Here is a 72,089-nt window from a genome sequence, read left to right as displayed (position 1 = left end):
ATTCCAAGATTTTGGCGATCTATGATTCAGCATCATGAGAGGCCACTAAAGAGATTCGGCCTTAGAGGCAAGATGACCTGGGCTCAGGTCCCATCTCCGACATGTACAGATTCCATGGGACCCCAGGAAAGTCATGGAACCTTCCAGAGGCCACTCTTAAGTTCCAGAGAAAGTGCTAACCTCTCCAGTGCAGAGGCTGCCCAGATGTTCCCTCTGATAAATCTATATGCTAACCTGGGCTAATATTAAATATTGTTTCTCAGAACCTTTCCCACTTGGTAGAGCCAGCCAGTGTACATTCACTGACACAGGTCTCAAGCATCCCCAGTCAAGTACTCCACTATGAGTTAAGCAGAGCAAGTTCTTTTGGATGGATTCAAATATGGCAGTGAGTTAAGTATGTAAAGAGATGAACGGAGGGCAGCTAGGTGGCACAGTGGATAAAGCAGCAGCCCTGGATTCAGGAGGACCTGCATTCAAATTCAGACACTTGTCACTAGCAGTCACTTAACCCTCATTGCCCTGAAAAAAAAAAAAAAAAAGATGAACCACATATCTGCTGTTCTCCAGGCTCCATATACTGCAGTATTATGTAAAGAATTGAAGCAAGCCTTTACATGTAGACAATTCCTTGCTGCTGTAATGAGGGTCAGAATGTTGATTATGCTGGAAAAATGAAAATAATCTAACAGGAATTCTGCTAGGATTTCAACAGCACCAATCATCCTATATCCTCTCAAGCCTCTGAAATCTAGACTTATTGGAGGAAATGATATAGTACTGATGAAGGAGGAAGCAAACGAAATAGCAGTCTTATAGAAAATAATCATCTTCAACTATGGAGTTACTTTATTTGTAAGCATTTGTAAAGCATTTAGGTATTTTAAAAATGAATCAATTGTTGGGGCAGCTAGGTGGCGCAGTGCATAGAGCTGCGGTCCTGGATTCAGGAGGACCTGAGTTCAAATCCGGCCTCTGACACTTAACACTTACTAGCTGGGCAAGTCAACCCCAGTTGCCTCACCAAAAAAAAAAAAAAAAAAAAAAAAAAAAAGAATCAATCGCTTGGGGCCCTTCATGTCCCTATTAAGAAGATCAATACGTGGGACAGTCTTGAAATAGCCATTTTGAAGTGTTAGGTAGGAGTGGTTACAACTTTTTTTTTTTAAGATGTGTGTGGGAGTGGGTAGGAATTAAGCTGCAATAAAACATTGTGATGACACATTGTCATAAAGATTAATATGTGGTTTCTTTTCCTGGCAAATAATCTTGTGTCTAGACATGGGTTTTTGTGTAACAGCCCTAATCAAGCAGGTGTCATTGACTAAGTTTTAGATTATGAAAGGTTTAGGCATTATCTCCCCTACTACACTGAATTATTCCCCTTAATTTAGCTGATTTAGGAAAAACATAAGATTCCTTGGTGATTGTGCCTTTCCATGTGCAAGAACTGTAAGATGATGAGTTAGTATTCTGGTTGCCTTTCCCCTTCTCCCTATACTGTACTTTAATTTGGACTAATTTAAATCACTTTAGTTTAGCTTAATTTCAATTCAACAACCATATAAGTGCCTTCCTTGTGCCTGACACTGGTATACTGTGGGGATACAAAGACAAAAATCAGAAACATCCCCACCCTCAAGGAGTTTACTTTGTGCTGGGGATTGGGGTGGAGAACAACATGTGCAGGGAAGAAAATGTATAAATGTGAATGTGTGTGTATTTGTGTGTGTGTGTGTATATACATATATATGTGTGTGTATATATGTATATATATATATGTGGATTGTGTGTGTATATTTAGGTATGTATATGTGAAGTTAAAGTCATTTTAATGGTGGAGGGAAGGACTCCCCACTGGAGGAATCAGAAAAGGTCTCTGGTAGGAGTTGGCACTTGAGGAAAGCCTGATGTGAAGACCAAGATTACAAGAGGCAAAGGTGAGGAGGGAGAACATACCAAGCTGGGGGGGGGGAGGGGCAGGGGGCGGGGTAAAGCCTTGCAAAGGTAATGATGCAGAGGATGCCTGTCACAGGTGGGGAACAGCTGTTCCTGTTTGCTTTGCACCTCACGTATGAGGAGGAGGGTTGGGAAATAAATGTGGAAAGGTTAGAGCATTGGAGTATTTTAATATAACTAAGTTAATATTTAAATTTGATAAGTAAAATAATGGTTATTTTGGATCAACATAAAATAATGAGCCTATTTTATCTGAAATATAATGTATTCCATGCTTTATGTGTGTGTGTGTGTGTGTGTGTTTACACATACACTTAACCTGGTACCGTGTTAAACACCTATTTTGGGGACACTTTTTACTTAATAAAGCCCTTCAAATATATGAATCATGCAAATATTAGCTCATAATTGGCAAGAGGTTCAAGTTGGAAAGGACCTTAGAGATTATCTAAGTAGTCCAACCCCACTATTTGGTGGATGAAGAAACAAGCCTAGAGAAGTGAAACCCTAACTCTCTTTTGGTATTTAGGGAGCCATTCATGTCTTAAATGGTTGGGGGGTGGGAAGGGGAAAGGGGACAATCTTGGGCAGCTAGGTGGCACAATGGATTGAGTGCTGGGTTTGGAATCAGGAAGACACCTAGAAACTGTTTGACCCTGGGTAAGTCACTTAACCTCTGTTTGCCTCAGTTTCCTCATCTATAAAATGGGGGTAATAATAGCACCTACCTCCCAGGGTTGTGAGGATCCAATGAGGAAATAGCTTAGCCTGGTGCCTACTGCATATGAAGTGCTACATAAATGTTAGTTATTAATCTACAGCTCGCATGCTGTAGCTGCCTACAAGCTGAAGGAGAGAGAGGTTGGGAGCAGGACACCTGCTTTAGGTTGCTGGGCTCTGAAAAACAAGTTATGTTGCAGACACAGTATTTATTAGGCACTAATTTCCCATGAAATCAAAGTCAAGATAAACATTGGCCAAAAAAAAAAAAAAAGATAAACATTTTCCATTATGCCCACTAATCTCTTGTTTTTGTAGATCCAAGTCATAAAGATCAGGGTTCTAAGCCCAGTTCTGAGAGTACCTTTATGACCTTGGACAAATTGCCTTTGTGGGCTTCACATTTTTTGTCTCCAAAGAAAGGCTTTCAAGTTCCTTCTCAACTATAAAAACCAATGACTACTATGGATATTCGACTCTATAAAGAAGTACACTTTAATTATGGACTGTAAGCAAAATGTCTATGTCCTTTAACCTAGAAATCCCACAGCTGTTTACACACACCAAGGAGGTCAAAGACAAGAGAGGGTTGGTGAACATCAGCTTAGGGAAGCCATGATCACAAAGAGCCTTCAGGGCTTCATCAAGAATAGGTCATGGGGCAGCTAGGTGGCGCAGTGGATAAAGCACCGGCCCTGGATTCAGGAGTACCTGAGTTCAAATCCGGCCTCAGACACTTGACACTTACTAGCTGTGTGACCCTGGGCAAGTCACTTAACCCCCATTGCCCCGCAAAAAAAAAAAAAAAAAAAAAAAAGAATAGGTCATGACAGGCTAACCCTCATTTTCTTTTTTGATGGGATTACTGAACTAATAGAGGAGGGGAAGGCAGTGAACAGAGATTACCTAGATTTTTAGGGCTTTTGATAAAATTATCCAGAGAGCTATGGATCTGGTAATAACTGAGTCAAATACATTCAGAATTGGTTGAATGGCCAGACTCAAAAGAGTAATTGGTTTTTTGGTTGTTTTTTTTTTTTTTTTTAGTGAGGCAATTGGGGTTAAGTGACTTACCCAGGGTCACACAGCTAGTAATTGTTAAGTGTCTGAGGCCGGATTTGAACTCAGGTACTCCTGACTCCAGGGCTAGTGCTCTATCCACTGCGCCACCTAGCTACCAGTCAAAGAGTAATTGTTAATGGTTCAATTTCAACATGGCAGGTCTCTGGTGGAGTGTCACTTGGAATTGGCAGAGTTTCACATTTTTATGTTCATGATGACACTTGCAAAAGGAGTAACCTTACCATCATTGGGGTATACCTTTGGATTCCATTCAGGGCATCCTCTATGACACGAGCAAACACCCTCATTATGTCTGTCTCCCTGTTGTCTTCCATGTCTTTCCTTGCTTATCAGACCTCTGAACGAAGTCCAATGTCCTTTGCTTTAGGCTACTATATAATTTTCATATATGCATGGTGAGGGACATCTTGAGGAGAAACCTCAAAGACTACATTTGTTGTACCGTGTCAAATATTTTGTAAAAAATCAAGAAGCATCAGACCCAGCAATAGCTTTCAGGGGTGATTTTGAAGATTTATTTTGTTAAAGGAATTATCTCCAGAAACTTGTCTGTTTCTTTTGTGATTAATGAAAAATCTAAGAAAGATTATTTCTGGGTAAGTAATCATTTTACTAATTATGGGTAGTAAATAATTATGATCATTTGGCTTTCTCCTGTAAACCAAAGACATCTCATTGTTAAGGGCTAAAATTCTAGCTAGTCTGTCTAAAATATCTAATGAGTGGTCGCCAATAAATTATAAGCTTTAGCAAGAGTTATGTTTTTAAGCATTTATTAAGGAGAATAAGAATTTGGTAAAGAGAGAGAGAAAGGCCTAGATTCCTATCTATTAAAGGGAGAGCACATTTCTAGCTCCCTTCTCCGCCAGAGTCCTCAGGAAAGAGCCCAAGACAGAGCCCCCGTCTCTTCCTTCTTCCTCCCACAAGCAGACGTCACTTCCTGACGCCAAAGAAAAGACTCCTGATCTTGCCCTCAAAGACCTTCGCTTCATGGGCGGAACTCTTCTACAGTAAGTCTCCAGCAGGTGGCGTCATTCCAATCGTTACATCATGGAGACCTCTTGACACTTATATACCCTTGGAGGAGGGGGCATTTCCAACAGGTGGGAATCAACTCTGATTGGTTAGCAATTAATGAGAGAATGAATATTTTAATAAGAAGTGGGCTTATTCTAATGAGGAGTTGGTATGTGACTCTGATCATCGACAAAGAGAGACTCATCTCAAGCCACACTACTCCCACCTTGGAGGAATCTCAGTCAGTGAACAATGGAAAATGGTGGGTTAAGAATTCTTCCTAGATTAGATTCTCCTTTTAAGGTCTTATTATTGGGTGGAGTTCTAGCCAAGATTGAAAAGCATGTACCCCAAGGATTTGGGCAATCTCATCTATCAGCAATGCCCTTCAGATGCTGGCTGAATAAACTACAAGGGGTTAATTTCTGAATGAAAAAATAGAAAAGGGAAAATCTGAATCTCAATTAATTGGTTATTATTACAAGAGAAAGAATTATTTCTCTCATTTCCTAATGTTTCTTTCACTAATTTGTGGTCCTTTTCCAATGTCCTAAGTATGGGTGCTCTCTAAGGCACTGATTTGGGCTCTCATCTTTTCTCTTTATACCTGGCAAATAGCAATTCTTTCTACTCCCATGTTTTGAAACATCACCTTCATTCAGATGATTCACACCTCTTTATATCCAGGCCCAGCCCCTCTGATGACTTCCCAAGTTGCTTGCTGGACAGCTCCACCCGGCTGTCTTACACGCACCTCCCACTCCACATGTCCAAAACAAAAGCCTCTGTCTTCCTCAGCCTGACCCTTGTACCAAATTCTTTATGGCACTACTCCTATCCCCAGTCACTTAGGCAGAAGACTGAAGTCATTGTTGATTCTGCTTTCCCCTCTCCACCCCACAGCTACTTAGTTATTAAGACCTGTTAATTCTACCTATACAATCTCTCTGTCCACTTCAATATCCATATATACCCTCTCTAGTCTCACAAGCCTAATTCAGAGCCTTGTTGTCTCTAACTTGGACTATTAATATCAATTGATAATAACAATTCATTCCTGTAGTGTTTTAGGATTTACAGATTACTTTTCTTATAACCACCACCCAGTACTCACTCACAGGGCAATCAATCCTACCTAAATCTGTAGGGTACCTTGAGGGAAAGCATTGCTTCCAACCCAGTGCCCTTTGTCATGAGGTGAAGCAATCCCTGTGGAGATATCCTAGCAGATGCTATAGCCAAGTTATTGAACACCCAGGAAAGAAACTTCTTGCCAACAAAGTCCATGGCACTAAAGCCAAGTAATTCATCATCAGAAAGTTACATGATTTTATCAGGGGATATAACATGAAAAAAGAGGCATGAATATCTCCTTTGCCATTAAACCCTAAGGACCATGGGACTTTTCCATCAGATTTGTAGCTAAAGATTTCTTTAAATGTTGGTTCTTCTATTAGAATAGGAGCTCCTATTCTAAAATTAAAATAATTTTGATTACACAAAATGTAAAAGCTTTTGCACAAAACCCCAATGCAACCAAAATTATAAGGAAAGCATGAAACTGGTAAAGAATTTTTGCAAAAAGTATCTCTGATAAAGGCCTCATTTCTCAAATATATAGAGAACTGCATCAAATTTGTAAAAAATACAAGTCATTTCTCAATTGATAAATGGTCAAAGGATATGAACATCCAGTTTACAGACAAAGAAATCAAAGCTATTTATAGTCATATGAAAAAATGTTCTACATCACTAATTATCAGAGAAATGCAAATTTAAACAACTCTGAAGTGCCACCTCACACATATCAGAGTGATAAACATAAAAGGAAAATATTGGATGTTGGAAGGGATATGGGAAAACTGGACCAGTTGGAGTTGCCAACTGATGCAATCATTCTGGAGGGCAATTTGGAACTATGCCCAAAGGGCTATAAAACTGTGCATACACTTTGATCCAGCAATACCACTGCTAGATTTATATCCCAAAGATGTAGAAAGGAAGAAAGAAAAGAAAGAAAGAAAGACCTATTTGTACAAAAATATTTATAGCAGCTCTTTTTGTGGTGCCTAAGAAAAGGAAATCAAAGGAGTGACCATCCATTGAGGAATGGCTAAACAAGCTGTGGTATATGATGGTGATGGAATATTATTGTGCTATAAGAAATGACTAGCAAAATGGTTTCATAAAGGTCTGGAAAGACTTGTATGAATTGATGTATGGTGAAGTGAGCAGAACCAGGAGAACATTGTGCACAGAGACAGCAATGTTGTTTGATGAAGAACTGTGAAAGACTACACTATTCTCAGCAGTACAATGATCCAAGACAATCCCAAAGGACCAATGACGAAGTAGACTATCCACCTCCAAAGAAAGAACTGATATTGATGGAACACAGACTGAAGCATGCTATTTTTCACTTTCTTTAATCAAGTTTTCTTATACAAAATTATTAATATGGAGATGTTTTACATAATTGGATATGTATAACCCATATCTGATTGCTTGCCGGGCCGGGGGGGGGGGGGGCGGGGAAGGGAAGGAGGGATAGAATTTGGAACTCAAAACTTTTAAATAAAAATGTTTTTTGTTTTTGTTTTTCTTTTGTTTTGTTTGGTGAGGCAATGAGGGTTAAGTAACTTGCCCAGGGTCACACAGCTAGTAAATGTTAAGTGTCTGAGGCTGGATTTGAACCCAGGTCTTCCTGAATCCAGGGCTGGTGCTCTATCCACTGTGCCACCTAGCTGCCCGAAAAATGTTTTTTTTTTTAAAAGAATGAGAACTCCTTGAGAGCAGAGACTGTCTTACTTATTTGTATCCCTGTGTTGAACACAGTGCTCTGTATACAGCAAGTGCTTAGTAAATGTTTTATTCATTTATACCTATTTCACAGATGAGGAAACAGGGTCAGTGTGGTGAAGGGACTTGCCCAGGGTCACCAAGCTATTACGCAGCAGAGTCAGGATTTAAACTCTGGTACTTTTTCTCCAATCCCAATACTTCTCCAACTATCTCATACCGCTTCCTGCTGCACCAGCATCCTACATAGTACCATCCTTCACACAGCTACCAAATGAATCTTTCCAATACTTAGGTCAGACCCGTCACTCCTTTATGTAAAAAGCCTGCAGCGGCTTCTTATCACCTCCTAGATGAAAGACTTGCTCCTCTGCCTGACTTTTATGGCCTGCCACAATTTGGTTGCTGCCAGATTTATTCCCCACTACTGCTCTTCTCACACTCATCATTCACGCCAAATGGAAATGCTAGTGGTTTTGAGATCTTGTCTCATCATTTCCTGCTTCATTATTCACACCGGCTGTTCTCCATGCCAGGAAGCTACTTTCTCCACATCTCTGCCCATGGAGATTATCCTCCTTCCTTTCAAAGGCTGGCATGGAGAGCCACCCCCTCTACCCTCATCTGAAGATCAATTTGGATTGAGGAGCAGCTATTAGCAATTCATTAATTACGATCACATTGCCTTGCTGGTTGTCTACTTTGAATTTTTTAAATATCCGTAATTGCAATTCCCCTTGAAATGCGTCCTCTAGACATTTTAAATAAAAGGAGGAATTTGAGAAGCATCTAATTTCCTCTGGGCTAGGAAGCTAATAGACTCTCTGTGCAGGAGGAGGGTTGGGAGGTAATGAAGTGATGGCCTGTCTCCCCACTCCTCTGGAGACTCTGGCCTCATGCCCTTTTTTGTAGGTCAGTACAATCTCTTCTCTTTTCAGCTGGCCTCAGTCAGCTGTGGGCAGCCCCAGCTCCCAGCTTGGATGCTTTCGCCCTCTTCCCAGAGTGATACAAACTTCCCAACCAAGCATATAAAGCAATTGGATTCCTGTAGCTGCTCCCACTTGTCACCTTCCCCGCCCCCCCCCCACAATTGTCTGCTTAGCTACCAATCCCTGAATATGAGTGCATAAATTTATTTTCTTTTAATTTTTTCAGATAATATGCATTTATTTTCTCTCCCTATTAAAAAAAAACTAGCGCAGTGTCTAAAACATAGTCACTTAATACTTTGTGATTGTTATTGTTGCTTAAAGATGACGGTCCTAAATGATATATTTTAAATTTGATCATGGAGGTAAAAGAACAAGACTGTAAAAGGTGGCGCAAGGTACTAAACGTCTTCCAGGTCAAGGGAGTGACCACTCTGTGATTCTGGTCTGAGCAGGATATTTTCTACAGTCATGGAGTATTTCCTTATTTTGGTTTTCTGTGCGTGCCTCGTCTGAAAGGAATAGTAAGTTGTATGGTATAGTATAATAGCGTAGTAGATTTGCAGTTTCATGTGCAATTGGAGGGCAGGGTTAAATTGTACCCATTACATGGAGCTAGTGGAAGTTCTGATACCTTAATGACAGTTTAGCCAATGGAGGCTCTGATGCTAGAAAGACAGAAAATTGATGGGGGAGCAGCTAGGTGGCACAGTGGGTAAGGCACCGGCCCTGGATTCAGGAGGACCTGAGTTCAAATCTGTCCTCAGGCACTTGACACCAGCTGTGTGACCCTGAGCAAGTCACTTAACCCTCATTGCCACACACATACGCACAAAAGAAGAAGTTTTTTTTAAAAAGAAAATTGATGGGTTATGAGCTGGAGGCTAGTTTGTAAAGAGGTCCAGTGTGCATTACTGTAGAGGGTAAAGCATAAAGATCCATTAGAGTCATGTCTTGTCCCAGAAAGACCTTCTCCAGATCTTGTGACTTGTACGAGATGGCTGAGAATGATGTCCTCTTTCACAATTACATTCTATGAATGGATGTGTTTTGGGTGAGACCCAGAAGGAGGAGGGTCACAGGAATAATTCTGGCCAACAATTTAGGACACCCTTGGATTGCATTTGGAAGAGAGGATAAGCTTGATAAGGAAGACAACGAGCAGCAGAATTCATGAGTTGTTGTTGTCCTTGTCTGGTCATTGCCTTCTGCATTCTGTTCATTGCTCAGCCTTGATGAATGAAGATGTAGTTGACTGCTTGCAAGTTCTGTTACTGACCTACAAGTCAGTAAGTCAGTACTTGTTGACTGATTGATACATTGGTCTTGTTCATTTCATTGTCTTAATGGCGTTGGACATTTTCTGTACTTTTGGTGACAACATTTTCTCATTGGAATGACATCTAGTGGCTCTTTTTTACATGACATTAAATTTTAGCTTCCCTTTTATAAAGTCCTGTTTGGAGCAAATTGGTGATCTAAAAGGCAATAAAAATATGGCAGCAGAGCACATCCCCTGTCAAGTTTAAATTAGAAAGTTTTATAGTAAAGGTCAGGATGGCCTTGGAGTCAGAGTACCTAGGTTCAAATCCTAACTTTGTATGCTACTTGTGTAACCTTGGGGAAGACAATACCCTGGACATTAGTTTCCTCATATGAAAAATGTAAGAATGGATGTCTGATAAGGTACTTTTCAGCTCTAGTTCTATGATCTGAGAGTCAATTTATCTAAGTTCAAAAATACTCATTACCAAGCTGTGGAAAAATTGGAACACTAATGCATTGTTGGTGGAGCTGTGAACTGATCCAACCATTCTGGAGAGCAATTTAGAATTATTCCCAAAGGGCAATAAAGCTGTGCATACCCTTTGACCCAGCAATACCACTTTTGGGTCTTTTTCCCAAAGAAATCATGGAAAGGGGAAAGGGACCCACATGTACAAAAATATTTATAGCTGCTCTATATGTGGTAGCAAGGAATTGGAAGTTGAGGGGATGCCCATCCATTGGGGAATGGCTGGACAAGTTGTGGTATATGAATACAATAGAATACTATTGTGCTGTAAGAAACGATGAGCAGGAGGAGTTCAGAGAAACATGGAGGGTCTTGCGTGGGCTGATGATGAGTGAGATGAGCAGAACCAGAAGAACATTGTACACAGTATCATCAACATTGAGTGTTGATCTACTGTGATGGACTATATTCTTCTCACCAATGCAATGGTACAGAAGAGTTCCAGGGAACTCATGATAGAAGAGGATCTCCAAATCCAGGAAAAAAAAAAGAACTGTGGAGTATAGATGCTGACTGAACCATACTATTTCTTTTGGTTTTGGTGCTGTTGTTTTTCTATTTTGAGGTTTTTTGTCATTGCTCTGATTTTTCTCTTATAACATGACTAATGCAGAAATATGTTTAATGTTATTATGTATGTATGTATGTGTATATATATATATATATATATATATATATATATATATATATATATATATATATATATATAACCTATATCAGATTACCTGCTGTCTAGGGAAGGGGGGAGGGAGGGGAGGGAGGGAGAAAAATCTGAAATTGGAAAGCTTGTATAAACAAAAGTTGAGAACTATCTTTACATGTAATGGGAAAAAAAAATAAAATACTTTATTAATTTAAAAAATACTCATTACCAGAATGTTGGATACAAGGTAGAGCTGTTAATCATTTATTTATTCATTCACCTATCCATTTATTTATCCATCCATTTATTTGTCTATTTGACTAAATTTTTTTGTGGGGCAATAAGGGTTAAATGACTTGCTCAGGGTCACACAGCTAGTAAGTGTCAAGTGTCTGAGGCTGGATTTGAACTCAGGTCCTCCTGAATCCAGGGCCACTGCTTTATCCACTGTGCCACCTAGCTTCCCCTGACTATCTTTTTTTGTAGGGGGAGGCAACCAGGGTTAAGTGACTTCCCTAGCACCACACAGCTGGTAAATATCTGAGACTGGATTTGAACTCAGGTCTTCCTGACTCCAGGGCTGGTGCTCTACTCACTGTGCCACCCAGCTGCCCCAACTATTTATCTTTTTTTTAATTATTCATTTATTTTTGGCCATAACAATTGCTTAACCAATCTACTGAAGCATGTAAAGGTCTTATCAGTGGAAGTAGTACACATTAATCAATTAACAAGTATTTAAAAGTGTCTACTATATTCCAGGTGTTGGAAATAGAAAGACAAAAGTGAAACAATTCCTCTCCTCAAGGAACCTACATTTTAAAAGGGAGAAACAACATGTCCACACATATGTAACATCCCCTTTGGGGCTATTTTCCCAAATCCCATTCTTGTTGGCAAGCAAGTTCCCCAGAGAGCAGCAGACAACTAGTGTCAGATTCCTAGACATAACCCTGAGGGGGTAGGTTTCTAGTACTATCCCTCATGAGCCCCCACTTGGTGTTGATAGCTAGATTTCAATTAGCCTTTAAAAAAGATTTACTGAGATGGTGTGGAAAAGACACGTGGTACCAAAACCCCCCAAAACTTGAGGCACATTCTCCCACAGATGCATACAGAGCAAAGGGAAAGGCTTAGGGAGTGAGGTCCAAATAAAACAAATCTGAACGGTACCAGGGTCAGCTGGATTTGAAGAGTAAGTAGAGAAATGGAGTCTAGAGATCAGGCAGAAGGTTCTGATGGCAGAAGAATTGAAAGGCTTTAAAATTCACGTAGAGATCGGTCAGCTAGGTGGCACAGTGGATAAAGCACTGGCCCTGGAGTCAGGAGTACCTCAGTTCAAATCCAGCCTCAGACACTTACATTTACAGCCGGACAGTGTTCCACCATGACGAAACATGTTTATATACTGGATAGACACCAAAACTCAGACTATATTTCTCTCCTCTCCTCCTTTCTTCTTTCTTCTCTTCTCCTCTTCTCTCTCTGTTGCTTTGTCTCTCCCATATCATGAGACTTTGCCAAGTGCTTTGTTCAAATCCAAATATATTACATCTAATATTCTATTGCTCTATAAGTCATTTAGGGATAGGTATAGGGACTGGACCCATGATGCCAATGCAGGTTAGCACCTTCTCTACAATTTATAGTCTTGGTTGCATAAAGCATTAAGAGTTAGTAACCAGTGAACAGTAGGTGGCATGGTGGATAAAATACTGACCCTGGATTCAGGAGGATCTAAGTTCAAATCCAGCCTCAAACACTTGACACTTACTAGCTGTGTGACCCTGGGTAAGTCACTTAACCCTCATTGCCCTGCAAAAGAAAGGAAGGAAGGAAGGAAGGAAGAAACAAAGAAACAAAGAAAAGGACAAAAAGAAGAGTTAGTGACCAGGCCAGGGCCATAGATAGTATGTGTCAGAAATAGGACCTGAACCCAAATCTTTCTGGTCTTAAGGTTGGTTCTCTATCCATTATGCTCCATTGCCTCTCAGTTTTGACCTCGTGGGCCTCTGGTATAGGCTAGGGTGTGTAATTATGTCCACCAAGATGTCATGGTTCCTTCTTCCTAAGGTTCCTTTATTTCTATTTGGATTCTTTATAGATCAGAACCAGGTGTAGAATAATTCTCCTCATCTCTTGCTAGACATTCTCAAAAAATTAAGGTCCATCAAAGCTAGTCAGCCGCTCTTCTCTGGTCATTGAATGGGCATTGCCTCAGACAAACTGAGGCCTGGGAAAGGCCTTAATTTAGAAAGGCCAAGGTCACCCACTGCATCCTGGTCCATCACCAGCTGCCTTGACTTTGGTCGTGCCACTGGACTTCAGTGACAATGGAGGAGAGGGTGAGGCTGACGCCTTTGCACAGCTCCGCCTCACTTAAATCTAATTCATGTGCAAGGCATCACCTTCATTGTGGCATTGGTCCTCTTCAAGAACAAAAGTCTAACAACAAGGACCCCACCCCCTATCCCCATCCAGTCAATAGGTCTGGAGAGTTAATTTTCCAATAATAATGTTGCTTGAATTGAATTACCCTCTTTGCTAAGTTTTGGATCTGATTCCAGAACTTCTTGCGCATTTCCATCTCTAGACCAGGCAATTTGTAATGTTATCCCACCACAATTTTGCTTTTCTTTCTCCCTCCTTTGATCCTCAGCTACATTTTCAGTGAATGGAGATCCACACATATACCTCCACAATATAGAAGGGTATTCTGTTGTCCCTTTTATAATAACAGACTTACAAAGTCCTTTAAGGTTTGCAGGACATTTTACAAATATTACCTCATTTGATCCTCACAACAAGCCTGGTAGCTGGGTGCTTTAATCATCACCATTTGACGGTTGAGGAAAATGAGGCAGACAGAGGTTAGGAGATTTGCTCAGGGTCACATTATCAACTTGTTGCCCCAAATAATTTTTTTTTTGTGAGGTAATTGGGGTTAAGTGACTTGCCCAGTGTCACACAGCTAGTAAGTGTTAAGTGTCTGAGGCCAGATTTGAACTCAGGTCCTCCTGAATCCACCGGTGCTCTATCCACTGCGCCACCTAGCTGCCCCTGCCCCAAATAATTTAACACAACCCTGGGAGATGGGTGTATTTCTCATTGTATTATAGTCATACATACAATACATATCCTTCACCTTACATTTGAGGAAAGTGAGTCAGATAGAGTTTAAGTGACTCCTTCAAGGTCACACAACTAGTAAGTGTCTATGGTCAAATTTGAACTCAGGATATCAATTCATAATTGTTTTCATCCATTAAAAAACCTCTGATAATACATACAGTATCAATGTATGCTGGAAATAATAACAGGACCAAGAAATGATCTATTAGTGATTTGCAAGAGAAGTTTTATTTAATTTTTTTTAAAGCAGAATTTGAAAAGTTCCTTTCTCCTAAGGAAGGGGAAGGGGGGAAGGGAACAAGAATTCATTAAGCACCAACTATGTGCCAGGTACTGTGCCAAGCACTTTACAAATATTATCTTATTTGATGAGAAAGGAATAAGGTTAGATAATAGTCATCCATCTGGAAAAATACATCAGAATGAAAATTTTTACTGATTACATTGGGCTAATTACATTGGCATGGATTTATTATTCATTTATTTGATCACCCCCTTTTAAAAACTGACTTCTGTGAGAAAATAATTGTAATAATCAATTTCTTGGGGGATCCAGGGATTAGTTATTTCCCCCCATCCCCAACCTCTTCTAAAAAGTGAAGTTCTTCTTGAGAGACTCCATCAAATCTCATCTAGGACAAACCCAAGAGAACAAAAGGAGCTTTGGGTGGAGGTAGAGTCTCTTGTCTAGACAGTCCAAGGACTAACTGATTAAACCATGCGTAGATAATGGACTTTGCCCTGACCAAGTTTAGTGAGGGGTTTTGCATTCCTTTCTCTGATGTCATCTCTAGAATTCATTGTAATATAGCCCACCTTCAAGTAATGTCAACCACTTAGATTTGAATACTGCCAATCAATTAGATTTGTTTGATGCATAATGACCCAATTAGATATGATTGATGTATAATGATGCACCTCCTATCAAAAGGGATAAGAAAATTTGAACAGGCAGCCATGTTGTCTCTCAGCTCTCTGGGACCACGTGGTCTCTGGCTCTCTTGTGCTCTCACTTGGGTCTTGTTGGGACCACATGCTGTCTCTCTGGGAGACCACATGGGTCTGTGCTGGCTTTTCTCCTGCTTGTGCTAACTGGTATGCTGAAGCTCTCTCTCTCCGCCTTCTCTACCATGTGGCCCGGGACCACGAGAAGTTAGGGAGACACTTGATCAATCCTTTACTGGTATAATATTGATAAATGAATAAAAGCTTATCCAAAACTTGTATTTATAAAAATTATTTTCAACATCGCACCTCCTAGTAGGTGGAGATGACAATGTAATAAGGAGCCTACATAAAACCTTCTTCCAATTCCATACTCTTCCCTAATCTATTTGCTCTTTAAATTTTCCAACAAACTCTGGGACCTTTTTAAAAGTGATGATGACGATATAGGTAGTGGGGATGCTGGAGGTACGGGGTGAATCAGAAGAGATAGCCCGGTAATCTGGCTAATCTTAGAAGGCACTTTGACGGGTGGATTCCATGGCTAATGGATTCCCTGGCTACTACAACTGCTCTCGCTAGTCTCCGAGCTCTTTGATTCTGAGTCTTTCTCCTCTAAGTATGACTGTTCAACCAGGCGGAAGGCCTCAAGGAACTCGTTGATGTCTATGTTGCCATCTTTGTTGAAGTCAATGCTCCGAGCCAGGTCACAGATGCTCTCATCAGAAACGTCAATGTTCATGTGAGAACTGAAGAGCTTCCAAATCTGCCTGAATTCATCAAAGGAGATGAGGCCTATGGAAGAAAAACATATCTTAGGAGAATCCAGTGGGAGGAAGGGGGCAGTGATGCTCATCCACTTTTCTAAAAGAACAGTTTTCCAAGAACAACAACAACAAATCCAACCTATGGGAACTAAGCTAAAAGAGCACAGCAAGACTGTCTCTTGTTTGAAGAGTTAACAAAGTATTTCAGTGAACTCAGAAGCTGGTGAATGTGCAGCAAAGGTGGTAACTGCATATGTTCTCAATAGTAGTTTCTGAAAGGAATGATGGGGACTGTGAGACGATAGGGAAGCAGGTCTAACAACAGTGGCTTAATGACATAAAAATGAAACAACGGTGACTTACCAATGTTGGATGTGTGCTCTTCTCACTTGTGCACCTTTGCACCTGTGTACCCTAATTAGGCATGTTTTTTCTACATGCACCTTTGCCACATGTGTTCCTTGTGTGTGTGTGTGTGTGTGTGTTATGTCCGTTTAACTGGCTCTCAAAAATAATGTATACACCACACATTTTTAAGTGCAATCTGCATTAACATTTTCTCCATCACTTTCATAAATCAAAAAAAATAATACAACAAATCAAGCCCCAGTCTGTAGTGTTGGCTGATTTCTGAGGAGTAAATGCTCACAATGTAATTATAACAATTGGCTCTCACCAGTCAAGCTGGCTCCAACACACACACACACACACACACACACACACACATACACACAATTCCACATCGTGACTTACCCCATCACGGTTTCACTATATCAAAGGTCAGTATGAGAAATTAAATGGAAATTTGGGGTCATCTTTGCAGAAACCACAGATGACATGCAAAGGCCAGGAGATGACACAGAGCCTATGACCAAATACTTAACCCAAATTTTACAATAAGTTACTATAAACACCCCATGAAAAGAAAAAGAAAAAAATTCTGACTTGTCTGGTGGATTTTCCATATCATGGGGGCACCACTGCCCATAATCCCTGTGATATGGAAGTGATAATGGTATGTGTGTATATACGCATGTGTACATACATACACACATATAATATATACATACATGTGTGTATATGTGTATGTCCATGTCCATACATATTCATTCTTCCCAGTGATGCTGTGTGTATTTGTGGGTAAATTGGTATCAAGTTGGGATCTGATTGACCAAATTAGTATTTAAATTGATATCAAACTTGTATTTCTATCTTCCTCCAACAGTTTTGCTAATATGCTAGGTTTGAGGTGATTACCTCATGGTTATATTGAGTTGTATGTTTTTAGTTTTCAACATAAAACTGATTTTCTTTTTGCTTTTTTTTTTTTAATTTTTTTTTGCAGGGCAATGAGGGTTAAGTGACTTGCCCAAGGTCACACAGCTAGTAAGTTTCAAGTGTCTGAGGCTGGATTTGAACTTAGGTCTTCCTGAATCCAGGGCCGGTGCTTTATCCACAGCGCCACCTAGCTGCTCCCTAAAACTGATTTTCAACATAAAAAGTGTGTGAAGGGGGAAGGCGTCAGACTCTTTCTGTCTGATCATTTACCCTTGGAATACAACAAATGAATGTGTTTCTCGTGTACCAGTCTGGGCATAGTATCCCAGGATTACAAGAACTTTAAGGAGTTCCAGTTAGAACCATAATAAGTTATCCCTAATGGACAGTACTTTAGTCTATTTTTGAAGACCCTGAAGGCAGGAGATAGGACAAACCATCTAAGCATCCCCTGTTAGCTTAGATAGTGGATTCTGCAAGAAAAAAAACCCTTTTCCCCCTGCCCCACTGCCTACAAGTATCCATTTCCATTTGAGTTTGACACCACTCATTTAGAACTTGTAATACTGAGATTATTTTGAGAAATGCATTGAATAAATTGTGTGTTTACCTGAATGATCACTGTCTATGATCCGAAATATGGTCTCCAGGTTGGATCGGTTTCTGTAGAGCACTTCCAGCAAACTGGACTGAATGTTCTGCAAAACACAAATCACTTTCCTTTGGGGTCTAATCTTAAGGAGTATCTTGAATTTAAAAAAAAAAATGTAGTCATAGTGATTGTAGTATTTGGAATGGAAGAAAAAAATTCTTTGTTGTGTATGCGTGTGTGTGTGTGTGTGTGTGTGTGTGTGTTGTGTCTGTTTAACTGGCTCTCTAAAATAATGTATACACCACACATTTTTAAGTGCAATCTTAAGGGATGATACTCTAGGACAGGCAGGGGAAAGGACACAGGGAAATCTAGTGTGGGGCTTCTTAAACTTTTTCCACATGTGACCCCTTTTCACTCAATAAATTTTTACGCCAACCCAGGTATATAGGTATATAGAATAGGTATACATAACCTTTTATTGTTGCCAAATTTTTCACAACCCCCACATTCAGTTACATGATCCCATATGGGGCCACAACCCCCATCTAGTGGATGTCAAAGCCAAAAATAAAATTCTATTTTAAAAAAGAAATGAGGGAGCAGCTAGAAGGCACAGTGGATAAAGCACCGGCCCTGGATTTAGGAGGACCTGAGTTCAAATCTGGCCTCAGACACTTGCTAGCTGTGTGACCTTGGGCAAGTCACTTAACCCTCATTGCCCCCCCCCCCTCCAAATTAAAGCGATCCTGGTAATCAGAGCTCATGATAATTTTCTTTTTTGAGGGGAGATAAACCCTAAAGATTTGTCACAATTGCCTTGCTTCCACAGATAATTTATTGCAAAATGTATGTATCATCTTCTTCTAAATATTTGGGTCTCACCTCCCTCTCCCAGAGGCTGGGGCCAGGTGAGGGTTAGGGGTGGGGAAGATGGGTATAGAATACAGCATGTACTCTTACACTTAGTTGATGCATTCTTTTTTTTTTTTTTTTTTGGTGGGACAATGGGGGTTAAGTGACTTGCCCAAGGTCACAGCTAGTGAGTGTCAAGTGTCTGAGGTCCAATTTGAATTCAGGTCCTCCTGAATCCAGGGCCAGTGCTTTATCCATTGCACCACCTAGCTGCCCCCTGCATTATTTCATTTTGCTGAAGTACCCTCCCCCATCCTTTTAATTCTTTGTTATAAGGGATTATTTGTCAGTTGGTCAATAAACATTAGCTATATACCAGGGTCTGTGCTCAGAATTGGGAGTATAAAGAAAGGCAAAAAACACAGGCCCTGTCTTCAAGGAGCTCACAGTCTGATGGAAAGAGACAACATAAAAACGACTGCACATACAAGATATATATGATATAAATGGGAGATAACCTCACAAGGAAGTCACTGGGGGAGGAGGAGCGAGACTGGGAAAGATCTTCAGAAGGTGGGTTTTGAGCCACTGGAGGTAACAGGGAGCCACTGGAGTTTATTGAGTAAGGGAATGACATGGTCAGACCTGCATTCAAGAAAATCACTTTGTTGGCTGAGTGGAAGATAGAATGGAGTGGGAAGAGATCAGACAAAGTGACCAATTGTGAGGCTACTGCCACAGCAGTCAAGGGCGGAGGTGATGAGGGGCTGCATCGGGGTGGCAGCTCACTAAGTGGAGAGGAGATATACAAGAGAGATGTGAAAGCAGAAAGAACAACAGATTGGAAAATCTTCCTCCAACTCTTCATAATCCCAGTGCCTTCCCTCTGTTATTTCCTGTTTTTCCTGCATAGTTTACTTTGTATATATTTGTTTGCACATCATTTCCCCAATTAAATTGTAAGCTCCTTGAGGGCAGGGACTTTTTGCCTCATTTTTTTTTTATCCCTAGCACTTAGCACAGTGTCTGACACAGAGTAGGTGCTTAATAAATGTTTATCGACTGATTGGTATGTGGGAGGAGTGGGAGAGAGGACAAAATTGTGAGTTTGGTTGCCTGGGAAGACGGAGCTACCTTCAACATTACTAAGAAAGGCTGGAAGAGGGGAGGGTCTGGGAAGAAAGATAATGAGTTCTAGTTCAAGTATGTTACCTGGCTCTTTTTTTTTTTTTTTTTTTTTGGTGAGGCAATTGGGGTTAAGTGACTTGCCTAGGGTCACACAGCTAGTAAGTAAGTGTTAAGTGTCTGAGTCCAGATTTGAACTCAGGTCCTCCTGAATCCAGGGCCAGTGCTCTATCCACTGCGCTACCTAGCTGCCCAACCTGGCTCTTTTTAAAGATAGCTTCACAGTACATGTTGCTAACTACAGTATTCCCAGAGTAGGTAGGTAGGTAGGTAGTTAGAGAGATACATAGATATGATATGATATAGAAAATAGCTAGATAAAGATGATGAATAGATAGATGTAGATTAGTTATAGATAGATAGAAAACTCTTGGTATAGTGGATAGATGTAGATGTAGTAATCATTGGCACTGTGCCAAGCACTGGGGATACAAGTGAAAACAAGCAAGATGGCTCTTGCCCTCAAAGAGTTTACCTTCTAATGGGAGAAGACAATACATATTTTTTTTGGGGGGAGGGCAATGAGGGTTAAGTGACTTGCCCAGGGTCACACAACCAGTTAAGTGTCAAGTGTCTGGGGCTGGATTTGAACTCAGGTCCTGCTGAATCCAAGGCCAGTGCTTTATCCACTGTGCTACCTAGCTGCCCCTGAGAAAACAATACATAAAGGGGAGTTGGAAGTGTGTGTGTGTGTGTGTGTGTGTGTGTGTGTGTGTGTGTGTGTGTTAGCGGCAGGGGCGGGGGGAGGAGGAGAAGGTAGAAAATCTTACCTCATGGCTCAGTTGCTCCTTAGCTAAATTGTTCAGCCAGGACCTGTATTCTAACATGTTATCAGTAGTGTGAGTCACCAGCTGTGGCCTCAGCACCCTCCATGGCAAGCCCAGGTGTAGCACAGACTCCACCGCCGCTGACCAGTCACTCAAGGTGATGAGATCTGCATGGACAGAAAGACTGGAGCTTGAACTTAGTGCGCACGTGGAAATCTTCTCGGTGAGCATGCGCTGAAATAGTCCCTACATCCTCCAGAAATAAAAGAGTATCTTGAGAGGGGGGAGGGTGTTTACACTCTAAAGTATTGTTGAGAAGCCCCAGGGAGTTTTTCTTTATGTGAGTTATATCTCGAAATGTTTAGTATCACTAGGAAAATCGTTTTGATCTCCTGGACCTCCCGAAAGGATCTCTGAGACCACCCCCCTCCCAAGTAAATGTGGACTACCCTTTGAAAACTCTTAGTACAATAGTTTAGAGAACTAGAGCTGGAGTCCCAAGTTCTGGGTTTGAATCTCATCTCATCTCTGCCACCTAAGCCATTTAGAACCATAGATTTAGGGCTTAAAGGGACCTTCAAAATCTTTCATTCCACCTCCCTCATATCTTACATGGGTGCTTGCCAAGCCTGCTTTGGGTCATGCCTAATAGAAGGCATTAAGCCGTCCACTTCAGTAAGTACAGAGACTGATTTATCCCTATGTTGCAAATAAGAAAGCTGGGGTGCAAAAAGATTGAAAGATTTTCTTGTGGTCTACACAGGTAAGGAGGATAGGAATTGGGAGGTTTGGAGGGAGAGATATACAATATATCGACATGCAAGCTGATTACATAATAACATAATAGTATAACATAATAATAAACCTGGAAAGATAGGCTGAAGCCAGACTATGAGGGACTTTAAATGCCAGACTGAGGATCATAGGCTCATAGAGCTCAGGTTGGAAAGGCATCTAGTGCAGTCCCCCCAGTCTACAAAGGAGAAAACTGAGGTTCAGAGAGTGACTTGCCCAACTGGTTCCAAGTTCACATCACTTGGCTCAGCACCACATTCCAAAAGAGTTTGCATTTTTTATTCAGCCCAGTTCCCATTCTGGTATAAGTAGAAGATTTTAGATGGAGAAAAAGGAGAATGAATAGTAAACTGGGGAGCTGGAAAAATTCACAGGGGTTCCCTTATTCTGTGGAAGGTCCATTGATCCTTGGTCCAACCCCCCATGAGCCTGAAGAGAGCTTCATGGTTTACATTCTGCTAGCCATAACATAGCAGAGAAGATAGATATAGATATATGGAGAGATAGAAGAGAGATGGTAGATGGATGGATGGATAGATGGATGATAGAAAGATATGGTAGATAGCTTGATAGAGTAGAAAGAAATGGATAGATAGCTGGATAGCTAGGGTAGATAGATAAATAGAAATAGATAAGTAGATAGACAGCTAGCTAGCTAGATATGATAGATTAGATTAGACAGACAGACAGACAGACAGATAGATAGATAGACAGATGGATGATAGAAAGATATGCTACATATGGGAGATAGGTCAATAGAGTAGATAGTAATGTATAGATAGACACCTTAGAGCAGATTAGATAGATAGAAAGATGGATAGAAATTAGATAGATAACTAGGTAGACAAATAGACAGATAGATGATAGATAGATAGATATAGTAGAGATAGTAGAGATAGAGTAGATAGAAATAGACAAACAGATAGATCTATAGAAATAGATAAATATGTAGATAGACATATAGACAGACAGGCAGATGGATGATAGATAGATAAATGGCTATGGTAGATAGAATAAATAGAGATAGATACAGTAGATAGAAATGCACAGAGTACATGTATGTAGAGACAGAGTAGATAGAAATATAGATAGATGATTGATAGATATGGTAGATATAGTAAACAGAGATAGAGTAGATATAGATAGATAAAATAGATATAGAGATAGAGTAGATAGAAATAGCTAGACATACAGATAGATGGATAGAAATAGATAAATAGGTAGATAGATGATAGATAGATAAATGGCTATGGTAGATAGAATAAATAGAGATAGATACAGTAGATAGAAATGCAGAGTAGATAGATAGATAATCCTAATTTCACAGTTTTGACTGCTTTTTGGGTTCACTCACTAGTTCCATCAAGATCATAGCTCTTAAATGCACCAAGAAGTGAAGAGGAATGAGCAAACAGTTTCTCTCGAAGGGCTCTCAGAGCCGATTCTTCAACTCTGCTGATCCTAAATGGGGATAAGACAAAAAAGGACATTTTCAAAGTTGAGTTTATGACAACTGCTGGACAGTTTCCCCTCCAGGCAAGGTTATGACAGAGCCAGCTTGTACCCAACTGAAAGAGCTGGTTGTTAAATTTTCATCATGGGCATTTGCACCTCAGAAAGCAGCAATTGCTACAAACCAGGGCTTGACTTAATTGTTTTCTTCATCATTTAGGCTTGAGAAAATGTTAGTGATGTGGATTCAACTTAAAAGTGTACCATGGGGCAGCTAGGTGGCTTAGTGGATAAAGCACTGTCCCTGAATTCAGGAGGACCTGAGTTCAAATCCGGCCTCAGACACTTGACACTTACTAGCTGTGTGACCTTGGACAAGTCACTTAACCCTCATTGCACCACAAAAACAACAACAACAAACAAAAACAAAAAAAAAAGTGTGCCAAGCATACATTTTTATGTTTTGTTTTTACTTATTTTTTCCAGAAACGTTTTTAAACATTTACCAGCACACTCTTGGTTCCCGGGCATTACAAATACATTCCAAACTTCCAAAGACTCAAGTTTTTTAGGGAAAAATTGCCATAAGATTCTACTGCAGCATTTTCCAGATTAATTTGTTCATGAAATGCTTTGGGTTTTGAAGTATGTCAATGGAACTAATAAACGATGGTCTGGGGAGTGGGATAAATCTGGCAGATAAAAGGGAGGCACAGATATTTTAGAACAAAATAAAGGAAATATTATTCTCACACAAAAATATCCTGCAAGTAAAAGGTACTTTTGGTATATACATAATTTAATCTTTGAGAGGTGTCAAGCATTTTCTCCTTAGTTTACCATATATTCTTTGTTTGTTTGGTTGGTTTGTTTTGGGCCAAGCAATGAGGGTTAAGTGACTTGCCCAGGGTCACACAGCTAGTAAGTGTCAAGTGTCTGAGGCCAGATCTAAACTCAGGTCCTTCTGGATTCAGGGCCAGTGCCCTGTCCACTGTGCTACCTAGCTGCCCTGCCCCATATATTCTTTATATGGTACAATACTCAGAATGCTGAACTTGGAGTCAGGAAGACCTGAGTTAGAATTCTGTCTCACACACTTACTAGCCTGGGTAAGTCACTGGGTCAACCTCAGTTTCTTCATCTGTAAAATGGAGATAACACTAGCACCTACCTCATAGGGTTGTTGAATGAAACAGAGATAAAGTATGTAGTGTGTTGCTATATGAATGCTGTTATAATAATAATTTTTATGATTGTAGCCTCTCAGGAGAATGAATGTAAGCTTTTTGAGGGAAGGGATTTTCTCTTTCTTGTCATTGTATCCTGATCTTTAAGCCTCCCTGATGGATTAGAGAGTGTTTAGTGGAAGAACTTTGCCTTAAAGAATGAGTAGAATAACAACAGAGAAGGATGGGGAAAGGGGGAGAATAGGGAACACAGTAGGGGCATAAACTATGTGACTCGTCTATAGCCATGTCACCAGGTTGCATCAAGGTATGACTTGAACTCAAGTCTTAGTAAGTCCAAGGCTAGCCCCTCTATCCACCATTCCATGCCAGTGACAGAAAATCAAATCATAAATGTACTAGAGGAAATACTATGAATTGTAGGATCACAGATTTGGAGCTAGGAGGGACTTCAGAGGCCATCCTAGTCCAGCTCCCTCACTTTATAAATCAGGAAACTCAGTCTCAGGTTAAATTACTTGACCAGAGTCACAAAGGTCGTAAATGTCAGAAGTGGAAAGCAGTCAGTCAACTAGCATTTATTAAGTGCCAGGCACTGTGCTAAGTATTGAAGATACAAAGAAAGGCAAAAGACAATCTCTGCTCTTGAGGAGCTCTCAATCTAATGGGGGAGAAAACATGCAAATTACTATGTACAAACAAAATATAATCAGGATAATTAATAGCTTGGCACAAGATGTTCGAAACCTTACTTTCGTAACAGGCTCCCTAAAAATTAGAGTGAACCAAACAGAAGAATGAATAACTTAATTAGATAATGAAAAACATTAAAATGAAGTATATTTAAACTAGAAGAAAATATAAGGCATCTCATTTTTTTTAAACTGATCTGAGGGGAGGTAGGTGACGCAGTGGATAAAGCACCGGCCCTGGATTCAGGAAGACCCGAGTTCAAATCTGGCCTCAGACACTTGCCACTTACTAGCTGTGTGACCCTGGGCAAGTCACTTAACCCTCATTGCCCTGCAAAAATTAATTAATTAATTAAAAATTAAAATAAAATAAACTGATGTGGAAAACAGGTCAAGAAGAGACAATTTAAGAATCATTCATTAGATTACCTGAAATCCATGACCAGAGAAAGAGCCTGGATATCATATTTTTTTAAATCATGAAAAAAACTACCCAGATATTAGAACCAGAGGGAAAAGTAAAAATAGAAAGAATTCACAAATCATCTTCAGAAAGAAATGCCACAATGAGAACTCCAAGGAGTGTCATCGTCAAATATGCTTCCAGGTCAAAGAAGAAAAGTACAAGTAGCTATAAAAAAAGAATTTAAGTACTGAGGAAGCGTAGTCAGGATCACAGACTATTTAGCAACTATCATTCAATATGAATGAATCCAACAAGATATTTCCAAAGTCAACAGACATAGGCTTACAACAAAGGATAACCTATCCAATAAAACAGAGCGTAATCACACAGGGAGAAAAATGGACCTTCACTGAAATAGTGGACATCCAAGCATTCCTGAGGAAAAGACCAGAGCTGAATAGAAACTCTGAAATACAAACATGGGAGTCAAGAGAAACATAAAAAGACAAATACAAGCTAGCAATGAAAAGGGACTTTATGAAGCTAAACTGTTTATATTCTAAAAGAGGGGAATAACATAATTATACTTTCAGAACTCTAATGTCATCAGGAGCCATAGAGAGAGTCAAATAAGAAAGAGGATCCAGGAGTGTATTTATATATATATATATATATATATGTATGTATATATATATATATATATATATATATATATATATATATATATATATATATATATATATATATATATATATATATATATATATATATATATATATGTATGTATATATGCTTTGATGATCTTGAAAGAAGATAGAGAAAGGAAGCTGGGTGGGAGGGCGGAGGGAGGAGGGGAAGAATACACTGGGGGAAGGAGGACAAGAGTTGAGGAACTTATTATCTCATAACCAAGGTGCCCAAGTGGAAGTCTATACAAATGTGGAAGGAGTGATGGGGAGCAGCCACCATAAGAGCCTTACTTCCATCCCAACAAATCCAAGGAGAAGAGGACATACAAAGAGAGTTTGGTATAGAAATATATTTAACTCAAAAATCAAACAAGAAAGAACAGGGAGATGGGAAAGGTGAGACCAAAACACAGGGTAGATTAAAAAAGTCATTAGCATTTTTTTTTGTTAAGGAAGAGGCTCATGGCGAGAGAGGGAGAACAGGAGTCCCCCTTGTTGTTTGGGACATTGGTTTGGTGGTGAGAGATTTCGCGTGGGATGCTATACAGAATCTATTCTCAATCTTTCTCTCTTCACTAACTTATAACGTATATTTTAATAAATCTTTAAAAGCCTAAAAAAAGTCATTAGCAAAAGAAATCTTAAATTTGGAGAGGGGAGATCATGAAGAAGGGATTACAAGGAAAAAATAAAGAACCTGTGTGTGATAAAGAGTAATCAGGGAGCAAAGAAGAGGAAAAAATATAAGAGAATAAGATACAGGGAAAAACATATAATGGGCACCTGGTACATGAGCAGCTTTCTTGGCAGATGCTACCTCTCCATATGGAGTATACTGGAGAGATGGCTTCCAGAATTATAGTAACATGTAAGGGAAATAAATGCCTTAGAGAGACAGTGCATGTTCATTTCTGTAACTGGTTCTTGATAACTAACCATGTGGTTGGAAGGAGCCTTTTTTTGGGGGGGGGGTAAGGCAATTGGGGTTAAGTGACTTGCCCAGGGCCACACAGCTAGTAAGTGTCAAGTGTCTGAGGCTGGATTTGAACTCAGGTCCTCCTGACTCCAAGGCCAGTGCTCTACCCACTGCGCCACCTAGCTGCTCCTAAAGGAGACTTTTTTGATGAGCAACTCTTGATTCCTTCAAAAAGGCCTATTGGCATCAACTATTGACTTGTAGTCCCAAAAGCCCTCCCTTTTCTATATGTTCTCTCACTGGAGTCAGTGAGTGAACAAGTCATTGATGAGGTGAAGAGAAGAAAAGGAGCAGTGATATATCAAATATACCAAAAAATGTGGGATATAGCCTGAGGGAAAATTTAATATCACTAAACATTTTCATCAACAAATGAGAAAAAGAACAGGTTAACTGATTGGGCATGTAACTAAAAAACAACAACAAAAAAACCGCCTGGAAAGCCAAAATAGAAATCCTAAAAATCAAAGAAGAGATTACCAAAGTTGAAAGCAAAACCACAAGAAAACAAAATCCCCAAATTACTAAATTAATAATTTAAACTAGGAGTTAGGATTTGTTTTTTGGTTTTTTTTGTGGGGCAATGAGGGTTAAGTGACTTGCGTCAAACAGCTAGTAAGTGTCAATTGTCTGAGGCTGGATTTGAACTCAGATCCTCCTGAATCCAAGACTAGTGCTTTATCCACTGTGCCACCTAGCTGCCCCCTAGGAGTTAGTTTTTTGAGGGAACCCCTCCCCCACCCCAATAAAATATATGAACCAGCTAATTGGATTAAAAAGAAAGAGGAAAATCAAATTGCCAGTATCAAAAATGAAAAAGCACCCCAAAAGCATCAAAAACAGTATCAAAAATTCACAACAGATAAAGAAGAAAGTATTTATAACTATTTTTGTTCAACTATATGCTAACAAAACTGAGAACTTATATGAAATGGATGGATTTTTTTTTTGTTGTTGTTGTTAATTTGTTTAGACATGTCTGGTTCTTTGTGACTCAAAGGACCATTCTGTACATGGGGTTTTCCTGGCAAAGACACTGAAGTAATTTACTGTTTCCTTCTCCAGTGAATTAAAGCAAACAGAGGCTAAGTGACTTGTTCAGGGTCACACAGCTAGTAAATGTCTGAGGCCAGATTTGAACTCTAGTCTTCCTGAGTCCAGGACCAGTGATCTATCCACTGTGCAATTTAGCTGCCAGGATGAATGTTTATAAAAATATAAAATACCCAGGTTAATAGAATATATAAAAAAGGGAATCTAAGCACCTAATCTCAGAAAAGACATTGAATAAGCCATAAATAACTCCCAAAGGAAAAAAGATCTTGAGCTAAATGAATTCACAAGTGAATTCTATCAAACATTCCCAAAACAAGTAATTCCATTTTTATACAAACTACTTGCAAATATAAAAAAAAGAGGGATCTTATCAAATTCCTTCTGTGACACAAATATGGTCTTGTTACCTATGCCAAGGAGCACCAAAACAGAAAAAAGAAAACTGTAGACTAATAGTGTAGACTAATCATTCCTTAATGAACACTGATGCAAAAAAATTTAAATAAAATACTAGCAAAGAGGCTACAGCAACATATCACAAAGATTATACACCAGGATCAGATTGTATTTGTAACAGGAACATGGGGTTAATTAATATGAAGAAAGGGATAAACATAATTAACTATAAGAGCAAGAAAAATCATGACTATATCAATAGGTTCAGAAAAGGTTATTGACAAAATATAATACCTATTTCTGGTTTGTTTTCATTTGAGCCTGAGAAAACATAGGAATAATTGGATTTTTCCTTAACATGGTGAATAGTATATATCTAAAACAAAGAGTCAGTATTATATGTAATAACAATAAACTAGAGTTATTTCAAATAACTCAGGGGTAAAGGAAGGATGTCTATTATCATTACTTCTATATAGTGCTAGAAATGTAAGCTATAGAAATAAGAAAGGAAAACAAATGGGAGGAATAAATATAGGCAAAGAAGAAACAAAATAATCACTTTGTGCATATGATACGATGGTCTATTTAGAGAATGCTAGAGTCAACTAAAAAAACTGAAATAATTAACTTCAGCAAAGTTGCAATATATAAAATAAATTCACATAAATCATCAGCTTTTATGTATGTTATCAATAAAACCCAGCAGAAAGAGGTAGAAAGAGAAATTTCATCTAAAATAACTCTGGAATGAATAGAATACTTGGGAATCTACCTACAAAGATACACACAAGAACTCTATGACTACAACTATAAAATATCAACCTAAATAGAGAAATATTAGTTGCTCATGGGTAAGTCCAACCAATATAATAAAAACGACAATACTAACGGAATTAATTTGCCTATTCAGTGCTGTTCCAATCAAACTAAAAAGATGACCTTATAAAACTAGGAAAGAATAGAATTTATCTAGAGGAATAAAAATTTTGTTTTTTTTAATGGAGTGAAGGGGGCCTAGCAACACCAGATTTCATATTTCAAACTATACTATAAAGCAGTAGTCATCAAAAACAAGTTTATACAGGTTAAAAAATAAAGAGATCAAGCAGTTGTGGCAAGGGGATTTCTGGCTTAGGCTTCTTGCTATCACTGTGCTAAGAGGCAGACTATGATGGGATGATCTGGTTTGACATAATTCTCAAGTGGACAGAAAAGATCCCTGTTGATAATGATGTAAATCCAACAGAAATCTCAATTTCACCATTAGTAATAAGTAATCATTATGGAATGACCTCAAGTTTTTAGTAAATGGTTAAATCTAGGTAATTGTGGTTTGTAGCAAATACCTGTAGATTCAGAAATTAAGTTAAAATTCTTTTTGGTCAAATCTATTCCCAATAGCAGAACTCCATGTCTTTTTTTTTTTTTTTTTAGTGAGGCAATTGGGGTTAAGTGACTTGCCCAGGGTCACACAGCTAGTAAGTGTTAAGTGTCTGAGGCAGGATTTGAACTCAGGTACTCCTGACTCCAGGGCCAGTGCTCTATCCACTGTGCCAACTAGCTGCCTGCAGAACTCCATGTCTAATTAAACTCTGAAAAAAATGCATGTCCATGTGCACACGTGCACACACACATTGTATCAACAGCAAAAATAGAACATCCTTGACCATGAGGAAGATAATGTTGCACATCATACAACTTCTATGACAGACAATCTTCGCATGACAAGCCTCACCTTTGTCGCATTGTCAGTGTGTGGGTTGCCTTGTTAGCCTGATACTGTACAATGTGTGGGATCAGATCTGGCCCCAGTTTAACATAGGCACCTCTGTTGCTGCCAACTTCATAATAGTTAGAAGCAGAGAAGATGGTTAGCACCTGAACAAAAAGAGGAGAGAAAGGACGAACGTTTAGCTTCATTTTCCCTGTTGGCTTCCCACCTTGGACCCTGGTGCTTGTAATTGCTGTTTGTTGTTGAGGGGAAGCTACTAAACTCCCTTCCCCTTTGCTCTGCTCTACAAGACCTACCTCCTAAGTGCGTACCTACAGAACTCTGGAGGAGAGAGTGAGGCTGATGACTTTTCAAAGCTCTGTCTCACTTAAATCCAATTCATTCTCGAGTCAAGACATCCCCCTCCTGACATCACTGGTCTTCTTTAAGAAGGAAGGACGAGGATAGAGCACTGGCCCTGGAGTCAGGAGTACCTGAGTTCAAATCCAGCCTCAGACACTTAACACTCACTAGCTGTGTGACCCTGGGCAAGTCACTTAACCCCAATTGCCTCACTAAAAAAAAAAAAAAAAAAAAAGAAGGAAGGACGAACAATAACAAAGGTACCTACCTTGCGGTCGTGACAGAACTCATAACCTTCCGGCTTGCACTCATGGGAGCGAATCAGAAACCGTAGGCTGTGCCTTTGGAGCATCTGTTCAGTCACGTTGGGGCCAAAGTAGCAGCCCGCTCCTCGGACAGTGTTGGCCTTGCAGCCCTCCTGGGGCATGGGATCACTCCACAGGATATCTACGACCTGAAATCCATCAGAAATCATTTTTGTCCTTGGGCCAATTCCTTCATACTTATCCATACATGCAGAGAACAGGAAGGTCATTGGGTGTGTAATTTTGCTAAATTTCCCCCAAACGGGAAAGATGATTCTCCTTAGCTCAGGCTGAGGTAGAGTAGATTGATTATGGATAGAATTTCTGAAATATTATGAGATAATTGTGCCGCAGACTGCTGATGAAAGAGACTTAACAAAGAAACAAGTCAATGCAAGGCGAAGGGTAGTGTCTATGTTCAGATACACAGCCAAAGCCCCACATGGACTGCTCATGAGGGCTACACTTGGGTGGTTCCATCTTTGATTAAACATTAATAGCCAATGGCTGAACAAGTTGTGGTATATGGTTGTGATGAAATGCTATCGTATTATAAGAAAGGATGAGCAAGATACTCTCAAGAAAAACCTGGAAAGACTTACACGAAATGATACAAAGTGAAGTGACCAGAAGCAGAACATTGTACACATTAACAAAAATACTGAACAATGGTCAACTGTGAATGACGTAGCTATTCTCAGCATTACAATGATCCAAGACAATCCCAAATGACTCATGATGAAAAATGCTATCCACCTCCAGCGAAAGAAGTGATAGCATCTGAACGAAAATAGAAGCATACTGTTTTTTTATGTTGTTTTGTTTTGATTTTTTTATCTGTGTTTTCTTTCACAACATGACTAACATGGAAATGGTTATCATGATTGCATATGTATAGCCTATATCAAATTACTTTCTGATAGCTGCAATGAGAAGGGAAAACTTTCTCTACATCCCAGATGAAATCTGACTCTCTAAAACTTCTAGGTATACCCATTGTTGCCTTTTAGGCATAAGCAAAGCAAGTCTAATTCTTTTCCCAAACAATAGTCTTTCAAGTCATGGAAGATGGGTATCATGCCCTCCCTAAGTCTCCCCTTATCTGAATCAAACACATCAGATTTCTTCAACTGTTGGCACCATTTCAAATTCATTCACTGTCGTGGGGCAGCTAGATGGCGCAGTGGATAGAGCACCGGCCCTGGAGTCAGGAGTACCTGAGTTCAAATCCGCCTCAGACACAACACTTACAAGCTGTGTGACCCTGGGCAAGTCACTTAACCCCAATTGCCTCATTAAAAAAAAATTCATTCACTGTCCTGATTGCCCCACTCTGACTAAGCTCCAGTTTATTGAAGTGCTCCCTAAAATGGTAGGACCAGAAATTCAGCATATTATTCTAGATGTAGTCTTACCAGTGGACTTACTACTTATACTTTCCTTATTTATTTCTTTTGCTTTGCTTTTGTTAATATCAACTATGATTGCATGAGCTTTAAAAATTATTGAAGTTACCATGGCTTCATATTTAAGCTTGTGATCCACTAAGAACCCTAATTTGTATTTTGGCTACCTCAAAATAAAAGTCCCCAGCCCCTAGGGGAATCCAGTCCTGCTGTGGTACCTGGAGAGAGCCCAGGTGCAGTTGTGTGGCTTCATTTTCCTTGGGCCTGCTCAGGATGGCAGGGAAATGGAACACACATGTCTCGGACCCTTCTTGTATAAGTGAGTATGCTACTGAATCATCTTGTAGGTTATCCACAAAACCCAACTCAGTGTGAGGTTTTATCTACACTCTTGAAATCCTAAACTTCACTAATAGAATTCCACTGGGTCCCTATGGCCCTCAATATCAATATCAATCTCCCTGTTTGTCAATTAAAGCTCTTCACAACCTGAGCCCTTCCTATCTTTCCTTGTTCCCTTCCATTCATTCCAGGATTCGGTCATGTAGGGTTATTTAGGCTACATCTCCTATCTCCAAGCCGTTTCACAGGCTGTCTCCCATTCCTGGAATTCTGTACTAACTCTTAGAATTCTTGGCTTCCATCAAGATTTCACAAGAGGCCTGTTGGGGTCCTCCCAGCTATTGGCACCTACCCTATCAGATTATGTCATGTCTACTTTGCTTGTATTTGCATATACTTATAGATAGATGTGCTTATTCCCCATTAGAATGAGAACAAGGACTGGTTTTGCTTTTTCTTTGTAGTCCCAATTCAGCACAGTTCCTCTAACAGAGTAAATGGTTAATAAAGGTTTATTGTTGATTGATTGCTGCATTCCCTAGATCTTACTATCTCTTCACCTATCTGGAATTTCAATTTACTTTTAATCATATATTTTTTTCACTTGGAGGAGAATGATTCTTGCTGAGACATCCTGGATAAGTTCTCTCTGTCTCTGTCAGACCAATATGCCGGAATGTTAGGACAGAGGCAATTGGATCAAAACTGAACTTGTGATTTGGCTGTATTGACCTCATGGATACTCACCTCTAAGGTCAAGTTCTTGAGTCTGGATAGAATTGACCTTGACCTCAATCAGAGTCAGTCTCCCTCCCCAGAGCCCCTCAATTTCTGGTGATTTCCTCAAGAACAAAGGCATAGTATTATGGGGACATTCCCATGCCACATTTTATAATTTCTAAGACATGACCATGGCTAAACAAGAATATACATTTCATTCCTGAAACAAAGACATCTTTCCCTGAATGGCCACATATTTTATGTATTAATTAAAATTCCCTTCCTTTATAGTTCCATTGAAAGATGTACTAAACAGTTAATCATTGGCTACTCTCAAAAGTAAAATGAAATTATTTGAGATGCTTCTAATACTGTACCTAATGGGACAAATAATACCTCTTATGTGTCCCCTTAAGAAAATAAATTGGATCTGATTATAAAGGATAAACATTCCATTCCTGATCTATAAGAATGGGGACTCACATATTACATTAGGAGGAAACACACTTTGATAGACTTAGGTTTAAATTATAAGATGATCCTGAATAGGACATTGAGTTGATAAATTAGGTAGAGTACAGAATACTTTTAAAGTAGTTGAGCTACTTTAAAAGTGGATTGGGAAGTAATGAGGTCTGTGCAGGGCTTATTAAGGACCAAAGATCTCCTAGCAGTGAGTTCAGATAGAGTTGTATACCTCAAACAAAACTACCTAGATACCCGCTTGTGATATCAGGACAGTGAACTGGGATTCCTTGGCTTGCTGTGCTAACATTTAAAACTTTAAACTGGTAGTTCTCAAAACATGGTCCAAAGACCCTAAGGGAATTACCATGACCCTCTCAGGGGTTCCTGAAGATTAAAACAATTTTTACATAATATTAATACATTTAAATTTCTAATACAGTAAATATCGATAAATATAAGCTACACTAAAGTCCAGTCACCCCTGACAATCCTGAATTAGCCACTCCTCCATTCTATCCTCAAATACTTTGTCAATAAGATCTAATTTATCCTGTATACATTTTGTTCATATGCAAGTGTTTCCATGTTGACTCCCCCATTAGACAGAGCACAGAGACTGTCTTTTGTTTGCCTTTCTTTGTATCCCAGCACTTAGCAGAATGCCTGACACAAAGTCAACCCTTGGTCAATGACTGTTGACCTTAAGGAACACAGGAATGCTTCTAGTGCCTTCCCACCAAGATCTCCAATTCATCCACTCTATCCCTTGTTTACATGTTGTGTCCCACATTAGACTTAAATCAGGAACTATCTTTTACCCTTTTTTTGTATCCCCAGAACTTAACCCAGTTCCTAGCACATAGGAGGTGTTTAATAAATGCTTGTTGGCTCTTGAGTTACTGATAAGTGCTTACTATGTGCCAGGCTAGCAAAAAAAAAAAGCCAAAAAGTCTCTGCCATCCAATGTATTCCATTCTTTCTTTCTTTTTTTAAATTACAAAAGTATTTTATTATTTCCAGTTACAGGTAGAGATAGTTTTCAACATTTGTTTTTATAAGATTTCTAGTTTCAAATTTTCTTCCTCCCTCCCCTCCCTCCCCTCCCTCCCCCTCCCCAAGACAGCAAGTAATCTGATATAGCTTATATATGTACGATAACATTAAACATATTTCTTCATTAGTCATGTTATAAGAGAAGAATCAGAGCAAAAAGGAAAAACCTCAAAAAAGAAAAACAACTGCACCAAAAACAAGAGAAATAGTATGGTTCAATCCGCATCCAGATTCCACAGTTCTTTTTTTTTTTCTTTCTGGATTTGGAGAGCATTTTCCATCATGAGTCCTTTGGACCATTGTGTTGCTGAGAAGAATCAAGTCTATCACAGTTGATCAACACATAATGTTGATGATATTGTATACAATGTTCTCCTGGTTTTGCTCATCTTACTCATCATCAATCAGTTCATGCAAGTCCTTCCAGGTTTCTCTGAACTCCGTGGGCTCATTGTTTCTTACAGCACAATAGTATTCCATTACATTCATAAACCACAACTTGTTCAGCCATTCCCCAATTGATGGGCAGCCCCTCAATTTCCAATTCCTTGCCACTACAAAAAGAGCAGCTATAAATATTTTTGTACATGTGGGTCCTTTTCCCTTTTTTATGATCTCTTTGGGAAAAAGACCCAATACCATTCTTTCTTTATACAAGGCAAGAAAATGGATCAGCTAGGTGGCACGGTGAATAAAACACCGGCCCTGGATTCAGGAGGACCTGAATTCAAATCCAGCCTCAGACCCTTGACACTTACTAGCTGTGTGACCCTGGGCAAGTCACTTAACCCCAGTTGCCTCACCAAAAAATAAATAATAATATACAAGGCAAGAATGGAACAGTCCATCTGGCCACCCCTACTCACCTGCTTCCACTCCTCCTGATTTACTCCTTGCAGGTCACAAGAGTCCAGCTCTGATTCTGGTGGGAAGATCGATGGCTCCTCCTTGTCCCTGAATTCTGAGAAGCCCACTTCCTGCCAGCATTTCTCCAACTCCAGTTGCACCGATTGCCGGACCCTCTTGGAGATTTCCTTCCTATCAGGTGTGAAGCTGCAAGGGATGCTGGCCGACCTGCTTCCCTTGTGAGGGCCGAGCCGTAGCGGGGAAGAGGGCACAGAACGGCTTTTGAGGGGAAACCAGCATGAACTGCTTCTGCTTTCCTCCACCTGTTTCTCTTTCTCTGGTTTCTTTGTATATCTCATGGTGGAAATAATCTAAAAGTGGCCAGAAGAGACATATGAGGAGCAAATGGGAGAAGCAAAGGGAACATTTGAGATTAAAGAGGCAAGACCTAGGCTCATCCATTCAGTTGTCAATTCTACCCCCGTAATGTTTTTTTGTTTGTTTTTTTTTTTTTAGTGAGGCAATTGGGGTTAAGTGACTTGCCCAGGGTCACACAGCTAGTAAGTGTTAAGTTTCTGAGGCCGGATTTGAACTCAGGTACTCCTGACTCCAGGGCTAGTGCTCTATCCACTGCACCATCTAGCTGCCCCCATAATGTTTTTTTTAACATCCATACCCTTGTCTTTATTCACATGGCCACCACCCTAGTTCAGAACCTCATCAATTAGCAGAAGCAGTTCTGAACCTTAGGAGCCTAACTCTTAGTTCATGGAAGATGATAACCAGCTATTCTCCATCCCAATTATTTATGGGTGGTGCCCTTCTAGTGCCTTAATTTGAAATAATTATTTTACTGCCATGTCTAAATATAGAAATGAAAAAAAAACATGTATTTCCCGACAGTTGTGTGACAGTGGGCTTTTTATTTGATAATTTGTTTAATTTAAAGTATTTTTAGAGATTGGTTTGAATGCCATAAATTGAGTACAATCTTTACATGAAACTGCCTGCTATAGTGAATGAGTTCATAGAAAGTATAGAAAGGTGCATTCATAAAAGCAAAAATGAACTATGAAAGGTATACATCTGTTATGTTTGCCATTTAATATGGGAATTACAGGTAAATGCTGATAAACTCTTGTTCTATATAAAAAACTGATTCATGGTATGGGCAATATGATTTTCTTTTGGGCAGGGCAATGAGGGCTAAGTGACTTGCCCAGGGTCACACAGCTAGTAAGTGTGAAGTGTCTGAGGCCAGATCTGAACTCAGATACTCCTGAATCCAGGGCTGGTGCTTTATCCATTGCGCCACCTAGCTACCCCGCTATGATTTATTTTTTAGTGATATACCTCCCTCATATTTTATGATGGCTTTACAGTTATGTGTATTAAATAAGAAACACTGGAAACTGATTTTCTCTAGGACAATATGCATGTTTTAAGTGGTACTGGAAACTGCACTGATAGATATATAATAATAAACATGTCTGCTATTAATATGCAAAAAATTATTGCAACAGCCTTCTAATTGGTCTCCCTTTCTTGAATTTCTCTCCTTTGCAATCTTCCACATAGGTGCCAAAATTATTTTCCTGAAGACCAGGTCTGTCTATATCACTCTCCTATTGAATAAACTCCAGTGGCTATCTTTTGGATGAAACATAAACTCATCTGTTTGGCATGTAAAGCCCTTCACAACCTGGCTCCCAATTGCCTTTCCAGACTTATTATAGATCACTTCATTACCCACATTTGGTCCAGACAGACAGCCTTCCTACTGTTCTTCACACAAGAAACTTCATCTCCCACCACCATGTCTTTGCACTGGCTATACCCAATACCTGGAATATAATGTGTCCTCTCTTCTTAGAATGCCTTGTTTCTTTCTCCATGAAGGAATTTTTTAAACATATTTTTGAGAGTAATTATTGTAGGAATCATTTATCCCTCAATAGTTATGTGACCCTGGGCAAGTCACTTAACCTAATCTTCTTGGTTCCTCTTGTCCTTTCTCAAAGTCACCTTTTATGTATTTTGTAAATATTCTCTTTATGCTTATGTAAATATTGACTCCCCTAGTAGAATGTAATCTCTTAGTGGCCAGAGGCAGCTCTGTATTTGTCTTTGCATCCCTACTACCTAGCATAGTGTCAAGCACACAGTGGTGTTTAATAAATGCTTGTTAATTGATTGATTAAGCCTGAATTCTCAGGGTTAACTAGAGAATTGTTCATTCACAGGGGAGCAAATAATTTTTAGGCATTGATGGAAAAGGACACATCTTTCTTGAGTCAACTTCCTTATTGATTAAGGTAAGCGGCCCACCTTCTGTTCCATCGAAGAATTAGAACTTTAAAGGAAATTGATAAGAACTGGAACATCACAAATATTTTATGTCGGAGACATGATAGATTTTTTTCAATACCCCTTCTTTTACTTTCCCTCACCTTCTTCCATTATGGGATTTAGAGCTGGAAAGGACTTCCAATACATTAATTTATGGATTAGGAAACTGAGCTCTTTGGAGGTTAAATGATTTTCCCAAGGTCACACATACAGTAGATGGTAGAGCCAAGATTAGAACCCAAGTATGACATCCAAACCCATTGCTCTTTCCACTACACTGTGTTTAATTTGGGAAGTAGAAGATAAGGAGGTACCTATAAAGACTTATTCTTCCCCCAAGCCTCTGGTCTCCTCTCCTCATGTATCTTGGGCTGTGATTCTCATTTAAGCACAACTACTCCACTTTGTTGCCCAAAGTTCATTATCTTGGGGCCAGTCAGGACATGAAGTCCTCTGCTCCAACATTTATCTTCCTGAGTATTGGGTCAGAGACAACTGAGTAAAGGTTGATTTTGTTCTATGACCTCAATAAAACTCAAATCCTATGTTGGAAATGCTATGTCAGCCTCCTCAGCTTAGATTAGACAGCTCTCTGGCTTGCTCTAAATCAGAATCAGGCCTCCTTGCATGAAGCACCCCAGATTCCTGGTGCTCAAGAAATAAAATCCATATTATTTCAGTTCTTAGGACTGTATTATATAATAAAATCAGGTTTTGACCTTTAAAAAATTTTTTGGAGAATAATTGTTTTATGAATCACTTATCCCTTGACAAGTCACTTAATCTTCCTGTGCCTCAGTTTCCTCATCAGTAAAATGGAGATAATAATAGCCCCCCACTTTATTGGGTTGTGAAGATCCATTGAGATAATATCTAATGTGCTTTGCTAACCTTAAAAGCTATTGTTTTTAACATTGCTGAGATTCAGTGGAACTCATTCTCTCACTAACATCAGACTCTTACAGTGACAGATGAGGGTAAAGAAAACAAAATTCTCATGGTCCAGTCATTCACTGGCAAAGTGAAGTAGAGAATAGACACGAAGTGGTTTGGGCCTGAATTATTTGGATAAAGTTGGCCTTTCTGTTAAAAGCTAGGTGGTGGGGCAGCTAGATGGCGCAGTGGATAGAGCACCAGTCCTGGATTCAGGAGGACCTGAGTTCAAATCCGACCTCAGACACTTGACACTTACTAGCTGTATGACCCTGGGCAAGTCACTTAACCCCCATTGCCTCACTTAAAAAAAAAAAAAAAGAATCCTTACGTTGGGGGGTGTGGCGGATAAAGCACTGGCACTGGATTCAGGAGGACCCGAGTTAAAATCCAACCTCAGACACTTGACACTTACTAGCTGTGTGACCCTGGGCAAGTCACTTAACCCCAATTGCCTTACTAAAAACAAAACAAAACAAAACAAAGCTAGGTGGTGCAGTGGATAGAGCACTAGCCCTGGAGTCAGGAGGACCTGAGTTCAAATATGACTCAGGCACTTAACACTTACTAGCTATGTGACCCTGGGCAAGTCACTTAATCCCAGTTGTCTCACCAAAAAAAAAGTCTGTTTGGATGGCCAGAAACAATTAAATACTAATTATTTTTAGTGGTGATAGAGATCTGGCATCACAGGAGAATCTGTATTGATTGATTACACTGACAATACCTTGTGCCTTTCCAGTTTTTCCAAAAGTTCTAGGTTTGTCTTATCTGAAATCCCACCATGAATTATCAGGACTTTCTCATCAATAAGAGTGGCCAATGGAAGCCAGCAAAAAACTTCTTGCAGCATCTTCAGTATTTTCTTGCCATTTACCTAAAGAGATGAATGGATGAAGTAATGAATTTTGAGGAATGTACCCAACCTATCTACATAGCAGAGGGTTTAGGTTTAAAAAACAGTGTACCTTATATTTGTGCATCACTTCCTTGGTAAAGCCATATCTAGATTTAAAAACAAGAGTAATTTTATATTATTTGGAAATTTTATTGATGTCCTTGTCTTTTATTTATGAAAATACTCTAATATGCCTTCCCCAACTCCAGAACCTTCCCTTGTAATATAAACAGTAAAAAAAAAATACAGCAGCCATGTCTTTTATCATGTCATATTTGACATCCATGGTCCCCTACTTCTTTACTGAGAAGACTTTCATCAACATTTTCATCAATCGTCTTCTGGGATTAACATTCATCATTGCATTTCATTCCTGCTTGATGGCTTTTTTATTTATTTTCCTTTATATCGGTAGTTCTCAAATTTTTTAGTCTCAGAACTCCTTTTTACTCTAAAAATTATTGTGGACATAACAAAGAGCTTTTGTTTATATATCAGTTATATCTACAAATATTTGCCGTATTAGGAATGAAAACATCTTGATATTATTATGAAAGTAGTTTTGATCTTGTAGACATCTGGAATGGGTCTCTAGGACCTCCAAGAATCTCCAGACTATGCTTAGAGAACCACTCCTTTACGTAATTGTATTCATTGTGCTATTATTCTCCTGGTTCGACTTTCTTCATTCTGTATCAATTGATATAAGCCTTCCTGTGTTATTCAAAATTACACCTAAGTTCCATTTTTTAGTACAGTAATATTTTTTTTTAATTTTTTTTTTTTTAGTGAGGCAATTGGGGTTAGGTGACTTGCCCAGGGTCACACAGCTAGTAAGTGTTAAGTGTCTGAGGCCGGATTTGAACTCAGGTACTCCTGACTCCAAGGCCGGTGCTCTATCCACTGTGCCACCTAGCTGCCCCTAGTACAGTAATATTACACTTCATTAATAAATCTCAATTTGTTCAACCATTTACCAGTGTCTGGATACCTACTTCATTTACAGTTTTTTCTACTATGACAAAAATGCTGTTGTGAATATTTTGTGAGGCCTTTTATTTTTGTATTTGAGTTCCAGTCCCAGTAGAAGGATTGCTATGTGGGAAGATATGAATCCTTCTGATACCATTTCAAATTATTTCCCAAAATGGTGTGATCAGTTTACAGTTGTACTGATAATATGGATGTATGCCAACATAGCTCCTCCAACATTATTTCTTTCTTCTATCATCACTTGATAAGTATAAAATAAAATATTGAAATGGTTTTAATTCCCATTTCTCTTATTAGTGATTTGGAGAAATATTATCTTTTTTTAAAGAAGTTTTAAAAGATTTCAATAAGACCTGGGAAATTTATATGAACTGATATAGAGTGAAGTGAGCAGAAGCAGGAGAACAATTTATAGGGTAATAGCAACATTGTTAAGAAAAGCTATTTGGAAAGACTTTAGATCTCTGATCAATACAATGACCAGTCATGACTCTAAAGGACCAGTGGTGAAGTACGTGCCAGGTGTCTGCTGTTGCCCACTCAAGCTGGTTCTTGAGAGTTAAATTTTCAGCCTGAGTGTTTACACCTTGGAAATCAGCAAATGCCACAAGTCAGGGTTTTTCATTCATTGTTTTGCTGATAGTGTCTATACTTACAAGAAAGCAATGAGGAAAATATTAACAATGTAGATTAAACTTAACAGTGTATTGTACATATACTCCTCCCTGCCAAATCCCAATAGTTGTTAACATTTATCAGCAGACCCTTGCACGTTACCCACCTCTGAACAGAGTGGTCATGGACTCACGGTAAACAATGACACACACGTATCTGAACGTGACCATTGTGTGGGTTTGTTTTGTTTCACTTTATTCATTTGTTACAAGGAATGTGTTTTTCTTTATTTCATGGAGGGGGGAATGGGATAAGAGAGCTTGTTGAAAGAAAAAAGAAAGAATGAAAGAAAGAAAAGATAAATAAAAGAGGACGAAACATTTTAAAAAATACACAGACTAGAATAAAAGAAAGTTCTGAAGGAAACAAAAACAAGACAGTTTTGAAAGTAACTAGTTGAGTTTGTTACAGAAAAAAAAAACCAGTATGTGATAGAAATTCATAGTTCTTCATATAATTTTCTTTTTCTCTTCTACTTTGGTGTTTGTGAAATTTAGAATAAAATACTTCTTTAGAAAAGAAATGTAGGGTGGCTAGGTGGTGCAGTGGATAAAGCACTGGCCCTGGATTCAGGAGTACCTGAGTTCAAATCCGGCCTCAGACACTTGACACTTACTAGCTGTGTGACCCTGGGCAAGTCACTTAACCCCCATTGCCCCGCAAAAAAAAGAAAAAGAAAAAAAAGAAAAGAACATGTAGAGAAAAATGAAGGATTTATATAAAAATCAATTTTTTGCAATAGTCCCAAGTGCATATCTAAGAACTAGGTACATTTTGTTTCCATACCGTAAATTGACTATATGATCCTCATGATTTCCTCTGTTTAGATAGAACTCCTTTGGGTAAACCAACATGAAGGCAAAGAGAATCATCAAAATCTCAATTGAGTCTTTGCCTCTATCCACAAAGTCCCCATTGAATACATAGGATCTCTCAGGGGATGGAAGACCATTCTGTATGGCAAGAAAGCATAGCTAGAGGTTAGTCAGAAAAAAGGTAAGGAACAGAAAATCAAAGTTAAAAGAAATAGGAGCATTTGACAGGTGAAGCCCAAAGCCTAAACACAGCACAAGCTCAAAACCAAACCATGTGGTTGATGCTATTTTTTTTGAGGGGCAATTGGGGTTAAGTGACTTGCCCAGGGTCACACAGCTAGTAAGTGTTAAGTGTCTGAGGCTGGATTTGAACTCAGGTACCCCTGAATCCAGGGCCAGTGCTCTATCCACTGCACCACCTAGCTGCCCCGATGCTATTCTAATAGAAAAATGAGAGAAGGAAATATCAGCAGATAATTCTGAAATTTTGGAAGCAACAGATTTTAGCTGACTTAGAAGCGGAAAAAAAGGGGGGAATGTCATGTGGTTACCTAAGCAATACAAATACAATAAAAAAGGATTGCTTCGAATGTGCAAAAATATTGTTGTATCAGTTAGTCAGTCACTAAACATTTATAAAGTGACTATATGTCAAGCATGGTGCTAAGCAGCGGGGATACAAGAAAAGTAAAAGACAATACCTGCTTTTTATTTTATTTTTTAATCCAACAAGCATTCATTCATTCATTTAATTCTGAATTTGTGGAATAAAGCAAACATTTCCAATAACATAGCATAATGAAAAGACGATTGCACGTAAAATTGCAGATCTATTATGTACAACTTGCTATACAATTAGAAGTTCCCTATGATATTGCATGTGGAAGAAATTTTAACCTCACTTCTCTTGAAAGTTTAGGATCGCTATATTATTACTTATCAGAAAAGGAGGAAATGAGTTGTTGGACAGTAAATCCTTCTACAATCTGTCTACCTATCACTTTATATAAGCTAAAAATCATAGAATATCATACTAGAATAATTCTGGAAGTTTACATGGTACTGTTGTATGCTGCTTCTAGAAGCTTCAAAAAAGCCAATTTGGGCTTGATATATGGTCACATTTCCTAACAAACAGAAGAATTGGGTGGTTGGTGTTTGTCCTTGGTTCTTGAAGAGGACCATGAATGACATCAAGTGATGTCATGGCTTGCAGTGAATTTGATTTAAGCGAGGGAGGGCTGTGCAAGGTCACCAGCCTCATTCTCTACTCCAGACCCATCTGGATCCAGTGGCAAGATCTACAATTAGATGACTGGAGATAGCCCCAGATGTTTAAGAAAATTGAGGTTGAGTGACTTTTCCAGGGTCACACGGTAAGTGTCTGGGGTGAGATGTGAATTCAGATCCTCCCAACTTCAGGGCCAGTGCTCTATCCACTGTACCACCTAGATGCCCCTAATGGCCCAATTTCCTAACAAACAATTATTCAAAAATAGAATGGGTTGCTTCAATATAGTCCCCATCATGGGGAGGGAGGACCATCTATCACTAGAGATGTTCAAGCAAATATCACATGACCATTTGTCAGGTATGTTTTAGCAGGGGTTCTTAACTTGGGGGTTTGTGAACTTGCTCCTTAAGGAAATATTTTGATAATGATATTTCAATATTGTTGGTTTCCTTTGTGATATTATGCTCTTCATTTGATGCATTTAAAAGCATTACTTAGGGGCAGCTAGATGGCGTAGTAGATAAAGCACCATCCCTGGATTCAGGAGGACCTGAGCTCAAATCTGGCCTCAGACACTTGACACTTACTAGCTGTGTGACCCTGGGCAAGTCACTTAACCCTTATTGCCCCTCAAAAAAAAGCATTCCTCTAAGAAAGGGTCTGCAGGGTTGGGTTGGCCAGACTACCAAAGATGTCAATGGCACAATAAACATTAAGAACTCTTATTTGGATGTTGTTTAGATATAGCTTGGATTAGATAACTAATAATAATGAGTAACTAATATTTGTATAGCTCTTTAAGTTTTGCAATGAACTTTATAATTTGGGGGGGGGTTGCAATGAACTTTATGCAGTTAACTTATTTGATCCTCACAACAATCTTAAGAGGGAGGTTCTATTATTCTCATTTTATAGATGAGAAGACCGAGGCAGGCAGAAATTAAAGTGAAGTATCCAGGGTCACGCAGTTAGCAAGTGTCTAAGGTAGGATTTGAACTCAGTTCCAAGTCTCTTATTCTATCCACTGTTCCACCTACTTGCCTCTACATCCCCTTCCAACTCTGAGATCCTGAGATTTTAAGTTACTTACTACTGGGCCATTTTAAAAGCATCTAATAGGATTAAAAAACAATTTCTAACTACAAGTAATATTTTTTTAAATGAGTAATCTATGTGTCTTGCTGAACAGTCATACCTTGTAAAATATAAATATTAAGTCATCCAGCTGGCCATGTAAATCTCCTAACAAAGGCAGAGGAAACATAATCAGTTCCAGTTGGTATTTGTTGCTCTCTCTAATGTTTACAGAGAAAAAAAGATACATACACATACCCACCCAAGGAAGTCCCTGACCTGTTGGTTTCTTTGTTTTTCCATAAGTAAGATATGAATAGCATTTTCTTGTATTACAGTAATAGCAACAACTGGGGGTAAACAATGTAATGTTTTTTCAGAGAGGGAACTACATGAAGTAAACGAATATAGGGATAACAGCGACTTCAATGATGAGAGAACCGTGAAAATTTCTGACTAATTTGGAGAGTTGGAAGTTGAAAGGGATTTTTTTGCCCTAACTCTAAGAGTAGAATGAATTCAAGGAGTGGTAATTGAGGCAGAAGAAAAGGAGTTTAAAAGGCAGAGTTAATGCTTAAGAGTGTCTCTTGGTGGTTGGCTGTCTGGGACAAAGAATTGAGATGGTTCATGAAGTTGAAATGCCATCTCCAATGAGGAAAAGGGTCTTATAGCAGTTGCATTTCAACAGCAAACCAACAGGTGGCAGCAGTGAAGAGCAACCATGAAAAATTCATTAGGCACACCTGCATATGGTAATTCAAGGAAATAATACATTAGCAGATGGCAGGTCAGTGGAGAGATTAGAACAGCAGAGCAAGTCAGTAATTTGCAGTAGCAGCAAAAAAGCAGCTCACAGCCTGATGATTTCATCAGACTAGCAGCAGATATTGGAAACTCTTAGGGGAAACAAGCAAACTGGTCCCAGCAGTGGTCCCCAAATAATAGTTCAAGGAAAACAAAATGATAGGAGGATGCATCGTCCTGCTTACAAGTGCTACCTGTTCAAACACATTCCCTAAATGCGTTCCCTCTTCTACCAGTAGAACTGGAAATGGAGGGGGGTGTTGAAGAAAGGAGGGAGCGGCAGAAAATATTTCTCTCCACTTATTTAAATGTCTTTTCCCTTAAGGTAAGTTGTCCTCTGGTTGGTCTGATAAAAAAAAAAATTGGTGCATGATCTTGGGGGACCCCACCCCTTGGCTGGGATGTGCTAGAGCCAGCTCAAATCAACCTTCAGAACCTGTTGTGAACATTTGCACCTTGAAAATGGGCAAATGTTATAAATCAGGGTTTGATTTATTGTTTTGTACATTTTCTAGACTAAAGAAAATGATGGAGAAAAATGTTAATGTAGATTAAACATAAAAGTATGTCTTGCACACATTCTTCATTCCCACCTCCAGTCCCACCCAGAGTTGGTTGTTAAATATTTACTAGCATGCCTTTGGATGCGAAGCTACATATATCTTTTTTTTTGGGGGGGGGGGCAGGGCAACGAGGTTTAAGTGACTTGCCCAGGGTCACACAGCTAGTAAGTGTCAAATGTCTGAGGACTGAGGCCAGATTTGAACTCAGGTACTCCTGACTCCAGGGCCGGTGCTCTATCCACTGCGCCACTTAGCTGCCCCCCCCACATATATCTTTTCACTGAAGCAGGGGTAAGCAGTTTTCCCCTCTTATAAGTACATGATGTCCACAGCCCTCAATTAGGACTTTTCATGATTACAATCCAGTTGAAATCCTCCCCTCTTGTGCTTCCAAACAATAAAACCTTTCTCTGTATGCCCGAATTCTTACTTACCACACACTGTGATCTCCTCGCTGTAACAGGTTGAGATGTGATTGATGTTTGGCAGCTGTATGAGATGCTTCCTGGCTTCATGTAGGATATTTAAGACATAACGAGCATGGAGCTGCTACTGGGAGAAAAAGCAGGGAGGGAAAGAGATGAAAAACAAGAGGGGTGTTTCTGAGTGAAGAGAGACCTGGGATTTATTATGTGGATGTTTCTAAATGGTCACAATTATAAGAGACTGAGGGGGGCAGCTAGGTGGCACAGTGGATAAAGCACCAGCCCTGGATTCAGGAGGACCTGAGTTCAAACCCGGCCTCAGACACTTACTAGCTGTGTGACCCTGGGCAAGTCACTTAACCCTCATTGCCCCACAAAAAAAAAAAAAAGACTGTGAATCCTCATTGGAACCTCCTGCCCCTGCACACCTTTCCATCCAAGAATCTGTACATTTCATTCCCTTCTGGATCTTTAAATCGATCATCCCAAATGCTTTCTCCTCTCCCTACCATCACCCCCTCTTATCATTAATTTAAGAAAGTGAGACCCAGAAAGAGGAAGTCACTTGCCCATGGTCACACAGGAAGTTGCAAAGATAGGACTTTCTAACCCAAGTTCGATGCTTTTTCTAATACACCACACTATTCAGATCATGTGGGATATGGGCATGTATCTCATGTGTATGCATATTGTATTGTGTGCACATGCCTGCATGTGGGTGCGTACAGATATGCACCTGTGTGTGAGTACATAATGTGTCCGTACTCTCACACATGTATACAGTATATAAATATGTGTATACTAGACATGTGTCTGTGTAAGTCTCTATATCAACCAAATATTTTGTCATATAATGTATGTAAACATGCGTATGTATATATTCTAATTAATGTGTAATTACATATACAAATATACAATTCCTATGTGTACACACATTGTGTACACACACGTGTATGTGTAGTATCATACATGTACACACCCACAACGCCATATGTGTGTATATGTATATACGTGTGTATGTGTTTATTTGTGTATATGGATTTGTGGGCACATCCACACATATATGTACATACATATATGTGTGAATAAGCATTGTGTGTGCATATGATTTCTAGACCGTATTAACTGATGTAGCCTTTCCACCCTGGCTGAATACAGAATGAAAGGCTATCTCCAGAGTTGCCACCCTTAAGACAGAGTGGCAGTCTGAAGGTGTTTCCTTCAATCTGGTATCTTCATACATAACAAGACACGTAGGTCTTCACGAGCTGGGCGCCATGATCCATATTCACCTGATGGGCTTACTTTTTTCTGTTTGAAAGCTTCCACTAAGGTAGTTGCATGGTCAGGAAGGAGAGGAAAGGAGACGTGGGGTCCGGTGTAATAGTCTGGCACCTCTATAGATTCATAGTCGCAGTATTTTTCCATCTCGGAGTCCTTAAGCAGTCTCTCCTCCGTGAACATACAGCTAAGAAAGTTCCCTAATCAGGACAGAAAAAAGTCCTGTTGAATGCTTCTGGGATACTGAAGTGAGTAAGAGTCAGAACTTTAGAGTTATAAGAAACCTCAGAGGTTTCATATTCCTGTTTTGTAAACTAACTCTGTTGTGTCTCTTAACGCGGACCTGAAACTCATTGAAGACATTGGGAAGGGTAGAGGGAAGGAGAGGGAGGAGACGTAGTTTTGAAAGCATAGGACACTGGTAGGGGAGGGCACTATGAAAAGTCTCTGTCTTCTGACTTCATCATTATGTCCTATTAATGGGGAGATTCTAAAGCAGAAAAGGGAACTCCAAAGGGGAGAGAGGACAGCAGTTATTCAAGGATGAGGGGAATGTGTGTGGATATCTCCATGGAAACAAATCTAGGTAGGTACTACATTACAACTCAGAAAAGCATGGATCATCCGATTTAGGGCTGAGATCTGGTGGATTCTGCCCGAAGAGAGAAGGAAAAGAAATGAGAGAAGAGGATTCAAATGACTTGGAGTCTCTCTTTGTCTACTCCCCCTAGATTTCCGTTGACATCTTCATATGGAATCTCTCACTTCTGAACACACACAACCTCTTCTTCCCAAACCCCTGATTAATGAAGTCTGGATGCTACAGAAAGTTCTCTAGGAGAGTCATACTCACTTTCATTGTGGCTACTTGGGGTGAAGTGATCTACAAGGTAGCTGAAGAAATCGTGGAGCTGCCAAAGAAGAGAGGAATAGGTTAAACTGGAGATGAGATCCAAACCCGAGAGTGACAGATGGAGGCTCTGGCTATTTTGACAAATTTGGCAAGAAAGGAGCCCTTGAAATGTCTCCTAGCCACTGTACCTTGGCCTGATCTTGTTGCCCCGAGTACTCTATGGACTGGAAAATGCTCCACGTACATCGTCTCCTCATTTCCAGGCGGGCGATGTAGCGGCGGTACCACCTCTGGATCAGAACTGCCGCTTTGAAGGCTGTGACAGGGTCAAAAAGCCACACATTAGGGGCAGCTAGGTGGCACAGTGGATAGAGCACCAGCCCTGGATTCAGGACTCCCTGAGTTCAAATCCAGCCTCAGACCCTTGACACTTACTAGCTGTGTGACCCTGTGCAAGTCACTTAACCCCAATTGCCTCACCAAAAAAAAAAAAAGCCACACATTGGAGAATTAGTGTTGCTGGGTGGGACAAGGTAGGAGAGTATTTTCATTGTCCATTTTGGTGATAAACTTCAAGCGAAGCTTAATTGAATGTATTTTGGAAGAAACTGATAGGAGGGCACTGTATTTTAGTGGAAAGCGGCCAAGGATTGTGTGTCCAAGACTTACTGGCTTCATGACGTTGGGCAAACCCCTTTATTTCTTTCAGTATTATATAAATGTTGGCTATTATTATCATAGGCCCCATAGGATGCTCTCTGGATTTAGCATGAACTCAGAAAACACACATTTACAAATACATAGACTTGTCGCATTTTGGGGTGGTTACAATGGAGTATGAGTAAAAATGTCAATTCATACTTCACCAAAGCCAAAAGTCCTCAAAGTGCAATTCAGGTAATTGTAACATTTACACTTTTGCCTACTTTTTTGCTTCATAATATGTCCTAGCTTATTTACTGAGAATAACAAAATACTTAATGGATGAATGTAACATAGGTGAACTTTCCTAGAAGGACTATTCCTTGAAACATATACAAATAATCTCTGCTGGTTGTTGTGAGACTAATACGTGTGGATAGAGCACCAGGCCTGGAATCAGGAAGACTCATCTTCCTGAGTTCAAATCTAGCCTCAGATACTTACTAGCTGTGTGACCCTGGACAAGTCACCTAACCTCATTTACCTTAGTTTTCTCATCTGTAAAATGAGCTGGAGAAGGAAATGGCAAACTGCTTCATTATCTCTGCCAAGAAAACCCCAAATGGGGTCACAAAGAGTTGGACACGACTGAAATGTTGAAAAAAAGCACCCATGGGGGGCAGCTAGGTGGCGCAGTGGATAGAGCACCGGCCCTGGAGTCAGGAGGACCTGAGTTCCAATCTGGCCTCAGATACTTGACACTTACTAGCGGTGTGACCCTGGGCAAGTCACTTAATCCTCATTGCCTCACCAAAAAAAGGACACATGTACATACTTGTATATGTGTGCATGTGTATACACATATATTTATATAATATACAATATGTTTTATGTATGTATATATATCAATCTATACACATAAACACATATGTTTGGTTCAGTGGACTAAAATTCAAACCTTTGGCATATCCACTTGAATACAAAAAGCAGTCAGACATGGGGGTCTCTAGCTCCTCCTTTAGGCTTCTCACCACAGACCATCATGGGACAACATGGGGCAGAAAAACTGTTCTCAACTGAAGCAAGGCCATATCCTTGTTGATATTGTATATATCCTCAATGCTATGAATGTCCTTTCTGATATGTGTGTGTATTTATTTATTTGGTTGGTTTTTGTGGGACGATGAGGGCTAAGTGACTTGTCCAGGGTCACACCGCTAGCAAGTGTCAAGTGTCCGAGGTCACATTTGAACTCAGGTCCTCCTGAATCCAGGGCCCATGTTTTATCTACTGCACCACCTAGCTGCCCCCCTGTACTATATTTAAGCAAACCTTTTGTTAACTGTTAAATGAACAGGGTCTCATTTCACTCAATTTCAGTTTTATATAAATACTATAGATAGTGTGTTTGACAAACCTTAAAGCACCATATTAGCACTAGTTATTGTATTGTTGTTGTTGTTGCTGTTGTTTCCTCTGAGAGGAGAGCCTTTCAGCCATGTATGGCTCCATCCAAATCACTTTTTTTTTTTTTTGCGGGGCAATGGGGGTTAAGTGACTTGCCCAGGGTCACACAGCTAGTGTCAAGTGTCTGAGGCTGGCTTTGAACTCAGGTACTCCTGAATCCAGGGCCGGTGCTTTAACCACTGCGCCATCTAGCTGCCCCATCCAAATCACTTATAATAAGAGAAATGCAAATTCAACTAACCCTGAAGTTCCATCTCCCGTGCATCAGATTGGCACAAAAAATGACAAAAGGTGGGAATGGTCATTCTTAGAGGGGCTGCCCCATCATGGGAGCAATTGATTGGTCTAATCATTTTGGAATATAATCTGGAACTTCCCAAAGTTACTAAACTTGTTGAGCCAGCAACACCACTTACTAGGTCTATATTCCAAAGAGCTCAAAACCAGCAAGGACCACTATGCACATACATATTTGTAGTGGTATTTTTTTTTTGTTATGGGAAAGAATTGGAAACACAGGGGGTGTCAGTCAAAATCATGGAATGTAAATGTAATGGAAGATGATCGTATCATAAAAAAACTGTGGATATAGCAGATTAAAAAAAAAAACCTAGGAAGGCATATTAGTTGACATACAGTGAAATAAGCATCTCCAGGAGAACAATTACACTGTAGTGTAAAGGAAAATGACAGAATTTCAAATGTCGTGGCCATTCACAATCTTAGAAGACTGATGGTAAAGTATACGACCAATTTTCTGGCAGAAAGATGATATAGACTTGAGGTGCAGAATGAGGCATACATTTTCAGAGATAGCCAGTGAGTTAATTTGTTTTTCTTGACTATAATTATTTGTTACAAAAGAGAACTTCTTTTCCTAGGAGGTGCGCTAGAAGGTAGTAATAGAGATGGAAAGCAAGAGAAAGGAAGGAAGGAAGGAAGGAAGGAAGGAAGGAAGGAAGGAAGGAAGGAAGGAAGGAAGGAAGGAAGGAAGGAAGGAAAGAAGAAAGGAAGGAAGGAAGAAATGTAACAAGGAAAGAGAGAAAAGGAATTATATAGTCTCTGCTCATGGATCACTCATGCCAAAATATTAAAAATGGCAATCCAAGATTAGGTACACAATATGGTAGTAAATGACCATAATAATACAATGTTTGACAAACCCAAAGATGCAAGATTTGGGGACAAGAAATCGCCATTTGACAACAATTCCTGGGAAACTGGAAAGCAGTTTGGCAGAACTAGATATAAACACATTATACTGAGATAAGGTCAAAATGGGCACATGATTTACTCATAAAGGGTGATGTCATAAGCAAATTAGGAGAACCTGGAATATTTGACCAGTCAGATCTATGGATAAGGGAAGAATTTATGACCAAACAAGAGATAGAGTGCAATATGGGATATAAAACAGATAATTTTGATTACATCAAATTAAATACGGTTTGAACAAACAAAACCAATGTGGTCAAGATTAGAAGGGAAGCAGAAAACTGAGAAAAAATGTTTACAGCAAGTATCTCTGAGGAAGGCCTCATTCTTAGATATAAATGGAGAAATGAGTCAAATTTATTAGAAGTCATTCCCCAATTGATAAGTGGTCAAAGGATATGAACAGGCAGTTTTCAGAAGAAGAAATCAAGAGAAACACAAATTAAAACAACTCTAAGGCAGCACCTCATAGCTATCAGGTTGGCTAATATAACAAAAATAAAATGACAAATATTGGAGCAGATCTGGAAAAATAGATGCACTGATCCTACTATTCTGTAGAACAATTTGGAACTATACCCAAAGGACTATAAAAATGTGCATTCTCTTTGAGCAAGCAATATCACTACTAGGTCTATACCTAAGAAAAAAGAAAAATGACTTATTTGTACAAAAACATTTATAGCAGCTCTTTTTGTAGTGGCAAAGAATTGGAAACTAAGGGGATGCCCATCAACTGGGGAATGGCTGAACAAGTTTGGGTATATGATTGTGATGGAATACTACTATGCTATAAGAAATAATGGGCAGGATGCTTTCAGAAAAACTTGGGAAGACTTACATGAACTGATGAAAGTGAAATGAGCAGAACAAGGAAAATATTGTACACATTAACAAAAATACTGAACAAAGATCAACTGTGAATGACTTAGCTATTCTCAGCAATACAAGGATCCAAAACAATTCCAAAGGACTTATGATGAAAAATGCTGTCCACTGCCAGAGAAAGAACTGTTGGTGTCTGGATGTAAATTAAGGAATAATTTTTCTTACTTTATTCGTTTTGGGTTTGGGGTCTGCGTTTTCTTTTGTAACACAGCTAATATGGAAATATTTTGCATAACTGCATATATATATAATCTTTATTAAATTGTTGCCTTCACAAAGAGAAGGGAAGGAGAGGAGGGGGAAGAGTTTGGAACACAAAGTTCTAAAAAATGAATGTTGAAAACTTTTGCTTACATGTAATTGAGAAAAAATAAAAATAAATGTGACAAATAAATAAATAAAAGTGACTCCTCAATAAATTTAGTAACTTAGTGCTATCCCCAATGACTGAGGGGATGCTCTTTAGAAGTAGGTCAAAAGGGGCAGCTAGATGGCACAGTGGATAGAGCACCAGCCCTGGAGTCAGGAGTACCTGAGTTCAAATCCGGCCTCAGACACTTAACACTTACTAGCTGTGTGACCCTAGGCAAGTCACTTAACCCCAATTGCCTCACTAAAAAAAAAAAAAAAAAGAAGTAAGTCAAAGAATAACAAATTCATTTAGAAGAACAAAAATTCTAGCATTTCAAGGAAAATAGTGAGAAAAAAAATGAATGGGATATAGCGTTACTAGACATCACAAGTATTTGATGCTGGTTTAAAAAGAGCCAGAAAAATAGATCAAGGGCATACGAGCAGATCAGTTACAAGATTATCAAGAACCAGAAGCTGTCGAAAAGAGTAGCCAACTGTTTGATAACCCCCAAAACATAAACTATTGGAAGAAAGACTTTCTTTTGGGCAAGAATCACTGGGAAAGCTAGAAATCCCTTTGGCAGAAATTAGGTTTGGATAAACATTTAGACCCTTCCTGCATCTCACACTGTATATATCAATACAATGTGTAATATATAAAATATATTACTATAAAAGCTCACACTGTAAACAAAAATAGATGACATCAGGAACCTTTTAGAGCTGTTAGGATGGAGCAGAGAAAAAAAGACAATTCTTAACCAAATGAAGTGATAGAGAAAAGCCCAAAACATAAAATTAAAAGTGGGTGTCCAGGGGCAGCTAGGTGGCACAATGGATAGAGCATGGGCCCTAGAATCAGGAGTACCTGAGTTCAAATCCAGCCTCAGACATTTAACACTTACTAGCTGTGTGACCCTGGGCAAGTCGCTTAACCCCAATTGCCTCACCAAAAAACAAACAAAAAAACAAAAGTGGGTGTCCATCAACTGGGGAATGACTGAAAAAATATGGTATATGGGTGTAATGTAACATTATTTCATAGTTAAAATTATTAATATAAGTAACACAGAACTGTAGGAACATATTTGTATGATTTCATCTGGAAAAGGAAATGGCAAACCACTCCAATATCTTTGCTGCCAAGAAAACCCCAAGTGGAGTCACAAAGAGTTGTACACGATTGAAAAATGACTCAACAACAATGCATGACAGACAGTGGACTAAGTTCTGGGGATACGAAGAAAGGCAAAACCATTTCCTCCCCTCCAGCAGCTCACATTCTAATGAGGAAGAGAGCATTTAAAAAATAACTAGGCATACACTGAATGAATGTAAGGTGAGCTGGAGAAAGAAATGACAAACCACTTTTGCCAAGAAAACCCTATGCCGGGTCACAGAGAGTCAGACATGGAGGGCAGCTGGGTGGCACAGTGGATAAAGCACCAGCCCAGGATTCAGGAGGACCTGAATTCAAATCCAAGCTCAGACACTTGACAGACACTGTGTGACCCTGAGCAAGTCCCTTAGCCCTCATTTCCCTGCAAAAACAAAACAAAACAAAAAACCCCACCAACAATAAAACAAACAACCCCCCGAAAGTGAGACACGACTGAAATGACTTGAACAACAAGAAATCATACAAATATCTTTCTACAATTCTGTTACTCATACTCATCATTTCTTATGGCAAAATAATATTACACTACATACACATACCATATATTTTTTTCAGCCATTCCCCCATTCATGGATGGACTCTCAGAGCAGAAGGCACACTGGGGAAGACCTCCTACAGAAGGTGGGATTTGAGTTGAATTTTGGAGGAAGTGGCAGAGGTGAGGAGGGAGAACATTTCAAGCATAGAGCATGGTCAATGCAAAGGTTCATAGGGAAGAGATGAAATATCATAGGAGAAGGAAAGCAACTAGACCTGTGTAGGTGGAATACAGCATTTATAGAAGGAATTTTTTTTTTTGTGAGGCAATTGGGGTTAAGTGACTTGACCAGGGTCACACAGATAGTAAGTGTTAAGTGTCCGAGGCCGGATTTGAACTCAGGTACTCCTGACTCCAGGGCTGGTGCTTTATCCACTGCGCCACCTAGCTGCCCCTGCGCCACCTAGCTGCCCCTAGAAGGGATTTTTAAAGTGGGAAGGGCCGAGATTATGAAAAGCTTTCAATGCCAGAGGATTTTAGGGAGGGTGACATGTGCTTCAGGAAAATCACTTTGGAAGCTGAATGGAGGATGATTGGAGTGGAGAGAGACATAAGTCAGGAAGACGGTGGCGGTGTGAGAGGCTGGTAACAGTAGTCCAGGCAAAATATGATGAAGGTATAAACCAGGCATGGTTATGTTAGCAGAGAGAAGGTGACAGAAAGCATCAACAAAAATATTGGGCAGTCTGTGTCAGAGAACAAAGGGATCTGAGATGGTTGCTATGGAAACGACTGACTGGAAATTTAATTTTTTTCCACACTCTAAGCTATTGAACTCCAGGAGAGAGATGAGAACCGGGGCCTCTATTCAAACAGAAGAAAATTAAAACAGGTAAAGATGTGGTGGGCAGGAAACCTGATGATTAGGAGAAAAAAATTCTTGGAAAGGTTTGACATTTAAGGAGGATTATTTTAGGAGGTAATCGTACAATTTCATAGCCGTTTCTTCCTCCAGGAGGTAAGAGAAGACAAAACAAAATCAAAGGGAACTAAACAGAGACCTGGTTTACTAGGAATGTTAACAAGGTCAAATAAAGAACTTTCCTAGTTCTAAAAAGGTTGTCTGTGGATTTATTGAAGAAAGTATTATAGAGCAGGGTGGTTTAATCTAGGGCCTATAAACAATATATATATATGTATATGTATATGTATATATATGTATATGTATACATACATATACATATGTATATGTATATATATGTATATGTATACATACATATACACACATATACATACTCATATGTGTATATATATATATATGCATGTATGCATGCATGCATGTATTCCTGTATTTGAATTCATTGGTTTTCTTGATAACCCTATTGTAAGCCAGGGATCAAGCCTGGCATTTGCATAAAAATCCCCTCCCTCTTACTCCATGGTCTGTGTTGGCACAAGGGCACTAACAGGCAGAACTGAAAAAAGCTTGGAGAGGTGAAAGACGGGCCCTTTGGCTTCTGGCTTTGAGAGAGGACACGTGGTCTCTGTCTCTCTTCAGTGAGAGGTCTCTGGAGGGAGAGAAAGACTATGGGGAGAAGCCAAAATGGAGAAGAGCCAGTGAGCTCCTCTCCATGTTCAGCATGTCCTGTTCCTAGCTTGCCTCCCCAGGACTTCAGGGTAATTCTCCTAAAATCACAGTGGGGACATTCCTTTGCCCAATGCATATCTGCCCTTGTTTTGCAACTTTAAAGTGATTTGCATGGGGTCACATAGCCAGTCTGTGCCAGTGTTGGGATTTGAACCCGAGTCTTCCTGGCTCTAAGTCTGACTCTCTGTCTACCATGAAATAGATGGAAAATGCGTACTGTTCTCTGCCTTCTGGAGAACAAAATGGTGGTGGGTGGAGCTGCTGCTTCCCATCTTTCAACAATGTTCCTTCTGGTCGAGTACAAATAAGGTCAAGGCTGAGTGGCTTCCACAGGAACAATAATCTGTCTTGGAGGGAATAAAATAGAGCTGAAACAATGCTATTTTGCCCCCATTAATTTAAAAACAAATTCATTGTCCCTAGCTCATCCTCTCGAGGATGTTACTCTTGGCACAAGACAATGAGAACCTCAGGATGTATCCTTTGAGCTCCACCCCCACAGAATGTATTGGTCTTTGTTTTTCTCCCATTCTCTTCTCTCTCCTCTCTCTCTGTAACTCTCTCTGTGTGTCTCTGTCTTGGTTTCTCTGCCTTTGTCTCTCTATCTCTGTTTCTCTTTGATTCAGATTCTGTGTCTCTGTCTCTCTCTACCTCTCTGTCTCTCTGTCCTCTCCCTTTGATCTCTCCTTTTCACTATCTCTCTTGCTGTTTCTGTCTCTCTCTGTCTCTGTCTTTCTCTGTGTCTCTGTATCCCCCCACTCTCATCCTCTTTTTTTCCTTCTCTCCTTCTCACTGTCTCTTTCACTCTGTCTCTGTCAGCTTCTCTTTTCTCTCTCTTTCCACAGCTTCTGTTTCAGTGGCATCTTTGTCAGGTTTAATGAACCTCTCTCTCTCTCTGTCTCTCTCTGTCTCTCTCTTTGTCTCTCTGTCTCTCTGTCTCTCTTCCTTCTTCCCCACCCTCTCTGTCTCTTTGACTCTTTGTCTCTGTCTCTCTGCCCTCCCTCCCTCCCTCTCTTTCCTTTCCTCCCTCTGTCTCCCTCTCCATGTCTCTATATCCTCCCCCTTCCTCTTTCCCTCCCTCTCACTATCTGTTTCTGTCACTGTCTCTGACTCTCTCTGTCTTTCTGTCTGTGTCTCTCTCCCTTTCTATCAATCTCTGGATCTCCCACCTACGCCCAGCCCCCATCTCTCCCTCTTTGTCTCTCTGTATCACTCTGGCACAAACACAGTGACTCCACCCGGCTTTGATCACTCTAGCATCTCATCAGAGATCAGGTGTGTAGATACTTTAGTAAAGTTTCTAGTGCCTCCCCACTGCCAATTTACTTGTATTTATTTTTCATATACTTTGCATAGATGCTTTTTATATTTCCTTTTGGAGGCCAGGTCATCAGTGTTGCTGCTCCCATCCACTACTACTTTGCCCAGACTAGGGAAATCCCCACTCCCTCTTGCTCTTTTAATCATCTATATGTATGTATGTATGTATGTGTGTGTGTGTATGTGTGTTTTTGTGTGTATATGTATGTTTGTGGTTTTTTTCTAGTTGCCTACAGGTAAACTACCCCTGTGCCCCGAAATAATTGACAGTACTTTAAGATTTGTGAAATGCTCTACAAATATCTTATTTATTTTGGGGGGGGTTGTTTTTGTTTTTGTGAGGCAATTGGGGTTAAGTGACTTGCCAAGGGTCACAGAGCTAGTATTAAGTGTCTGAGGCTGGATTTGAACTCAGGTCCTCCTGACTCCAGGACCAGTGCTCTATCCACTGTGCCACCTTGCTGTCCCCCCCTTTTTTTTGTATGAGGCAATGGGGTTAAGTGACTTGCCCAGGGTCACACAGCTAGTAATTGTCAAGTGTCTGAAGCTGGATTTGAATTCAGCTGCCCCAAATATCTTATTTTATCCTCACAACAATTGGGGAAGTTAGTGTTATTATTATCCCTACATTATAGATGAGGAAACTGAGTCAGAAGAGTTTAAGTGACTTGCCCAGTCAATAAGTATCTGAGGCTAGATTTCATCTAAACTCTTCCTGAGTTTGCCTCCAGTTCTCTGTCTACTGTGCCACCTATCTGCCCACTTTCTATTCTTTCATGCCCATCCACCTCAACTCAACCCCTCCCATGTCCCTCTTCTGCTCTTCCTACCTCTTCCACTGTGCCCTCTGATACTCCACAATTAACATACTTCCCTACATTTAGACCTTGTCCTTCTGTGCATTTTCTATCTTCTGGCATGCAGAGAGAGCTGGCTTCTCCACCCCACCCCACCCCTGCCCTGATTCTACATGCTTGGCCACCCTCTCCAATACTGGTTGACCCTTCTCTCATCCCCTTCCTCCTCACTTCTGGCTATATTTTCCTTCCTTCCAAATGTTAGTATTTGGGTTAATTAGTTTAACTCTACACTATTCTCTAAAATTGAATCCCTCACTCCCTTGCCCTATCACAGCTCATACTTTGCTAAAACCCAATCCTGAATCACTCCCACCATTCACCTCCCCTGCTCCTAATTATGTGCTACTGAGCAGGGCTGGAAGGAATGACACAACCATGCTGATTAGGCTCACTGCAAATTCATTTTTTGTCATCTCAAATGGGTCCTCGGTGTTGCAAGGCAATCCATATATTTCTCCCTAAATAATTCTCTATTTCATTCACCACAGCAGCTATTCCAAATCTTTGCTCTTCATGTTGCACATACTGTCCCCTCTCCTCTCTCTTTTTTTTTTTTTTTGGTTGGGCAATGAAGGTTAAGTGACTTGCCTAAGGTCACACAGCCGGTGAGTGTCAAGTGTCTGAGGTCGGATTTGAACTCAGGTCCTCCTGACTCCAGGGCCAGTGCTCTATCCACTGCACCACCTAGCTGCCCCTCCTCTCTCTTTCAACTAAAGATCTCACCCTGTATTTGACTCATAAAATAGCAAATATTCACCATGTGTTTCTTCTCCTCTTCTCTCTACTGTACAGCTCCAATTTCTGTTAAAAAAGATGTCCCTTCTTGGGACAGCTAAGTGGAGCAGTGGATAAAGCACCGGCCCTGGATTCAGGAGGACCTGAGTTCAAATCCAGTTTCAGACACTTGACGCTTACTAGCTGTGTGACCCTGGGCAAGTCACTTAACCCTCATTGTCCCGACCAAAAAAAAAAAAAAAAGAAAAAGATGTCCCTTCTTTATCCTTGATTCCACCCTTCAGTCTTCTCTCAAATAACGCCCTCACATTCTTCATTCTCTCTTGAATTCAATCTCTCCCTATCTACTGGTTTCTTCCCTGCTGTACCCATGCAGGCCTAGGTCTCCCTCATCTTTTTTGGGGGGAGGCCGGGCAATGAGGGTTAAGTGACTTGCCCGAGGTCACGCAACTAGTAAGTGTAATGTGTCTAAGGCTGGATTTGAACTCAGGTCCTTCTGAATCAAGGGCCAGTGCTTTATCCACTGTGCCACCTAGCTTCCCCTTTCCTCGTCTTTAAAAATCCCTACTATAAAAAATATAAAACCAAAAAAATTAAAATAAAGTTTAAAAAAACCCGTTCTCCTCGTTATTGTCCTATATCATTCCTCCCTTGCTCAGCCAAACTTCTAAAAAAGATGCTCCTGATTCTTGCATCGACTTCTTATCTTTTCACTTGCTTCTCAACCCCTTGCAACCTGTCTTCCAACCTCATCACTTAACTAAAACTGCTATCTGCAAAGTTCCCAGTGATCTCTTCTTTACAAAATCCTGGGCCTTTGTCTCCATATTCATCTTTCTTGACCTCTCTGTGATATTTGACACTTAAAAAAACCCGAACACCTTTTCTTTATTTTATTTTTGATTTATGGAATAAGACAAGCATTTCTGTAACATAGTACATTAAAAAGATGCACATGAAACTGCAAGTCTATTATATACAACTTGCTATTCCTTTTAAATACATAATAAAATTATCATGTAAATTTCTTGTTAAAGTATTTTTCCTTTTTTTCCTTCCCTCCCCTTTTGCACCCTAGAGTTGGCTACCATTAGACGCAAATAGGTGTGTGTGTGTATGTATGTATGTGTATATAAAATTATTCTATACATAACTTTTATTTATCAGTTCTTTCTCTGGACGTGGATAGCATCTCTCTTCATATGTCCTTTATAGTTAATTTAGGCATTTATAAGAATCAAAATGACGTATTTACTCGACGCTTGACACTATTAACCATCTTCCTTTCCTGGATGCTCACCCCTCTCTGTGTTTTCACATTACTCTCTTGGTTCTTCTCCCTGCATGACCATGCCTTCTAAGTCTTTTGATGCACCATGATCCACATTGTGCTTCCTTACTGTAGGTGTTCACAAAGGCTTTGTCCTAATGACTCTTCTCTTTTCCCTCTACCTTCTCTCTATTGATTGATTAGGCAAGTGACAGGCTCAGGTTTACACTTTCAGCTCCCATGGGCTTCATTTTTATCCCTAGGCAACATCCCCCCCCCAGATCTCTATATCCATCCCTAGTCTCTCTCCTGAGTACCAATATTATATACCCCAACTTCCTACTGGGCATTTTGAATTAGATTTCCCATATATACTTCCACCTTAACATGTCCAAAACAGAACTCATTTTCTTTGCTCCCCCAAACCCACTCCTTCCAAACTTCCTTTATTTCTGTCAAGGGCACCCCCCATCTTTCTATGCATCTGGCTTTGCAATCTCTTCACTCTCCTTCATTCTACACATGCAACCAGTTGTCAAATCTTGTTATTTCTACACCTACAACATCTCTTGTATCCATCCCCAGCTAATTCTCTTCCCTCACACAACTACCTTACTAAGTTGGGCCACCACCTCTTGTCTAAATATTACAATAACTTCCTAATTTGCCTTCCTGCTTCAGTTTTCTTCCATCTCTGATCTATCCTTAAATTTTATCCATTAATTGTACCACTTTTATCCCTTAATTTTCCTAAAGTGTAAACCTGAGCCTGCCACTTGCCTAATCAACAAACTCCAATGGTACCCTATTGTCTTTAGAATGAATAGAGGGGGCAGCTAGATGGCTTAGTGGTTAAAGCGTTGGCCCTGGATTCAGGAGTACCTGAGTTCAAATCCGGCCTCAGACACTTAACACTTACTAGCTGTGTGACCCTGGGCAAGTCGCTTAACCTCCATTGCCCCGCAAAAAAAAAAAAAAGAATCAATAGAAAGCTCATGTATAATTTACATTGAATTGCTTGAGTTCTTGGGGAGGGAAGGGAGGGATGAAGAGAAGTTGGAACACAAAGTTTTAAAAAATTGATGTCAAAATTTGCTTTTGGGGCAGCTAGGCGGCGCAGTGGATAAAGCACCGGCCCTGGAGTCAGGAGTACCTGAGTTCAAATCTGGCCTCAGACACTTAACACTTACTAGCTGTGTGACCCTGGGCAAGTCACTTAACCCCAATTGCCTTACCAAAAAAAAAATTGCTTTTACATGTAATTTGCAAATAAAATTCTAAACAACAACAAAAAAATCAAAGAGCCCTGTTACTAAGTAACAGGCTCATAACATAAAAAAGAATCAATATAAAGTCCTGTGTTTAACATTTAAAGTTCTTCACAACCTGGCCCCAGCCTACCTATACAGCTTTGTTATACCTTACTCCCTTTCATACTCTGTGGCCCAGCCAAACTAGCCTTCTTATTCCTCATCTACAGTGGTCCACTTACTGTCTCCATGCCTTTGCACTGTTTCTCCCCACCCCACTCCCCAAGCTTAGAATGCATCCCTCCTTTCCCTACCTTTTAGAATCCTCCCTACTTCCCTTTAAAATTCAGAATAAGGCCCCTTTCTACATTGTCTTTGTTTCTCTCAGATCCTCATATCTTCCCATAGAAATTACCTTGTATCTATTTTATATCTATTCATATATAGACATTATGTATATATCTCTACATTATGTGTCTATCACCATATATGTGTGTACACATTGTATATATGTGTGTATATTTGTTCCCTTTACTTGAAGGTTATGGTGCTATAGATACCAAATACAGTTTTGTTACCTCTCATTCCTTCTCCCTCGCTAACAAAAACAAACCACATACTCTACTTATTTTAGTGAATTAATTCTGAACCCCAAACAAAGGACCACAGGGCTATGCCACTGACTGTGGAGCATAGAAGATGTGAATTCAAAACCTAGCTTGGCCATTTGTGACCTTTGTGACCTTGGAGAAATCATTTCCTCTCTCTGGCCTTGTTTCCCCATCTGTAAAATGAGAAGTTGGGACTGCATGACCTCTAAGGTCCTTCACAGCTCTAGGCAGCATAAAAGAAGAGTTTGATCCCTTGCCTAATTCTTGTTTGTTTGTTTGAACTAGGGAAAGATTTTGTGTGTGTGTGTTTTTTAACATTTTATTTTATTTTTATTTAACATTTTATTTCCCCCCAATTACATATAAGAACAATTTTAACATTTTTTTTCAAATTTTTGAGTTCCAAATTCTCTCCCATACTCACTCACTCCCCTTCTCCCTGCATTGAGAAGGCAAGCAATTTGACATAGGTTATACATGTGTAGTCATACAAGACACCTTTCCATGTATAGTCATGCTGTGAGGAAAAGATTTTATTAATCATAGTTTCAGACTTTCAAATTTCAGACTTGTTCAGTGTACTTAGGCTGCAAAGAATAAATTGTGTAGAAGCAATAAATGAGCAGCAATGTACAAAGGGCTTCAAAATGTTAGAGATCAAACCCTTTGGATCCATAAACAAGAAAAAACAGTCACATGTTATAAAATAGCTGCCCCATATAACTTTTTGAGTTTTAACTTTCAGATAATTTAACCCATTATTAACAATGCACGGATGGTCTGTAACTCTAACAGGGTGGATGAAACAAGAGGCTGAATGCCAGGGAATGGCAGAAGTATCAGAACTAAGCGTGCAGAATTGCTTCATTGGAGATACTCAGAAAGTTCTAGCATTTCAGATTCAGAAAAGACCTTAGAAGTCAAGTCAATTAGCATCCATTAATGAAATATCATATGGCAGGCTAAGTCTTGGTGAGTCAAATCTAATAGTCTGTGGGTCACTGGCTCATTCTTCTCTTGATAACTTGTTGAGCCTAGAAGAATGAAGGAAAATCTTTGACTTTCATAGAATACCCCATTTCTCCCTTTGATATGAGCATCTTGGTTTTTTAGTGCAGAGGTCTTTAACCTGGGGTACAAGGTCTCTGGATAAACTGCAGGTGGGGTTGTGAACTCTGATAGGAGAAACATTTCATGTTTATTTTACTACCCTCTAGTTGAAAGTTAGCATTTCCTTCAATTATTTAAAGAGCATCATTCTGAGAAAGAGGCCCCTAGGCTTCATTGGCTTGCTGAAATGGGTCATCTTATCTCTTTAGAGAAGGGGTCCTTAACCTGGAGAATGTCATCTGGGGATAGATTTCAGGGGGATTGTGAATTTATTTGGGGGGAAATTACATTTATTTTATTATCCTAAAATTACACATTTATTTTAAAACATTAACTGATTAACAGAACATCAAAATAAAAAGAAAATTGTATGTTTATTTTATTATCCTAAAATTAGCATTCCCTTCAATTATTTAAAAACCTGATTCTGAGAAGGGAACCCATTGGTTTCCCCAGATTACCAAAGGGTTCTATGATAGAACAAAGGTTCAAAACCTCCATTCTAGGAAGAAGCAGCACCCTTACCTTTTTGAGTGTATCTAAGAGAAGGTTTATTTTGACGAGGATTCCTTGCCAGAAGCCCAAACATGATCAACATCCAGGGCGAGCCATGCTGACAGTCCCTGGGGTAGGTGGATTTCTCCCAAGCACTACAGCTCTTTTAAAAAAAAAATTTAATGAACTCTTAGAACTCGTTATGGCTATTTGTAGAAAACAGTCATTGATGTTATGGTCTGGAATCCCCTGTTGCCCTCAACAGAGTATAAATCTCAGATTTATTTACGATTGCCCTGAGAGGCTTTAAGGGATCCCCCATGTGACACCAGACACAAGCAGCTCTGAAAGAGATTAGGCTGTGCCAGGAAGATTTGAATGGGGGTTGCATCCTAGAGGGCTCCCCATTTCCTGGCCAAGGCTAATTCCCATCTAGGTTTTCTCTGGTTTCCAACTCCCCTCCCTTCCTCAATTCTAAGTCTTTCTGCTTTCCCAGGTTAAGAACCTTTATTACTGACTCAGAGACATGTCTCTTAAGACTGAGCTCCTTAGCCCAGAAATAGCAAAGTGCTGACAAGACTGAGAGGGATGGGGAGAGGAAGGGAGAGGAGTACGGTGGAGCCCAGCTTGGCAGGAGGGCCAAAATAATCCTCAATAAGACAACAGGTGTTGGGACCGTATTGTTTAGAGCAGTGAAAACAGGAAAAAGAGTTCTTGTTTTCTAGCAATCAGCAAGGACTGTTCTTTGCCATTAATCCTAAAATAGAAAGTGATCTTCCAAGGGAAAATGTTCTGTCTCCTGTCATGTGATATATTGAAAATTACCACCTTTAAGATGATGATTAAGCCCTTGTCAAAAGTCCATTCTGACTTTGGTTTGTGAAGGAAAAGTGTGGGAGGGGAGGCAGTAAAGATTTGGGAATACAGGAGGGTAAGGAAACCCCCATAGTTGTAGGACCTGTAAATCCTTCTCAGCAATCAATAAAAAACCACAAATAAATACTTAATTAATGATGCATCCAGTACTGTGCTAGGTCATGAAGATATAAAAACAAAAATGAGAGTCACAGTCCCTAACCTCAAGGAGCTGAACTCTTTTTTTTTTTTTTGTGAGGCATTTGGGATTAAGTGACTTGCCCAGGGTCACACAGCTAGTAAGTGTTAAGGTCTGAGGCTGGATTTGAACTCAGGTACTCCTGACTCCAGGACCAGTGCTCTATCCACTGTGCCACCTATCTGCCCCAGGAGCTGAATTCTTAAGGTATCAGGGAGAGGCCCTAATTCCATCCCAAGAAAACTTAGAAGGTCAGTCGGAAAGGTCTATTACAGAAGAGCATACCCCAGCAGAGGCCACATCCCAGCAAACCAGCAGTGGGCCTTGGGGGCAACTGAATCAGTGGTAGCAGTGGCAGTTTCCAGACCTCTCAGGCCACAAATGGTAAAGGGGAGGCCAGACAACTAGTCAGAAGGAGATTTCAAGAGTCCTTTCACTGGCACCAGGAGCAGTGCTGTGCTCATACTTAGATCTGGGTCACAATCCTGGGTCTCAGGGTGAGGAGAAGCACCAGCACACCAGGGCTTGCCATCACAGGCAAGCTGGGATTCTGGTCACAATTCCAGGGTAGAAAAGAGTGCTTGTGGTCACTCACAGACCAGAGCCAGGAGAGTGGTAAACACACCTCTCCCTAGATCATACCACCTTGGAAGAGCCAAAAACTTACAGGTCCCCATAATCATCTCTGAAAACAGTTGCACAAAAACCCTAAGGATTGGAACAGTGCCCCCTTCTACTTCAGAATCAGAGCCCCATTTTAGCATAGAGTTAAAAGTCAACAAATAGGTTGGAAAATGAGCAAACATCAGAAAAATATCCTGACAATAAAATTTTACTATTGTGATGGGAAAAACCAAAACACAAACATAGAAAAAAACAAAGTCAAAACTGCTATATCCAAAGCCTCTAAATACAATATGAATTGATATCAGTCCATGGAAGTGCTCAAAAAGAACTTTAAGAATCAAGTAAGAGAGGTAGTAGAAAAATGGGAAGAGAAATGAAAGTGATGCAAGAAAATCATGAAGTCAACAGCTTAGTAAAGAGGGCGCACAAAAAATACTGAATTAAAATAACAACTTAAAAAACAAAATAGGCAAAATGGTGTAAAAAAAGGCACAAAAATCCAATGAAGAAAAGAATCCCTTGAAGAGGAGAATTGACCAAATGGAAAAAGAGCTACAAAAGCTCACTGAAGAAAATAATTCCCTAAAAATTAGATTGGGCAAGTAAAAGCTAGTGGCTTTATGAAACATCAAGAAACAATATAATATAAGAAAAATAAGAAAAAAGAGAAGAAAATGTGAAATATCTCATTGGAAAAACAACTGACCATTGTCAGGGGAGAGATCATTTAAGAATTATTGAACTACCTGAAAGCCATGATCAAAAAGAGAGCCTAGACATCAACTTTCAAGAAATTATCAAAGAAAACTTCTCTGATATTCTAGAACCAGAGATAAAATAGAAATTGAAAGAATCCACCAATCACCTCCTGAAAGAGATCCCAAAATAAAAACTCCCAGGAATAAAATGGACAAATAACAGAGCTCCCAGGTCAAGGAGAAAATATTTTAAGCATCCAAAAGGAAACAATTGAAATATTATGGAACTACAATTAGGATAACACAAGATTTAGCAGTTTCTACATTAAAGGATCAGAGGACATTGAATATGATATTAGGGAGGGCAAAAGAACTAGGATTACAACCAAGAAGCACTTACCCTGCAAAACTGAATATAATCTTTCAGGGAAATGGACATTCAATGAAAAAGAGGACTTTCAAGCATTGCTAATTAAAAGACCAGAGCTGAATAAAAAATTTGATTTTCAAACACAAGATTCAAAAGAAGCACAAAAAGGTAAACAGGAAAGAGAAATCATAAGGGATTCAATAAGGTTAAACTATTTACATTCCTACATGGAAAGCTGATACTTGAAACTCCTAAAAACTCTTTCATTATTAGGGCAGTTGAAAGTAGTATCCATAGACAAAGGGCATGTCTGTAAGATGAATATGATGGAATGATTAATTTTTTTCAATAAAATTAAGGTGAGAAAGAGGAATGTACTGGGAGAAGAGAAAGGGAGAATTAGAATAGGGTAAATTATCTGACATAAAAGAGGTGTGAAAGAGCCTTTACAGTGCAGGGGAAGATGGGGGAGGTAGGGAGGAGTACATAAACATTATTCTCATCAGAATTTACTCAAAGAGGGAATAACACAAACACTCATTTGGGGAAGAAATCTATCCTACCATATAGGGGAGTAGAAGGGGAAGAGGATAAGAAAAGAGAGGGAACTGATAAAGGGGGAAAAGGATTAGAGGAGGTAAACATCAAAAGCAAAACACTTTTGAGACAGGACAGAGTAAAAGGAGAGAGAGTAGGATAAACAGTGGGAAAATAGGATGGAGGAAAATACATAGTAATTATAACTGAAAATAATTATAGCAAGTTTCTCTAATAAAGACCTCATTTCTCAAATATATGGAGAGCTGAGTAACATTTATAAAAATAAGAACCATTCCTCCATTGATGGTCAAATGATATGAACAGGCAGTTTTCAGATGAAGTAATCAAAGCTATCTATATGAAAAGATGTCCTAAATCACTATTTAGTAGAGAAATACAAATTAAAACAACTTTGAGCTACCACAACACACCTATCAGATTGGCTTATATGACAGAAAAGGAAAATGACAAATGTTGGAGGGGATGTGAGAAAATTGAGACACTAATAAACTGTTGGCGGGGTTGTATACTAATTCGACCATTCTGTAAAACAATTTGGAAACTATGCCCAAAGGGCTATTAAATCGCACATACCCTTTGACCAAGCAATACAATTACTAGGTCTGTATTCCAAAAATATTAAAAAACAAAAAGGAAAAGGACCTATATGTTCAAAAATATTTATAGCAGCTCTTTTAGTGGTGGCAAATTATTGGACCTTGAGGGGATGTCCATCAATTGGGGGAGGGCTGAATAAGTTGTAGTATATGATTGTGATGGAATAACATTGTTCTATAAGAAATGATGAGCAAGATGCTCTCAGAAAAACCTGAAAAGACTTACAGTAACTGATCCAACATGAAATGAGCTGAATCAGAACATTGCATACAGCAACAACAATACTGTATGATGATCAACTGTGAATGACTTAGCTATTCTCAGCAATACAGTGATCAAGCCAGTTCTGAAGGACTTAATGATGAAAAATGCTATCCATCTCTAGAGAACTTATTAGAGTCTGAATGCAGATCAAAGAATACTTTGACTTTATTTTCCTTCTGTCTGTGTTTTCTTTCAGAACATGACTAACATGGGAATATATTTTGCACAATCTGTACATGTACAACCTATATCGAATGGCTTGCTTTATCAATGGGGGAAGGGAGAGAGAGAGGGAAAGAATTTGAAATTCAAAAGGTTTTTTTAAGTGAATGGTAAAAATTGTTTTACATGCAATTGTGGAAAAATAAAATAATAATTTTTTTAAAGTTCAACTCAAGATGACTTTCTTGATATCTCATCAAGCCAATATTGCCTTCCTCACCAAAATTATGTTGTATATATTTTTATATACTTATAAACGTACAAATTGTCTCCCTTTACAGAATTTAACCTCCTTGAGGTCAAGGATAGTTTCATTCTTATTTTCGTATCTCCAAAGTCAACAAAGTGACTGTCACATTATAGGTGCTTAATCTATGCCTGTTTATTAATTAATTCCATCCTCACAAGATTTTGAGTCATGAGAGGGCACAAAGGAAATCACTGAAATTGATTGCAATCATTGCCTAAAGGAGCTTAACTTGTGTAAATCAGTCGCCATAATGGGTACATCAAAAGAAGCTACAAATCACCCTCATCAGTAAATCCTTTCTCCTTGCCAAATTGACAAAGATAGCAGTCAGGAGAGTAACTGTTGCAAAATCTAAACTTGTACAGAGAAAGACTGCAAAAACTGTGGAGGGCTTTGCTTCATAAGTAGCCAAGGGAAAAATAAGTTTAAAGAAAGCTCCATGAGAAAAATAACAAAACCAGGAACTCATTCCAAGACATTTAAGGAGGCAACTGGAAGGAAGACAATAAGCAAGTGAGAAGTGTATAAGATCTCTAAGACTTTCAAAAAAACCCCAACTCTTTTCACCACCAACAATAAGGCCACTGTATGCTGGACCCATCCTCTTAGATGTATAGCCTGAGGAAGTAGAAATGACATTGAAGAAAAAAACAAAGATTGGAAGAGTAGCTGAATATATACCTTACTATGCACCAGACAAGTATACACAAAGGCAAGCCATGCCCCAGGTGACACAATTTTGAAGATGCTGAGGTATCAATTCTTAAGGAATCTAAGGGAGGGGAAGATATAAAAGGTACAGAAAAATTTCAGATCTTATTATTACCAGGATAAAGTGACTGACTCCCAACCTATATTCTTAGGTCTCCATTTATATAAAAATTTTAGGGGAATAATTTATACACACACAAAGAGTATCCTTGTAAAAGGTATGAAGAGAGAACTCAGATGTAGGAGAAAAAATGTCCAATTTGCAATAAAGACAACTGAGGCAGAGCTCTGAGCCAATACCATTTATTAAAGGGACCAGACCCCCGCCCCTTCAATGAATGGGATCTCCATTTTATTATCTGAGATGCCTCCTATCTCCAGGACCTTAGTTTTATTGTTTGTTTTTGTTTTTGTTTTTGCTGGGCAGTTGGGGTTAAGTGACTTGCCCAGGGTCACACAGCTAGTAAGTGTTAAGTGTCTGAGGCCAGATTTGAACTCAGTTACTCCTAAATCCAGGCCGGTGCTCTATCCACTGCGCCACCTACCTGCCTAGTTTTATAGTTTTTGTTGCCTAGATGATACAGAAGAGGTGAAGTAAAATACAGAGTCTCTTTGGTTGATAGTGTGACCCTTCAGGAGAATTTTCAGTTCATGCTTACAGTCAATAACTGGTAGAGGATATCAAAAAATGGGCAGAGATGATGGTCTTTCACTATGCCCATGTTGGACAATAGTTATAGGCAGCTCCAACAGTGCAAAGATAGGGTCACCTATTGGTCAAATGCTCATAGACTTGTTGGCCAAGTGACCATAGACCCATTTCTCTAGGAAAGGGACAACAAGGGTAGAAAGACAATTAAAAATAATTGGGGGACTTTCCATATCATTAGGTCATCTTTGCCACAGTGCGCCTGGTCACCTACTCATCAGGAAGAAAGGGTAGAGATCTTCTGGTTAGCTTCCTATGATTAAACAAGTGAATTTATAATACTGTAATCTAAAGTTTGGGGCCTGTTATAAGAAAGAATCTATCTTATCTAATTATCACTAAATGCAATATATGTAAAATATATGTTAGGATATGTAATTCCTATACTAATATTAGTTGACTAGACTAACTGTATATCAATAGACAAGTATAATCCCAATAATTGCTATCCCTATGTAATCACACTAAATCAATTGATACCGATTGGAATAAAAATCAACAAATCATTTCTCCCATAGGCTTTTGAGAGTGATATCCACAGTTGACCACATTTTTACCATCATACAAGTAAATGAAAGTTACAAGAAATATAAAATTCCACTGTGTTCATTATTCACTGGCAATGAAAAGCATTTAAATGGGCATAGCAAAATATTGCCTTACGTTCTCAGACAACAAGGTATCTCCTATACGTATGAGGTTCCTCGAAAGATTTAACAACAGTTAATTTTCTTCTGCTACTCTCTTGATATTAATATCAAATAATAATAATCCCATTTACATACACCTTGACGTTTTGCAAAATACCTCACAATTATCATCTCATTTTTTTCTCACAACCCTAGGAAATAGGTATTATTATCATTCCCATTCTAAAGAGAAGGAAACTGAGGTAGATGAGGTAAGTGACATACCCAGGGTCACTCAGGTTGTGTCTAATGCCAGATTCGAATTCAGGAGTGTCAAGTGTCTGAGGCTGGATTTGAACTCAGGTCCTCCTGAATCCAGGGTTGGTGCTTTATCCACTGCGCCACCTAGCAAGACATATTTAATGGAGATTTGTGGCATTACATGTAATCTTCTATTTCTGCACTACTGTGAATATGGAAAAATTATTTATCTGTGTTTCTTAAGTTTGGAATAAAAGTAAATTCAAATATTTTAATAAGCTGCATAGTTCTATATTCAATCCTCTTTTTTCTGTTCTTTGTATAGGGAAATGTTCATGTTTGTCAAGTTCATAATAAAAAATTAAAATTAAAATTCTGAAAAAAAATGGAAATAGACTTTGGGTCACCTACAGTTAGGGGGCAAGATATGGATGATAATGTAGGTAAGGAGGAGAACCAAGAGAGATCAGTGTCACAAAAATCCAAAGGAGAGAAGCATCCAGGAGGAAAGGGTGGTGAACAACTGCCAGTCTGTGTACAAGGTCAAGAAGATGAGAAATGAGAAAAGGCCTTAGGGTTTGATATTTAAGAAACTATGGGTAACTCTGCAAAGAACAACTAAGATTGAATGATGAGATTCAAAGCCGGATTGCAGAAGGTTTAGAAGAGGGTAAAAGGAGAGGAATTAGAGGCACCTGGTGTAGACAGCTTACTCAAGAAGTTTATCTGTGAAAGAAAGGAGAGATATAAGACAATAGCTTAAAGGGATTGTAGTGTCAAATGAAGACTTTTTGAGGCTGGGAGAGACCTGCATATTTGTAGGTAGCAAGGAGTGAGTTGGAGAGAGAATGAACATTAGAGAGTTGGAATGATGTTGAGGGCAATCTACTAAAGATGGAACAGAATGGAATTGGAGGTTGGCTTTGGTGAAAAGGCCCACCACGTCATCAGACACTGAAGACAAAAAGAGAATGGGAGATGGTGTTAAAGGTTTTTAAAGATGTAGAGTAGGGAAGAAGGAGCTCAGAGGAAATGATAGGTTTTTTAGAAAAAAAAAATGAAGATGGGACATCTAGGTGGCACAGTGGATAAAGCACCGGCCCTGTATTCAGGAGGACCTGAGTTTATTGACCTTGGGCAAGTCACTTGCCTGGCCAAAAAAAAAAAAACGAAGGAGGGTCTGCTGCTAAGACAAGTGATGGAACAGGAGGTATGGGAGGCTTGCAGAGAGAAGAGGTGGTTTAGAATAATAATTATAGCTAGTATTTAAACAGCAATTTAAAGTTTGCAAAGCACTATACAATTATTTTATTTTATCCTTCAAGTAACCATTGGAGGTGTTATTATTATTATTATCCCCATTTTACAGGTGAGGAAACCAAGG

General features: G+C 39.4%; 1 protein-coding gene across 1 annotated transcript; it reads right to left on the bottom strand.

The window, feature by feature from the left end:
* Positions 1-15,566: 15,566 nt before the first annotated feature.
* Positions 15,567-56,373, bottom strand: PPEF2 (protein phosphatase with EF-hand domain 2). Its single transcript, XM_043972354.1, has 16 exons — positions 56,319-56,373; positions 48,418-48,545; positions 48,230-48,287; positions 47,401-47,576; positions 46,105-46,219; positions 44,425-44,471; positions 41,967-42,133; positions 39,583-39,619; positions 39,342-39,491; positions 35,353-35,703; positions 30,461-30,646; positions 29,854-29,996; positions 22,616-22,722; positions 20,470-20,633; positions 17,678-17,765; positions 15,567-15,817 (listed from the first exon to the last, which is right to left on the bottom strand). The coding sequence occupies exons 1-16, from the start codon at positions 56,371-56,373 to the stop codon at positions 15,567-15,569; spliced, it is 2,223 nt and encodes a 740-aa protein (XP_043828289.1).
* Between the last annotated feature and the right edge of the window lie 15,716 nt (positions 56,374-72,089).

Source organism: Dromiciops gliroides, chromosome 6, assembly GCF_019393635.1.
Source record: "Dromiciops gliroides isolate mDroGli1 chromosome 6, mDroGli1.pri, whole genome shotgun sequence".
NCBI classification, from domain to species: domain Eukaryota; kingdom Metazoa; phylum Chordata; class Mammalia; order Microbiotheria; family Microbiotheriidae; genus Dromiciops; species Dromiciops gliroides.
The sequence above is the reverse complement of the archived record's forward strand: the minus strand, read 5'-3'. Positions and strand labels throughout refer to the sequence as shown.

Coding starts and splice junctions, on each gene's coding strand:
- PPEF2 (XM_043972354.1), bottom strand. CDS start 56,373: ATGGGAAGCAGCAGCTCCACCCACCACCATTTTGTTCTCCAGAAGGCA. Junction 42,134..44,424: donor TAATATTTATATTTTACAAG/GTATGACTGTTC, acceptor CTTGCCATACAG/AATGGTCTTCCATCCCCTGA. Junction 20,634..22,615: donor CTATGATCTTGATGGAACTA/GTGAGTGAACCC, acceptor CTGTCCATGCAG/ATCTCATCACCTTGAGTGAC.